Here is a 60,948-nt window from a genome sequence, read left to right on the forward strand (position 1 = left end):
CTAAAGCGTTATCTACTATAGTAGGTTCCACTTGAAGGGCTTTAAAATGTGAAATGTTCGATCTGGGGATGTTAGAGTATTAAATATTAGAACTGGAAGGGACCTGAGAGATTCATCTAGACCACCTGGGGTTTTAACACCAGTGATGTACAACGGGAAAAGTACTGGCTCGCATTTTGGGATGCTAACAGGGGATTTATTGTCTTTGATTATGTTTATTTGTTAGAAGAGTTTTGTTTGAGCATGTTTTTACCCCCTGGGAGTGGGGGGGGGGGGTGGAGAAGGGGAGGAGAAAAAAATAACATATGATCATGAAAAAATAATTTAATTGGATAGAATACTGCCTCTAGAATCAAAAGACCCAGATTTAGGTTCCATCTCTGAGGTGTGCTACCAGTGTGATCTTGGGCAATTTACTTAACTTCCCTAGGCCACTATTTTCATGTGTAATATGGGGGGAGGGGGAGATCAGATGCTTCTGTGGTCCTAGGTCTATGATCATCTGTGGTTCTGGGGTGGGGTGATATACCTAAATGGGGAAAGGAAACCATACCCTCGCAGGGTATACTGCTCTGAATCATGGTATCCTCTCCCTTCCCAACTCCACCCCAAGTCCATCCACAAAGTCCCCAGTAACCTAAGATAAGCATTTATTTATTTATAAGCATTGGGGGTATATGGAATCAGTGAGTTCAAGACTAAGGCTCAGTCTCTGAATCAGAGTTGGGGTTCAGTGTGGGGACAAGTCTCACTCAGACTGACCTTGACTTCAGCAGCACCTGCTAAAACCAACTGGAGAACAGAAAAAGACAAAGAACACCCCCTAAAGAGATGGGTTGGGTTGTGCCTCCAGGAACTTCCTGTGATTACCTCTGGAGGTTGTCAAGGCAATGCAGTCCCTTAGGGTATGGGGGAGGGGAGGCCCACGTGACAGGAGGTGGGCTGGGTGAAGGAAAGGGGGGCTACCCTTGGGAACAAAGTCAGACTGTGAAGCCAAGAGGCCAGCTCCTTGCGTAAGCCCTTCTGATGCAACCAGCAGGCAGACAATTCCTTTGACCGGCCTGGAGCCTTTCTGAGAAAGGGAAACCAGGGAGTGGGATCCACCCCCTTCCCTCCGCCCAATCTCCAGAGCTGTGCCAGGTATTGTGGTAGGGGGAGGGGAGAGGAAGGAAGCTGGGAAGGAAGGATCATGGGAACATAGTCTTGAAATCAGAAGGTGCTGCCTGTCTTTCCTGGGACTCTCATCCTGAAGGCTGTGGGGACAGCCCTCTGAGTGCCCAGGGTCACATTCTTTTTTCTTTTATCAATTTTTTTATTGCTTCAATATAACACATATTTATTTTCTCTCCCTCCTATCTCCCCTGAATTGAAAAGAAAAAAAAAATCTTTGTAACAAATATAACAACCATAACAAACAATTATGACAAATAAGTTCCCCCACTGGCCACATCACAAAATGTGTCCCCCGAGCCCATTCTCTCTGCAGTAGATGCCCCTTCTTGACTTAGCACGTTGTTGCTATTTCTGAGTCATGCCTCTTTCATGACCCCATTTGGGGTTTTCTTGGCAGAGATAATGGAGTGGCTTACCATTTCCTTCTCCAGCTCATTTTACAGATGAGGAAACTGAGTTAAATGACTTGCCCTGGGTCACATAGCTATTAAATGAGGCCAGATTTGAATCTAGGGAGAGGAGTCTTCCTGACTCCAGACCCAGGCTCTATACACTGCACCACCTAGCTGCCCCACTTGTCAGGACTGATGCATTAAAGATTTCTGTTTCCAGTAGGATTTAGATTAGATCACCTGTAATGTCCCTTTTGGGTCTTGGATTTTCAACTCCGTGAGGATAGGCTCATCTGTCTGGTCTAGTTTAAATATACATTCTTTAAGAGGGAACAAGGATGGGATTAATATTTTCTATAGGTCCTACATGTCCTATATTTGCTAATATTGCTATATATGTTACATAACGTGAATACTTTCCAACTTGGGAGATAAGCTTTACACTAATATCTTTCTCCATCTGACATTCTGTCCATCTTTTAAAGACCATCACAAAGGCCATCTTGTCCATGATAGTCTTCTTGCGCAGCTATGAATTTCACCTTCATTCACCTCCACCAATCTACTTTTCCCTCCTTATTATACATTATTTCCCTTCATGCACTGTATGGTCCAACCAACCTCAACTTTTTGCTGTTCATCATGTACAATCAGTCCCGCCTCCAAATCTTTGTTCTGGCTATCTTCTTCTTTTGGAATGCAATCCCCCCTAATCTCCACCATTTAGAATCCTTGGTTTTCTTCAAGACTCAACTCAAGCACCACCTTCTACATTAAGCCTTTCATTGGATCCTAGAGGTGGGTTCACATGCTACCTCTGCCCTCAAGGAACTTTCCAATGTAATGTGGGGAGAAAACAAGCAAAAATATACAAATCAGCTGGTTGGTTGTTGTCCTTCATCATCGAAGAGAACCAAAATGAAATCACCACTGTAAAGTGAAATTTCAGTGTGTCCAACTATGACTGATCAGACCAATACGAGCTCGGAGAGCTCTACCACAGTATGGGCACAGATAGTCCATATGAATATTTGAAGTGGATATCCCAAATTTGTGCATCCTGCATTTACTTTGTGCTGTCTCAATTTTGCTTTTTTCACAGAGCGCAGCACCCTTTCTGATGTGGGCACGCCATGCTGAGTGGTCCTGCGCCAGTGTTTCCCATGTTGCACAGTCAAATCCAAAGTTCTTGAGAGAGACCTTGATAGTGTCCTTGTATTGTTTCTTCTGGCCACCATGTGATCGCCTGCCCCATGCAAGTTCTCCATAAAACAGTCTTTTTGGCAAGCATACATTTTGCATTTGAACAACGTGGCCAGCCCATCAGAGTTGTGCTCTCTGAAGCATAGTTTGAATGCTTGGCAGTTCAGCTCAAGCAAGGACTTCAGTGTCTGGTACCTTATCCTGCTAGGTGATCCTCAGAATCTTCCTAAGACAGTTCAAATGGAGATTCAGTTTCCTGGCATGGCTCTGGTAGACTGTCCATGTTTCATAAGCATATAACAATGAGGTCAGCTCTGTAGACCTTCAATTTGGTAGTCAGTGTAATATCTCTTCTCTCCCAAATCTTTCTTTGGAGCCTCCCAAACACTGAGCTAGCTCTGGCAATGCGTGCATCAACCTCATTGTCAATGTGTACATCCTAGGAAAGTATACTACCAAGATGAGTGAACTTATCCACAGAATTCAAAACTTCTCCATTTGTTGTAACTGATGGTTCCACATATGGATGGTGTGGTGGTGGCTGATGGAGCTATATACAGGATAAATAGGAAATAATCAACGGGGGAGGGTTAGGAATTAAGAAGGGTTGGGAAAGTCTGCCAACAGAAGGCTGGATTTTTGTTGAGACTTAAAGGAAGTCAAGGAGGTTAATAGTTGGAGCAGAGGGCAGAGAGCATTCCTGGCATGGAGGACAGACAGAAAGAATGCCTGGAGCTGAGAAATGGAGGGTCATGTTCTGTGAACAGCCAGGTGACCAGTGTCACTGGATGGAAGAGTAGGTGTAGAGAAGTAAGGTGTAAGAAGATGGGAAAGATAGGAAGAGGCTAGGTTACAAAAGGCTTTGAATGTCAAACGGAACATTTTATATTTGCTCCTGGGGCAGTAGGGAGCCACTGAAGTTTATTGAGTATGGAAGTATATGACAGGTCTTGCATTTTAGGGAAATCACGTTAGTGGCTGAATGGAGGATAGATTGGAGTAGGGAGAGACTGGAAGCAGGCAGATGCCCCAGAAGGCTATTACAACAATCCAGGCATGAGGTGATGAGGTAGCATACATGCTGCATGGAGTGCTCCCCCTAGGCTCAGTTTCCCATGCTCCAGGGCCTGTACTCCAAACCTTGCCACCCTAGCATCCTATGACTTAGCATGAAATGCACCAACTCTCCACTCTGTAGAGTAAGATACCCACTTTGTCATAACCTGCCCCCTCTACCTCTCCAATCTTCTTATGCCTTCTACTTCTGGCCTCCTGGCTGTATATTGAACAAGTTGCTATCTCATGACTAGCATTTTTATGGACTCTCCTCCATACTGGAATGCTCTCCCTCATCATCTCTGCCCTCTGGCTTCCTTCAGGTCCCAGCTAAAATCTCATTTTCAGGAAACCTCCCCCCTCCTCCTTAACTCAGGTCCCTTCCCTCTGAGAGTATCTCCAGTGTATCCTGTCTCTAGTTTGTTTGTACATAGCTGTTTGCATGTTGTCTCTCAACATTAGACTGAGTTCCTTGAGGGCAGGGCCTACCTTTTGCCTCTTTGTATCCTAATGCAACTTAGCAAATTAGCAACTTGTAACAGTTACCTGTTACACAGCAGAAGCTTTGTCATTCAGTCAAGCCAATTCTCCCTGATCCCATTTTGGAGTTTTCTTGACAAAAATACTGGAATGCTTTGCCATTTCCTTCTCTAGCTCATTTTACAGTTGAGGAAACTGAGGCAAACAGGGTTAAACGACTTGCCCACATAGCTAGGAAGTGTCCAAGGTGGGATTTGAACTCAGGCAGATGAGTCTGCCTGACTCCAGGCCCAGCATTCTATCCACTTTGTCACCTAACTACACTAGTAGGAGCTTAATAAATGCTTTTAGACTGACTGGCTATATGACCACAGGAAAGTGATCTCTCTGAACTTTGTTTCCTTGGTCTTTAAAATGGAACTAAGGGTTATTGTGAGGAAAGTACTTTGTAAATTGTAACACAACACACTTTTTAAAGAAGGGAATTATTTCTATGTTCCTCTCCCCAGGTTAGACACTGGGGGAACATAGAAGATATATTGCTGACATCCAGGATATCTAAGATTCACAGGACCACAGGTATAGAAATGGAAGGGAAGGCCCCTCATTCAAAGTCCTCATTTAACAGAGGAAAAAACCTGCTGACTGAGGTTAAGTGACTTGCCCAAGGTCACACAGGTAGTAAAGATCCAAGGCAGGGTGTGAGTCTACATCTAACTCCAGAAATAGCACTCTTTTTCACTAAACTACACTGACTCCTCCTTCTAGGCTGGGAAGTTTACCATCATAATATTCCTCGTCCCACTCCCCCTCCTACACCCCAATACCTACACTGGGAGATGTCTGGTTCTCTCCCTCTACATACGTTCTGGGTGCCAAAAGTGAATCAATTCCTGCTAAGGCCCCCACCTCCCTGCAAGGCTAAAATTCCCACTCCCTTTCTTTCCTTCCTCCCTCATTACCTCCTTCCCTTTCTCTTTTCCTTCCTTTCCTTTCTTTCTCCTTCTCTCCCTCCTTCTCTTTCTTCTTCCTTTCCTTCCTCCTTTCCTCCCTCCCTCCCTTCCTTCCTTCCTTCCTTCCTTCCTTCCTTCCTTCCTTCCTTCCTTCCTTCCTTCTTTCCTTCTTCCCTTCCTATCCTCAGGTATGGAAAGGGTAAGGGGCCCCAAGCCTGGCTCCATTCTTCCCTTTTTAACCACCTCAAGTTTTCCTAAAGTCCTCTCAGGCATAGTTTTTGGGAGACAGGGAAGGATTGGGTCAGCAGAAAGAGTGCTGGTTCTGGAGTCAGAGAACCTGGATGGAGTCAGGAAGATCTCAGTGAATCTCACTTTAGATACTAACTGTGTGACTTTGGGCCTCAGTTTCCTCATGTATAAAATGAATGGGTTGGATTAGAGGACCCCGAAGTAAGTCTATGATCTTAGGATGTACAAGCTGACCAGATGATAATAACTAATTTCTTCTAGTGATTTAAGATTTACAAAGTACTTTCCTCATAAAGTAAGGAAAGATGTAAAAGGATGATTATCCCCATCACAGAAAGCAGAAATAAAGATGTTGTAAAAACAAAATATATCAATAAGAAAAATTTTAAATGAGGGGTTGAAGAGAGGACTGGGCTTTGAATTAGGAAGGACATGGGTTGAAATCTCAACTTCCACACTTAACAGTTTGGTGGCCTGGGCTCATCCAGCTTGGGGTTATAGGCCTCACAAGGCTGATGGAAGGAAGGAAAGTGTTTTGTAAATATTAAAGCCCTAGAGAAATGTGAGTTAGAATGATTAGATCAGCCTTGGGAAATTTTTTGTGGGGTCAGTTTCTCTCCTGCCAGCAACCAACACCACACACCCCTTCCTCCCCTCCCCCCTTCCTCCCCCCCCCCCCCCTTCCTCCCAGCAACCAGAAGGGCAGGACCCTGGACAATACCTGGGCAGAGCAGTGCCTTCAGCTCCCCTCACTGGGCATGGGGAACCAAGTCCAAGCTGAGAAAGTCATCTTTAGGGAAAGATGGTATCTAAGGTCATGAACTGAATGAGCTCCAGGAGCCTAGAAGCAACCCAGGAAGTAGTAAAAGCTGTGACTAGGATTCAGGAGACTTGGATTCTAATCTAGGCTCTGCCACTGAAGCCATCTCTGAATCTTAGTTTCTTTCTCTGTAAATTGAGAGGGTTGAACTAAGCGATTTCTAAGGCCCTTTCTATCTCTAACCCTCTATAAGATACAACTTTTGTCCTCTAGAATAATAGAATTTAGAGCTGTAACTGAGGTGGCCACCTCATTTATCCCCCTAGGAGAAAAGTGACTTTCTGAAGGTCACTAAGCTAAGTAGCAGGGTTGCTTTCCCTCTTGGCCTCAGTTTCCTCCTCTGAAAAATAGGGGGTGAGGGGTTCATAGAACTTAACTGAATGATCTCTAGAATTCCTTTTGGCTGTGGGGTCTTCTGAGACCATAATTCTTAGATAGAGAAGTCATTAGATGGGGAGAGCTGAAGGACAGAGCTGGGCAGGAGAAGAAAACAGTCTAGGGATTAGAAGGATCCTAGCGGGCAGCAAAACAAGCTTGTGGGGACAGGAGGTAACAAGAAGAGAGCAAGGGTCATAAGCTTTCTGACACTTTGCCCTGAGGCTTGGCATTCTGGGCCCCTGCCCAGCACTAACCTTGTTTGCCAGGGAAGCACTTTCTCTGGTTACCAGGATATTGCATCAGGATGGTAACTGACTACTCTGTCATCCCCACCTACTCTGTTTCTGGGTGGGGTCCAGGCTTGACTCTCCATGCCCTTGAAGCCTCTCTGAACAGCTCAGCTGGGGTTGGATGTTAGACTACTCTGCATGACTCCAAGCTTGACCAGGTCATTTGAGGTTTTCTAAGTCTTCTCATAGAATCCTAAAAATCCAGAGTGTTAGACCTGGAAAAAAATTTAAGTGAGTGTCACACACGCCTTACCCTGATGGAGTTCGAAGTCTAATAGTCCAAACATATACTTTTAAGAATCAGAAGACTCAGGTTTGTGCCCTAAGGCTGACATTTATTTACCAACCATGTGGATGAATGTCATAGCCGAAAGTTAGGTAGGCCAACCTCTGGATAGAGTATAAATTCTCTCTACCACAACCTTGCCAAACAGTCATGCGCTCTCTTCTTGCAAACCTACACTGATAGGAGGAGAAGACCCTCTGAGTTGCTGGCCCAAAGAGAAACAATTACTATTTATATTCACTCTGAGTCATGAGGGCCCCCAAAATAACCATTAAGTGGTGCTTGGGCAGGGACCTATTGTTGGCCAATCAGAGAGAGCCAGAGTGAACTGGGTTTGAGACATGGTCTCTAAGAAAGAAATCTAGCCAATAAACCCCAAGATAATTAGATAGGTTTCAGCCATCAAAATTTACCTTCCTTTTGGGCAGAACACTCTCAGATAAGGGCATGAAAGCCCATATGGGGACAGAGAGGAGAGGAAAGGAGAAGAGGACAAGCTGAGTTGCCCAACTGGAAGTGGTCAGCTGGGTCCCCTTTGGGGCAGCTCAGACTACTCACAGGTTGTGGTTTGTCCTTCATTCTCGAAGAGGACCATGACATCAGGAAGATGATGACATGATTTGCAATTGAATTGCCATCCCTTGATTCACTTCTTAAACAGACCTAATCACTAAATGGATGTTACCTCACTCAAAGTAAGAACTCAGAAAGAACTTAGCTTAAAAAGGTCAAGGTCTCCTACTGCATCCTGGGTCATCTCCAGTCTTCTTGTTTAATATCTGGCCACTGGACCCAGATGACTCTGGAGGAGAAAGTGAGGCTGGTGACTTTGCACAGCTCTACCTCACTCAAATCCAATTCAATTGCAAGTCATGACATATTTTTCTGATGCCATGGTCCTCTTTGAGAATGAAGGACAAACCACAACTCTTTTAGGTCTTCAGGTGTGGCTTGTTGACTGTTTACAGAACAAGTCCTTTTATTAAGGGGATTTGTTCTGTGAAGTTGGATTCAGTCAAAGTGCCTCACTTGAGGACCTAGAGGGTCACATGTGGCCTCAAGGGTGCAGGTTCCCCACCCTGGGCTACAGTTTGTTTTGTTTTTTAATATGAAGCTTAAATCAGCCTTTCTGCAGCATCTGCTCCCTCCTTCTAGTTCTTCCTTTTGGGGGCAAGCGGAACAAATCTAATGCTGCTTCTCATAGAATTATAAAATTTAGTTCTGGAAGGGATTTTGAGATCATCAAGTTCAAAACCTTCATTTTACAGAAGAAGTAACTGAGGCAGAGAGGTTTAATCATTAATCCAAAGTCATACAGGAAGGAAGTAGGAGAGCTAGGATGGAAAACCAGACCCTATTATTCCTAATTCAGTGTCCCTAAATCTAGGCTGCTTCTCCCATTCCTGCTAAATTTCTTCATTTCCAGGCTAACCATACTATCTCTCTAGTTGTTCCTTCAAATGATCTTCCCACAGTCTGCTTTCCAGTCCTTTCCTCATGCAGGTAGCCATCCTTTACGTACAATGTGCTCATCAAGTCTTGGCTAACATGTCTTCACCTCTCCTCTCTGCCCTTCCAAACATTCCCTATTCTTTAAGACCCCCTTCCAATTCCAGTCCCATTTTATCTGGAACAGGTGAGCATAGTTGGCCTGGTATTATCTGTTCCTTTTCCCTACATGGGTCTTCCTTCAATTCAATAGATATTAAGAGCCTGTTCCATGTTAAACACATAAAAAATGACATTTTCCCTGCCATCAAGGAGCTACTATTCCACTCTCCAACTAGACTGTGAGATATCTGGAGGCAATGCTACATAATATTCTTTTCCAGTGCCTTCCTGAAGCAGGAGCACAGGGCTAGGCACACAAGTGAGCTCAGAAAATGGGAGCTGATTGACAGGGGAATCCTGAGTGTGGGAGAGCTCTCCAGTCAGGGAAAGTCCTTTGTAGATGCTGGGATGTTAAACTGAGCAGTACCTTTCAAAACAGCATTGTCTTTATAGACATTAGAAGGTTCAGTTAGTGCCAAAGGTAAGGACCTCTCTCCAGAGAATACAATTTACTGTAAGGGGTAATCTCTAATAGATTGGGGAGGAACTGCAGCATTAAAAAAACATCCTTTATAACCTCAATGCAATCTATACCTAATAAGTGTTTGTTGACTTGAACTGGCTTAATCTTAAATATTCTCGTTTCTCTAACTCCCTAAGGTTTATTCGCAACAAACCTGGGAAGTAGGCAATGCAAGAATCCTTCTTGCTATTTTACAGATGAGGAAACTAAAGCTAAGAGAGAGTGGTTTCCATCCAGCCAATAAACATCAGAGCCAGAATTTGAGACCACATTTCCTACCCGCCAAGTCCAGGCTCTTTGCATTATACCATGTTACATCTCTATGGGATTCTCACAATCCTCTTCTTTCCCTGAAGGAGGCCTTTCTGGTTGGCTGAGAAGCTGACCTTGGTCTGGTTTGAGATGGAGTTAAGCTTGAGTAAAATATAAGAGTCTAACTTCAGTCCTGAGCTTCCTAAGCAGACTATCCCCCAGGAAGCCCTGTCTGGACTCAGATTCCTGATGCTTCTCTGTCCTCAGCAGCTCCTGATCCAGTACTTTTTCAGGGGTATTGGCTCCAAGGTCACACCTGATGAAGGATGTCTGCAAAGCACAGGTGACCAGAGTGGCTGACAACACCTGAGCCTCAGAGGACAGGAAATAGACTGAAGGAATGAGTGGCCTCTAAGATGGAATCCTAGCATGTCAGAGCCTGAAGAAACCTAAGAAACCTTCTGGTCCAATTCTCTCGTTTTACAGAGGAGTCAACTAAGACCAGGAGAGAAGAAGGAGGGGTGAGGGCTTGCCCAAGAGTGTTTAGTGGCAGAGATGTGTCTAGACTATGAAGTTCTTAATTGAGACTTGAATTTTTTTTTATAACTACATTTCAATATAATTGGGTTCCTTTGTAATTCTATGTATTTATTTTATACATTTAAAAACATTACTCTGAGAGGGATCCATAGGCTTTAACAAATTGCCAGAGGAGTTCCTGACCTCAAAATGGTTAAGAATCTCTGGCAGAAACAAGTTCTCTTGACTTGTAGCTCAAGTTACCATAGGTCTTGAGTGGGATTACCATAGGGGTCTTCAAAGGAATAATGGCAAGGACACTAGGTTTGGAGACATGAGACTTGGATCTGAATTCTAATTCTACCACTAACTTGCTCAATGAACCTGGGAAAATTGCTTTCTCTTTCTGGGTCTCAGTTTCCTCAGCTGTGAAATGAGAGTTGGACTCTGTGATCTCAAAAGCCCCTCCTGACTCTAATAATCTAGGAGCAAATGAAAAAAGTCTTCAAAAAACAAAGGAATAAGGAAAGTTATGGCTCCTCTATGCCTGTTGTTAGGAGGCATGTAAAGTATAATTTTACTTTACACCTATTATGAGGTTCAGTGTATAGAGCTCTGGGCCCAGAGTCAAGAAAATCTGAGTTCAAATATGGCTTTAGATACTTACTAGCTGTGTGACCCTGGCAAGTCACTTAACCTGGATTTACCTTAATCCACTGGAGAAGGAAATGGCAAACCTCTCTAGTATCCTTGGCAAGAGACCCCCACTGGAACATATTGGCATGCTATGGTCAGACATGACTGAACAACAACATGTGTATTATATGCTATATGGATAGATGGCATCTGGAGCATTTTGATCTCTTCTGGTGCCATATTCATAAGCTGCAGGACATTCAAGGCTCTACAAGTGTCTGGATTTCAGGACTTCAGGAAGGACTCCAGGATGACCTCAAGATATGTTTATTCAGAGATTGGTTGAAAGAATTAGAATGTTTAGAAATGACAAGTATTTGAACAGTTATCCATGTGGAAGAGAGGTTCAATTTGTTAAGCTTGGCCACAGAGGATAGAAGTAGGTGAAATTGATGGAGAGTTTGGAGACCCAGATTTTTGGCTTGATGTGAAGAAAAACTTCACTTCCACACTTCTCCACCATGGGGTTAGATATATTCAAAAGTGGAATGGGTTGTCTCTAATCTAGAGGCAGTGAGTTCCCTCCTTTCTGGAGATCTTTAAGTAGAGGTCAGGTGACTTCTTAGGTTTGATGTAAAGGAAATTCCTACCCATGATGGACTGGACTAAATGACTTCCAAGTTTTGAGGTTCTGGGATATACTGTTGTGACAAAGATCAAGATTTGAAGGAAGGTTCAATGATGAGATCTCATCTTTCCTTTCATTCTGTATGAGCCCTGCTCAAAATAATAGTATGCCACACCCCAAACTTCTCCCCTCCCAAAGTCTGGTCAGAATTTGCATGTAATGCACTGTTCATCAGAGTCCGAAGTGTGGAATTCAGGGCAAGTGGGACCTTGGGGGGGGGGGTGAGGGGGAGGCTTTAGAACGTAAAGTGTTAACAGCTGGAAGGGACTTTCCTCTAATTTCCTCTGAAAAGAGAAGTGATTTCCCCAAGTTACAGCAGCAAAGGGACTTAAACCACATCTCTTGCCTCCTATCCTAGTGCACCTGCTAGCTGGTAAGGATAGTTTCAGGAGAGATGGGGTTTTCCCCTGCTGGCCTCAGGTAGGCTCAGGGGTGGGGTAGTCTGGGCCCCCAGGACATCAAATCTTCCCTCTCAGACTCTTGGGTGCCGACAGGCGCTGCGGTAGTGCGCGTGGCTCTGAGGGGTCGGGAGGTTGCCTTCCCCACCCGCGGATATGAGCCCTCGGCCCGACGGGCGGGGCTGGGGGGGATGTTGCAATCAGGAGGCGGGGCGGGATGCGTCCGGCGCCGCGGGGGGCGGGAGGTGGGGACCCGAGATTAGCTCAGCTTTACATCACCCCAGGCCGGTGACTGGCCCGAGCATCTGCCGAGACACTTGTAGAGCCAGCTGCAGAGGCTCCGCACTGACGGGTCAGCGGCGCAAACATGCAGGGGCTGTGGGCTCTCTGAGCCCTTCCCCAGCCCCAGCCCCAACCAGCCGGACCCAAGTAAATGAGTCCCCTGACCTCGTGAGCCAGGTAGAGCCGCGACGTGGAGGGGGACCAGCGCAGAGGCAGAGCGAGGTCGGGGGTGGTCCGAGTCCCTGCGTTGCTCCCTAAGTGTGTCTGGCTACTGTACGGGATGGGAGAGAGTGACTTGGGCTGAGTGTCCGTATGGGGCAGAGGCTGAGGAGTTGTGGATCTTTGTGGTGTGTTGTGTATGTGCTAGTAGCTAGGGGAGAAGCCTGAGGGAGTTGTGTAAGGGACAGTGGCAGAGAGTTGCGGTCTGGATCGCGGGTGGGAGGACCATTGTCGAAGTTCTTTGTTTGCGTTTTGTTTGTGTTAAGAGCGCCGGCCTGGAAGCAGCGGAGAGGAGGGTGTGTGTGGGTTTTTTGTATGTGTTTACATGGAGGACAGGCAAGGTAGTTATAGTGGTCAGGTTGTATCCTGCGGTTGGGGACGGGGATGAGAATGTCACCAAAGAGGAGTGTGTGTGTGTGTGTGTGTGTGTGTGTGTGTGTGTGTGTGCGCGCGCTCGCGCATATGTCAGCGTTTGGATCACCGGGACTCGGGTGTGTCAGGGCTCGGGTGGAAGTTGTGTCAGTGGGTGATGAAGCCTGGGTGGGTGCCTGGCCCCAATGCCTCAGGGTTCTGGTGCCTGAGATGTGTCATTATCCCTGTGACGTGTGTCTGCAGAAGTGTGATGAGGTTGTATGTGTTTCCTGTGTAGACTGGGTATGAGGGCCGATTTGTTTCTTAACAGTGCAGCTAGTCATAGACTTAAGAGCTGAAAAGGACCCCAGAAGTCATCTAATCTAATCATCTCGATTTGGAGAGAGGAAATGACTTTCTTTATAAGTAGTGACAGAATTAGGATTTGAACCCAGGTCCATATCCAGCATCCATTCCACCAGCCTACCATGATCACTATGCCCTGCACCTCAAATTAAGAACAATAACAGCCTAGACTCTCTAGTGTTCTATAGTTTAAAAAGTCTTTTCCTTGATAAAACCCTGAGGGTAACTAGCTACTGCTAGGATTTTTGTCACCATTATATAGAAGAGGCACAGAGAGGAAAAGTGATTTGTCTCTATTTAAGCTAGTAAATTTCAAGATCTAGCTAAGAACCAGGTCCTCTGAATTCAAATTAGTGTTTTTTCCACCACAATAAACAATTCTCTCTCTCTCTCTCTCTCTCTCTCTCTCTCTCTCTCTCTCTCTCTCTCTCTCAGTCTGCTGAGGGGCCAGGTTTGATGTGTACAGCACCACTAATAACTTTCTACAGGGGTATGAGAGGCTGAGCTTCCCTCTTAGGGGATGCCAGAGGGGGTCTTCTGAAGCTGATCCAACCCTTCTGATGCCCACTGTCCTCACTGTTTCCAAGCTATAGCAGGCCACTCCCACCCTTGGCACATGCCCCAAGGGCACATAGCTTCCGGTCTCACGGGAGTACTGGCTGCCTGTTTCCAGGGAGATATCATCTCCTCCTCCCCACCCCCTAGAGAGGTTCCTGGGTATGACTGTCTGAAGTATTCGCCTTTGGGGGATTCGATTTGTCTGTCTAGCTTCTTGTCTGTTTTGTCTTCTCAGTGTGTCAGGCTCTGCCCTAGCTTTCCTGTCCATGTCTATTAAATATATTGGGGGAGGAGGTGGTTCTGCCTGGTGTGTCTATCAGTCTTCTTGTATGTTTATTGGGCGTTTCATCCCCTTATTTTACAGATGAAGAAACTGAGACCCAGTGACTTTAAGTGACATACTCAAAAGATCACATAGGTGTTTTTCTGGGGTGTGTGTGTCTTGAAAGTTTTCGATGGAAGGAATAAAATAAGAATAAATATTTAATAATTGTTCGTTATGTGTCAGATACATTACTGTGCACTTTGCAAATAACTATCTCATTTGGTCCTCGTAACAACCCTGGGAGGTAGGTGCTATTCTTATCCCCATTGTATAGTTGAGGAAACTGAGGCAGACAGCAGTTAAATGACTTGCACAAGGTCACACAAATAGGGAGAAAGTGTCTGAAGCTGGATTTGAACTCAATCTTCCTGACTACAGGCCCAGCACTCTTTCCACCGTACCACCTAAGGGAAAGGGTCATTTGGGTGTGTGCTTGGGGTTCATTTGCCAAGGTGGGGAGGGAAGAGGAAGGATGAATTCATGTGTTGGGTCATGCTGTGTAGGTTGTGTGTATGTTTGTTGATCCCCAGGACTCTAAAGCTGAGTACCTGACACTGACTTACAGCAGCAGGAAAGGGAAAGGCTGGCTAAGAGAACAGAAGAGGATGTCAGGAAAGATAGGATGGCTTCCTGGAAACCATCTTGAATCAGAGAAAGAATAGGGCTCTTCCCCTGGGAGCCACCTGGCATTTGATTTCTGTCCAGGCTAAAAGCAATAGCTCCACCCTGAGACCCTGAGAGGAGCATAAAGGGCCCCTGGAGGAACATGAAAGGGCTAGGGATTCAGACCTTGGGTTTCAAGCCTGTCTCTACCAATAACTTGCTAGGTGACCTGCATGTGTCATTTCCCTTTTCTGAGTGTCACTGTCTCCATCTGTCAACTAGAGGATGATTTGTGTCTCATCTGCCTCAGAGAGCTGAGGATCCTGTGAGACTTTGTGAGACTGTGAGTCTCGTCTTTGATGCACACTGTGGAAAAGGTGTTGACTTTGGAGTCAGAGGGACCTAGGTTTACATCTTGCCTCTGCCGCTCGATTCCTATGTAACTTTGGACAAGTTACTTCAGTTCCCTGGGCTTCACCTATAAAATGAGAGCTTTGGGTTCATTGACCTCTGAGGTCCCCTGGGGCTCTACAGTCCAGAGAAGTTTAAATGGAAGATACTCTCCTCCCCCCACCATGGACCCTCACTCAGCCAGGCCCCTGAACATGCTGGGTTCTCACAGTTGTCTGCCTGCCTTTTTTTACATGGTGCCTTGATGGAATCACACATTTGGACCCCACTTTGGCTGAGAACGGTGTCAGTGGAAACTCCCTCCACTAAGGAAAATCAGCAAATTCCCTGGAACTTATTGGCCCAGAGAGAACTACCCATGCACTGGAAAGTGAAGTGACTTACTTCCCTGTGCTTATATAATCGTTATGTGTAAGACCCAGGATTTGAAACTAGATCTTTCTGACTCCAGGGCTGGCCCATCCACTCTATCCAGCTTGCTGTTGTTCAGTGTGGTCCACCCTTCTGTGGACCAGAGCACACCAGTACTGCTCACGGAGTTTACTTGGCAAAGATACTGAAGTGGTTTCCACTTTCCTTCTCCAGTGCATTGGGTAAGTGACTTGCCCAGGGTCACACAACTATTAACAGTGTTAGGCTGGATTTGAACTCAAATCTTCCTGACTGCAAACTCAGTGCCCTAGTCACTGAACCACCTAGCTGCCTTTCCTGAGAGAGCAATAATAATTAAATAGGCTACCTCATAGTTGTGAAATTTTAGTCTTGATTTTTGCTAATTTGTTGTGTTCCCTTGGACAAATCTCTCTCTCTGAACCTCAGTTTTCTCCTCTGTAAAATGGCCTTTTCCAGCTTTAGCATTCTGGTTTAAGCTCCATTTCATCTCTTGACTTCCCATGGTCTGTATCCTAAGATCAGTTTCAATACTGATTATTTTCTATTCCATGCCAAAATGTTACATGATGTTTTTTATTGTGTTCTTTACTCTTGAGCCACACAGTAGCCACACACTGTTTATAGGCATATCCTAGGATTGAAAGCTGGAAGGGATTGTACAGACAAGGAAACTGAGACCAAGAGTTTTTAACTGACATGTGCAGAATCACAGAGGTAGTAAATAGAAGTGCCAAGATTTGAACTCAGGTCCCCTGACTCTAAATCCAGGGATTCCATAGGTGACACCCTGAGATATCCTCGGGATCTGTAAGACCTCTCATTTCCAAATGTCCTCTTTAAGTCTCTTCATCTTCTTGTCCCTAGATGAACCTCACTTCAATGACACTCTCTATGGATTTTCCCCGGAAGAAAAAGCTGCTGGAATATGATGATGATGATGATGATGACTCCGTTCCAGAGCAGCCCCCCCTGAAGCAAGCCCATCGAGACACTCATCTTTGCCCAACCCCCTGCCAGCAGCCCCTCATCAAGCCCCCAGAGCCCACCTCTGATGCTCCTGCTGCCTTTTCTAGGCTGGGGCCCTACATACTCCTAGAGGCCCAGGATGGTGGCAGGGCCTACCGGGCAGTGCACTGCCCCACAAACACGGAGTACATGTGTAAGGTATGTGCCACTCTTTTCCAACCCCTCAATTCTTCCACAACATTGAAGAGCAGGGGCAAAGAATGTCCTGTTGGAGAGGTCAGCTTGTGGGAGGGCATATGGTTGAGACCAGAGGTAGTGGTGCAAGGGTCATGCTGAGCCACAACAAAGGGTCTGGTGCCAATTTCTAGCTTGTTGCCTGCTGGCCCTTAGATTGCCCTTAGGGTATGAAGTGGAGGCTGGAGGAACCCAAAGAATTTCAGGAATGGCAGGAAGACAGAGGCCTGTCTCTGGACATTCCCATCTTCAGATCCTAGAATTTGGCTCATCAAAATATAGACTAGGCTATGTTGCTGGGTATACTCTTAGAGGCAGCTGATGAAGAAATGGTTGGGGTGCTGGGCTTAGAGTCAGAGAGACCTATGTTCAAATCTGACCTGAGACACTTTCTAGCTCTCTGACCCTGGGCAAATCATTTAACTGCTGTCTGCTTCAATTTCCTCAACTATAAAATGGGGGTAATAACAGCACCTACTTCACAGGGTTATTGAAGATAAAATGAAATCATTGTAAAAGAGCAGTTAGGTGGCTCAGTGACAGAGCACCAGGATCTAGAGTCAGGAGGAGAGTTCAAATACCACCTCAAACACTTGCTAGCTGTGTGAACCTGGGCAAATCACTTATCCCTGCTTGCCTCAATTTCCTCATCTGTAAAATGAGCTGCAGAAGGAAATGGCAAACTACTCCAGTATCTTTGCCAAGAAAACCCCAGATCATGTCATGCATGAGATGACTGAATAACAACACAGTGCCTGACATCAAGTAGGCCCGATAGAAATGCTTATTCCCTTCCTTCCTAGTTGGGACACAGAATGTCAGAGCTCTAAAGGGCCTTACATGGATCATAGACTCTGTTGAGTTGGAAGGGACTTCAGAAATCTAGTCTAACCTGTACCTCTCCACAGCATCCTCAATAAGGCATCATCTGGTTTCCATTTTGAAGGTCTTAGACCTGAGTATGTTAGGGTTTCAGTGGACTTTGGAGCATTAATGTTTCTATGTCTAGGTTTCAGGACCCACTAAGGTTCAGAAGATTTAGTGCTGAAAGGGATCTCAGAAATTATCTGGTCCAGGGATTCTTAACCTCAGATCCATGAACTTAAAAAAAAAATTTTTATAGTGGTAGTTCAACATAATTGGTTTCCCTTGTAATCCTAGGGTTTTTTATTTTATGGATTTAAATTATTCTTCTGAGAAGGGATTCTTCAGCTTCACCAGGGTCCCTGCTAAAGGGGTTCATGACACAAAATAGGTTAAGAAATCCTACTCCAGTCCAGCCTGCTCCTTTTACAGAGGAGAAAATAGAGGTCCAAAGGGTCTGGTTAATAGCTGCCCTTAGAGGTAACCAGCTTGTGCCTATCAGGAGACCCCATACCCTAACTAGTGACTTGTCCAAAGTCATGCCACCAGTCCTTGCCTGAATTAGAAGATGGCACTCCATTATGGCTATTCTTTTTTAGATCAAGGGTTCTTAACCTGGTGTGAGATAGATTTCCGGAGGTCTGTAAATCTGTATGGGAAAAAAATTATATCTCGTATACACTAGCCTCTAATTGAAATTTAACATTTCCTTCAGTTATGATGAAAAACCCCCACCATTATTTTGAGTAGGGGTCCACAGGCTTCACCAGAGTGCTGGGGCGGGGAGGGTGGGGGGTGGTGTGTGGAGGAGTGGTCTATGACACAAAGCTACCTGTTTTAAAAGATAATCTGCTGTTTGCGTTCATCTTGCCCCTGTTCATTGACATATTAGACTTCTAGTGTGACCTAGGACAAAGTCAATTCTCTCTGGGCAATAGTTTCCACCTATGTAAAAGAGTTTGGGGTAGGTGACTTTCTAGGATCTCTTCCATCCCCAGTAGTCTAGGAGACTGTATTTCCCTATCTTGTTAATACCAAACTTGGCTGGTACCTGCTTGGTTTTGCTGGTGGGTGCTGATCCCTGGTGGACATCATTAGAATTGCAACTAATCCCAACCTTGCTTTTTTAGGTGTATCTTGCTGGTTCCTATCAGGAGTTGCTGTCTCCCTATGCCCACGTACCCCGACACCCTCATGTAGCTCCTGTGGCTGAGGCAGTTTTGGGCAAGCATCATGTCTATGTATTCTTCCCAAGGGCATATGGTGACATGCACAGCTACGTGAGGGAACGAAGACGGATCCCCGAGCGGGAGGCAGTCTCACTCTTCCTCCAGATGGCCCAAGCTGTGGCCCACTGCCACCAGCACAATCTGGTCTTGCGAGACCTCAAGTTGAGGAAGTTTGTCTTTGTCAACCAGGAGAGGTGAGTGCATGAAAGCAAGCATCCCCATCCTGAACACCCCCTACTATCCTCCCCCAAGCCCCTCCAAAGAAACCTGGCTTCCTAGTCATTCAGCCTCCGGTTTGGCTTTAATCTATCAACCTATCCATCAACGATTGTTCATTAAGGACCTACTATGTGCTAGGTGCTGGGAATACAAATATAGCGAATGAAACAATCCCTCCTGGCAGAGAGTAAGCACCCAGACTATAGTGAGGACCACATTTGCCCCCCTCCTCTCATGCCCTTTGCAGCCTGGAATCATAGAACACAAGATGTTAGCTTATAATATATGTGTATTGGAATGAAGTAACCATAGAACAGACTGTTGAAGCTAAAGGGAATCTCAGAGACTTATCAGTCAGTCCATAAACATTTATTAACATCTTACTATATGCCAGACACTGTGCCAAGTTCTGGGGGCATAACAAAAGGCAAAAGCAGGGTCCCTACCCTCAAGGAGCTTCCATTCTAATGGGGAGACAACATGCAAGTAACTCGGCACATACAAGATACATATAGAATAGATAATAACTAATGCATGTATAGTATTTACTGTGCACCAAGCACTGTGCTAAGTGCTTTATAATTATTGTCTGATTTGGTCTTCATAGTAACTCTGGGAGGTATGTGCTGTTGTTCTCCCCATTTTACAGATGAAGAAACTGAGGGAAACAGAGGTTAAATGACTTGCCCAAGGTGGCACAGGTAGGGCTTGTCTGAGTCCATATTTGAATTCAGGTTTTCCCAACTCTAGGTCCAATGTGTTATCTGTTGCACCACCCAGCTGCCCCCAAAAATAGAAAATATGAAAAATGGAAATAATTATAATGTAGCATATATATAATATAATAATTATCTAAGGAATTATAGAGGGAAAGCAGCCTTCTTATTATGATGATAGGGGAGCCAAGGCCCAGAAGGAAGGGAACAGTTAGTAACCTGGCCTTCTCTTATTCTCTCCCCCGGACCTAGGACAAAGCTGGCTCTGGAGAACCTCGAGGACTCATGTCCGCTAATGGGGCCAGATGACTCCCTATGGGATAAGCATGGCTGTCCAGCCTATGTGGGACCTGAGATCCTCACCTCCCGGGACTCCTACTCGGGCAAGGCGGCCGATGTTTGGAGCCTGGGTGTGGCACTGTACACCATGCTGGCTGGACGCTACCCATTCCAGGACACAGCTCCTGCCCTGCTCTTTGGCAAGATCCGCAGGGGTGCCTTTGCCCTCCCTGAGGGCCTGTCTGCCCGTGCCTGCTGTCTGGTCCGCTGCCTGCTCAGGCGGGAACCCAGTGAGAGGCTCACTGCCCAGGGCATTTTGCTGCACCCCTGGTTCCAGGGAGGGGGAACCCCCCCTGAGGAGCCTGGAGTATGGGTAGCAGAGCAGGTGGTGCCAGACAGCCAAGACTCCAGGGAGGAGGAGGCCAGGCAGGAAACTGAGGAGGGGCTGTATAGTTAGGCCCAGAGGGGCATCTCCTCTGTTCTGCCCTAACCCTGACTGGCCCCACTGGCTGGGGCAGCTCAAGCCTCATGGAAACTCCCCTTCTTCCTTTTTGAATCAAGCCAAACCCCACTCAAGTGCCTTAATGGTGGAGAAGAAAGGAGGCAGGTGTGTGTGTACATGATTGGTACCTGCTGCACACACTTCACACACACATGCTAGTCTGTGCACATACTAGTTATATGAAGTTTTGGTGCACACATGTGGCAAACTCAAGCTGAACATGTCCCGCTCCACTTGCATGGTGGTGCACATATTGTTATATGGACATAGCTGGTACTGTACAAATACCTAGAAGTCATGGCCTTAACTTCCTGATTTGAGTGGCCAGAAGGCCCTCTCGGGCCCTTCCCCTGCAGACTCAGAGCGCTGGGAGGAAGGATACTGGAGGAAGAGCCAGGCCATCAGCCAGCCAATAAGAAAACAGTAGGAGAGGGCCAACTTGGGGTGGGGAGACTGGAAAGAAGGTATTATCCTGGGCAGACTGGAAGGTCTGTATTGGGGTGGGGAGAACAAGTGAGAAGGCAGTCATCTCAGGTGTCAGGCAAAGTCTTCAGTCCTTGGTTCTAGAGCTCCAGGGCATATGAGGAATTATAGATCTGGGCCTCTGATGGTAGACCAAAGAAGGGTAGGATGAAGGACTTCTAAGGTTCCAAGAGAGGCCCTCAGCTTACTGACTCTGGGAACTGTGTTTTCCTTTCCCTGTCCCCAAACAGCAATTCAACATTCCTTCAGGCTATGTGATTTCAGAGCCAGTCAAAGGGTTCAGTCTGAGAACCAGGCTCTCTCTCCCCAGGGGCCTGCTCCAGTGCCTGGACACCTGCTTCCTCAGTCCCCCTGGGACCTCCAATTGAGTCTATGGGGAAAGGACATGATATGCAGCATCTATTTTTGTCTTTTGACTAATAAAGGACATTTTTAAAATACTCCCATTTCTCCATATGGTTTCCTTGGCCCACCTCACTCCACCCCTTTTTCCCTGGCTTAAAACTAGCTCCTCAGAGAAAGATCTTGTTCCCTAAACCTCAGGGGGGTACGAGGAGGCTACGGGTGCCCTGGAACTACATCTAGGTGGGGGAGGCCTAGCTGGAGTCTCATGAATAATAATGACAACTACTGATCTAGCCTTAACAACCACTCCATGAAGTCAGCTGTGCAAGTATTATTAGAAGAGTCAATACATTCTTTTTTGATGTGACCTGGGAACTTCCTGAAAGTAAACTCCCTCTGCATTGTAGACTGGCACCTTCTCTGCAGCTTATGGTCTTGGGGACACAGAGAGATTGTTACTTGCCCAGAGTCACCTAACCAGAATGTGGCAGGGGCAGGACCCTGAGATCACTTCTCCTGTTTACTGCATCTTCCTGATTCCCGAATAAAATACATTCCTGGCTTGCTTTAAGGACAATTTCATCATTCAGAAACTGAGGGAAGTCACAAAGGGAGCTGCTTTCCTGGACCTGATTCCAATCAACAAGGGGAAGGTGGCTGCTGAAATAGAAATGATGATAACCCTGGGGGAAGTGACTGTTCCACCTCAGATTTCCCAAAGAGGAGAAGAAAGCTGGGCGCAGACTAACATGAAGCTGCGTAGCTTTTTAAAAAATTTTTAATTTTAATTTTCAGTTCTAAATTCTCTCCACCCCTTCTCCCCACCCATTGAGAAGGCCAGAAATAGAATACCCATTATACATACGGCCATTCAAAACATTTTCACATTAGCCATAATATGAAAATTTCAAGGGTTCAGAGAAAGGATGTGTGGTAACCCATGACCTTTAGGTGAAGTCAGCCCACGAGGCATGTGAAGTTCTCGAGAATGGAATTTTGAAGACAAAGATGAGAGATTTGAATGAGTAAGAAAAATGAGACTTGTCTAGGGAGATCAGTGTAGATGCAGAGGGAAGGTGATTCAATTTCATTTTTAAATGTTTTATTGATGCAATTTTCTTTTTTAATGTCATTTCCTATTGACTTCTCCAATAGAGCCCTTCCTTGTAAACAAATAACAGTGATAATAATAAGCTGCTGTTTTTATATGGCTTTAAAGTGTGCAGAGCACTTTACACGTATTTTATTTGAGTCACACAAGAACCCTATTATCCCCATTTTACAGATGAAAAAGTGGAGGCACAGAGAGATTAGAATTGCTCACAGTCACGTTGTTAGTAAATATGTAACTGCAAGTTTCAAATCTAGGTCTTCTCGAGTCTTACGTTCAGCTCTCAGTCCACTTTGCCATGTTGTCATTCTAAATGAGGATATTCAAGCAAAATAAAACATCTTGGCCCTTTGGTCTTCTAAAATCATTACTGGTCACTGCTGTATATGGGCATTCTGAACTCTTCCAATGTTGTTTTCCTCTATGCTATTACAGGCATTGAATGTGTTCTCCTGGTCCTACTTATTTTACTCTTCCTCTGTTAATATAAATCTTCCCAGGTTTCTCTGAATCTTTGATTTTAATAATTTCTTATGCTCCAGTAGCATTGCTTTATGTGTGGATGCCACATTTTGTTCAGTCATTCTCTGATAGACACTCACTGTTCTAGTTCTAGTTTCTAGTTCTTTGCTACTTGAAAAAGTGCCTGCTATAAATATTTTTGTATATAGGGGACGTTTTCCTCTGTGGCTCACCTCCTACGTGTATATACCTCTAACTTGGAGTTTAAAAAGACAGGTAGAGGAAGAGCTATCTTACCACCTATAAGGGATAGGAAGTGGCAAGATGGTACAGTGGAAAGAGCATGGGTCCTAGAGACAGGAGGGACCAGGGTTCAAATCCTGCCTCTGTCACATCCTACCTGTTCAATTTGGGGCAAATGGTCACCTCTCCAACAGGCCTCAGTTTCCTCATCTGTAAAAGGAAGGGGATGGAGTAGATACTGAGATTTCCTTGTACTGGCAGATCTAGAATGTGTTCCATTTGGACTCTATATTGCATATCATTTAAGATTCCCCCAAAATATTTATTCTCCCATTTAATACCTCCTTCTTCGTCATTATCCCCTGTCTTTGGAGGTTCTCCTTCCCTCTGATTAGAGAGTTTGGAGGATAAACAAGATTCCTTGAAGGACGTCACCAAACAGACCTATCTTTATTCAGTTACCAGGTCATTAGACATTTATGAAGCACCTACTATGTGCCAGTTGTTGCTGTTAAGTCATTTTTTTCCAGTCGTATTGGACTTTTTGTGACCCTGTTTAGGATTTTCTTGGCAAAGACATTGGAGTTGTTTGCCATTTCCTTCTGCAGCTCATTTTACAGATGAGGAAACTGAGGCAAACAGGGGTGAAGTGACTTGCTCAGGATCACACAGCTGCTAAGTGTCTGAGATCAGATCTGAACTCAGGAAAAGGAGTCTTTCTGACTCCAGGCCTAGTGCTCTATCCACTGTACCACCTAGCTGCCCCATATATCTATGTGCCTGGCACTGTGCTTAAGTATTAGGTATACGAAGAAAGGCAAAAGACCATTCCTGGAGAACTGCTCCCAGATCCTTCACTTGAGGGGGCACATGTAGCTAACTCATCATTTCCCACTTGTCTTCACTCCTCTGACTGCTAAAACCCTGAGCTAGGTTATTCTTCCTCTCTCTTTGAATTTCTTCCTTTCTTTTTTTTCAATTTTGGTTACCTGACTTGTTTTATAATTCCAACTACACACATAATGTATATATATAGACACACAAACATATATATCAGGCAGTTCAGTTTTATTTAACATAAACTGTTTCTTATTTTTTTCCTTTTTTCCTTAATTTTTATCTTCAGTTTCAAATAATCTCCTTCTATCCTTTCTCCCACCCATTGAGAAGGCAAGACCTACCATACCCATATACATAGGAAGTCATGTAAAACATTTCCACATAGCCATGTCGGGGTGGGGATGCAAGAAAAATAAAAGTTAAAGAAAATATGCTTCAATGAATTTCAGAGTTTATTGGATAGCTCTTTTCAACACCAGTCTTTTGGAACTGTCTTGGATTTATTGTTTTGACCAGAGTAGCTAAGCCTTTCTCAATTGATTACTGTTACAATATTGTTGCTGCTGTGTATAATGTTCTACTTCTGCTCACTTCACTTTGTATCATAAGTCTCTCATTTGATCCTCCTGACAACCCTGGGCAGTACAATGCTAGTAAGGTGGAATTTGAAGTGACACCACACCCAGCATTCTATCCATTGGGCCACTTGCCTGCCTATAAAATATGATGAACATGATAAATACAGTGAAGTATGGAAAGACTAGGGTCAGTTAGGTGGTGCAGCGGGTAGAATGCCAGTCCTGGAGTCAGGAAGACTCATCTTTCTGAGTTCAAATCTGACCTCAGACACTTAGTAGCCATGTGACATTGAACAAGTCACTTAACCCTGTTTGCCTCAGTTTCCTCATCTGTAAAAATGAGCTGGAGAAGGAAATAGCAAACCACTCCAGTATTCTTGACTCAAATGAGGTCACAGAGAGGTGGACATGACTGAAAAACGACTGAACAAATGGATGATGGAATATAACTGTGCTATAAGAAATGATGAGTTGGCTGATTTTAGAAAAACATGGAGAGATTTGCATGAAATAATGAAGCAGAATCACAAGAATATTGTAGACAGTAACAGCAATAATATTCTAAGAACTAAGTCATTTTGAGAATTACAAATACTCAAATGAGCAACAAAGGATCGATGAAGGAAGATGCTACCTACATCCAGAGAAAGAACTGATAAATAGAAATATACATGATATGGTTTTGCAAATATATACATATTTGTGTCTAATGGTGACTTTCTGTAGAGTGGGATGGAGAGGGAAGGAGAAAAAAAGGTACACAGAAGAGAACAAAAGAAAATTTAGACGGAAGCTCAGAAAAGCAGGGTAGCCTTGAAAACAAGCTGTAATATTTATTATATGATTTTTTAGAAAAAGTAAACAGTGTAAATTCTTTTTTTTAATTTTAAAAAAGTAAATGGTGCAAAATGGAAATTCGTGGTTTTATAGTTAGTCCTCTCTTTTGGTTGCACTGACTACATGAAAATGTTCTTTTTTTTGTCCATTTTTAAGTTCAAAATGAATTTAAAAATTTGAAAATACCCAACAAATGGAAAGATATGAACTAATTAAGAGTTAAGCAGAGCAAGGAAAACAATATATCCAACAACCACAACAATGTAAATGGAAAGAATAACCACCACAAAATAACTGAATATTCATATCGTGAAAGTATAAAGAACTAGTTTTGACACAAAGTGAAGATATGAGAAAACATCTCCCCTTGCTCCTTGGCAGGGAGGAAGGGGAGCGTCCATGAATGTAAAATGTTACTTGTACCATCAGATTTTTTAAAAAGTTTTTATCAGTTTTGTTGAATTAAATTTTATTTTCTTAAAAAATGTCTTTGAAAATACGGAATGGCTCTCTGGGACAGAAGGGTTACAAGGTAAAATCTAGGCAGCAGGCTAAAGATGGAAGATATCAACACAAATCTATCATGATAAAATAAAAATTAATTTAAAAAAAATGATGTTTAGCCTGTTAACAAAGTCCAGTGACAAATGCTAAGGAAAAGAAAAAGAAAAAGGGTAGTAGGTTGTTGGGTTTTTTTTTTTAGGAACCTGAATTGTTGGTACGAAGACAATGAACAACATAGAGGGGAGCCTCTCCACTCTTATTTTGTTGTGGTTTTTTTTCTGCCAAGGAGAATGATTTTTGGTTTGGAAAAGGCAGTACCAAAATTGTGAATAAAAAGTTGATTCACAAAATCCTAGAAGAGAAATTTTAAAACCTTCTATATTTCTGTTACTCTTTTATTACTTCCTCAAGGTCACATCATTCTACCAGACCTGATTCTCTGCCTAGCTATGTGAATTTCCTCTCATTGGACCTGTTTTTCTAACCTGTAAAATGGGGAAAAGGATTAAATGGGCTCCAAGGTAGCTAGGTGGCACAGGGGAGCTCCAACGCCTGGAATCAGGAGAACCTGAGTTCAAATTCGGCCTCAGACTTACTAGCTGTGTGACCCCTGGGCAAGTCACTTAACCCTGTTTGCCTCAGTTTCTCATCTGTAAAATGAGCTGGAGAAGGAAATGGGAAACCACCAGTATCTTTGCCAAAAAAAAAAAAAAAATCAAATGAGGTCACGGAGAGAAGGATACGACTAAAAAAAAGACTGAACAATTAAATGAGATGGTTTGTAAAGCTCTTTAGAGCTATAAAAATAATATTATTATTATTTCAATATCGTTATTATTCCGATTCCAAGACATCCTAATCTTCGTACCTTTCTCCGCACCTCTAGGTCTCCATCCTCCGCCCACCCTCCCTTTGTCAATTTCTCCAATTCCTCTGTTACCCAATGAGGTTTCTCCGATTCGTAACTCCGCCTCCCCCGGCTCCGCCCCCGCCGGGCCCTGCACGTAGCTGGTTCCCCGCCCCTCCGCCTCTGCCCTTACTTGGGGCTGGCCCTTCCTCTTATTTCCTCATCCTTCCTCCTGCTTCCTCCCCTGTCCACGGGCCGCAGCTAAGCCGGGGCCGGATCCGGCGGTGAGTGGAGCCTACGAGAGCCGGAGAGGTAGCCCAGGTTGCCGCCGTCCGCCGGGGCCCGGGAGGAACCGTCCGCGGAGCGCCAGCTCTGCCCTGGGCCCCCGCGACCTACGCCAGGGGCAGCTCTGGTAACCTGCACCCAGAATCGAGACCTGGCCCCAATCAGGTCAGCGCCCAAGCCTCCCCAGGTGTCTGTCCCCCTTCCCCTGCCTCCCACGGCCGAAAGTTTCCATTCCCTCTTCCCCTCCCTGGCCCTTCTCCCTCATTTCCTGGCCTCGAATCACTATCTCAAGCCCCTCCCCTTCCCAAACTTGGGGGCCCCTGAAAACGATAGGCCGGACGATTACCCGCTTTGGGCCTGTTTCTCCACTGTAAAATAAGGGAACTGAAATCTAGATTCTTGAGGCCCCTTCCAGCCCAGACACTCTGTATGCTAAGCTCCCTCCGGAGAGCTATGAAATTCTGTGTTCCAAGGTCTCTTCCAACCCTGATGTTATGTATCCTAAGATTTCTTCCAGCCCTGACATTCTGTGTTCTAAGGTTTCCTCCAGCTCTAACATCGTGTTCTAAGATTCTTTTCAGCTCTGATATTGTGTTCCAAGGTCTCTTCCAGCCCTGAAATGTCATTTATTCTAAGCTCTCCAGCTCTGACGTTCTGTGTTCTAAGGTTGGGAAATCCAGCCCAGATATTATATATTTTAAGGTCTCCTCCAGCTCTAACGTTCTGTGTTCTAAGATTTTTTTCAGTTCTAACATTCTGTGTTTCTAAGTTCCTTTCAGCTCTGACATTTTATGGTGTGGACTCCTTTCTAACTTTAATCCTGTGTTCCCATGATAGATTGGGGTTCCCTGAGTCCCTGTAACCCCACCCATCCCCATCCCTTTTCAGATTCACTGGTGTTATTGTCATTACCACCAATTAATTCAAGGGCCTGCTTTGTAACTGCCTGTTGTTAGCTTTTCTCCCCTCACCACTGGCATGCCAGTGGTACGTAGGAGATAAACTCATTTGAATACCAGCCAGAGTACAGTAGAATTAAGAGGGTGAATCTGCAGCTAAAAAAACCTCAGAACTCATCATCCAGATGAAAGCTGCAAAGGTTTGTTAAACACCAAACAAGTGCAGAGTTGATGTGTTAGAGATTTAGGGGATATACTCTGATCTGTGGTAAGAGATACACAGCTTAGGGAACTGGTAGGCTGGTACTGGGGCACAGGAACCCCTGAGCTGAGATAGGAATGGAGGGAATGACAAATGGTAATTGTTTCAAGCAAAGGTGAAAGTATGAGCCAGGGCTAGGAGTCCAAAAAAGAGCTGAATCACTTCAGATTAGGGAGGAGGCCATTTGGGTGGAAGGTAGAGAAGCAAAATTTGTGAAGGCAATAAAACTGGACTTTGCACGCAATTGAGAGCTTAATAAATGTTTGATGTACTGAAAAAGTGAAGCAAGGCTATAAGGGCGTTGGCTATCATATTTACACACCATATTTTAGTAGAGATATTGAGATATAGAGCTAGGTTTTTCTCAGATGAGTGCTGTTGTGTTTGTCCTTTGTTTTTGACGAAGACCATGACATCAGGAAGATGATGACATGGATTTGATTTGAGTGAGGCAGGGCTGTGCAAGATCATCAGACTCACTTTCTCCTCCAGTGCCATCTAGGTCCAGTGGCCAGATTTTCACCAGGACAACTGGAGATGGCCCAGAATGCAATGGGAGACCCTGGCCCTTTTAGGCTAAGGTCTTTTCAGGTTCTCACTTTGGGTGAGGTAATGCCCATTCAGTGAATAGACCTCTTTAAGGAGTAAGTCAGAGGATGGCCTCTTTAATTAAAAAAAAAAAATCAAATTGGGAGGGGAAGACCCTCAGGATTGCTAACCAAAAGAGAAACAGTACTATTTACCTTCACTCTGAGCTGGGAGGGCCCCCAAAACAGCCGTTAAGTGGTGCTTGGACAGGTACTTGCTGTTCAATCTACAAGCTCCAGAGTGAAAAGGGTTTAAGGTTTGGTCTTTGAAAAATATAGCTAGGAAACCCAAATTAACTAGCTTTTGGCCATCAAAATTTATCTTCCTTTGGAGAGGAGAGGATAAGGATGAGGGAGAGGGAGAGGATGAGCTGAATTATCCAACTGGCTGGGTCCCCATTCAGGCAAGGGAACCATGAAAGGTCTCAGAGCTGGGAAGGAATGTAGTTGGAGCTGTGCATTAGAAAGATGACTCTTGGCTGAGTATATTGGCTAAAACGAACATTTGGAGGTTTTTATAAAAGTCCAATGAGACTTGATAGGGCTTGCCTAGAAATGGTAGAGAAGAAAGGAGGAAGATAACTGTGAAAGAGACTGAGGACATAAAATTGAAAGTGCTTGGGAGAACTAATCAGTCCAATCATCAAGACAATCTGGTGTTGGCTAAGAAATACATTGGTGGATTAGTGGAATAGATTAGGTACACAATACACTGTAGGAAATGATCATACTAAACTGATGTTTGATAAACCCAAAGATTCAAGCTTTTGGGACAAGAACTCACTATTTGACAAAAACTGCTGGGAAAACTAGAAAGCAGTTTGGCAGAAACTAGGTATAGACCAACATCTCACACCATATACCAAGATAAGGTCAAAATGGGTAAATTATTTAGACGTAAAGGGTGATACCATAAGCAAATTAGGGGAGCATGAAATAGTTTACCTGATAAGGAAGAATTTATGATCAAACAAGAGACAGAGAGTGTTATGAGATGTAAAATAAATAATTTTGATTACATTAAATTAAAAAGGATTTGCACAAACAAAACCAATGTAGCCAAGATTAGAGGGAAAGCAGAAAATTAGGGGGGAAATATACAGCAAGTTTTCTCTGATAAAGACGTCATTTCTCAAATACATAGTGAGTCAAATTTATAAGAATACAAGTCACTCCCTAGTTGATAAATGGTAAAAGAATATGAATAAGCAGTTTTTAGATGAAGAAATCAAAGCTATTTGTAGTCATATAAAAAAATGCTCTAAACCACTATTGATTAAAGAAATGCAAAGTAAAATAACTCTGAAGTACCACCTCACACCTATCAGGTTGGCTAATATAACAGAAAAGGAAAATTACAAATGTTTGAGGGGATGTGGGAAAATTGGGATGCTAATGCACTGTTGGTAGAGTTGTGAAATGCCATTCTGGAGAGCAATTTGAAACTATGCCCCAAAAGGCTATTAAACTGTGTATAATTCAGCAATATCACAGCTGCATCTTCCTGGCTTAAGACTGATTATCAATAGTAACTGTTGCTGTTTCCCTCCTAGCCTAATGTAGTTATTTTTCTTTGCCTCATTAAAGGGGCCATCTTCTGACTACTTTTTAACTGGCCTATTCACTGAATGGGCGTTGCCCACCCTAAGTGAGTACCTAAATAGATCTTGGCCTAAAGAGACCAAAGTCTCCCATTGCATCCTGAGCCATCTCCAGTCATCCTGATGAATATGTGGTCACTGAAACCAGATGGCTCAGGAGAAGGTGAGGCTGGTGACCTTCCACAGTCCTATCGCTCCAAACAAAGTCAAGTGCAAGTCATGTCATCATTTCTCTGATGGCATAGTCTTCTTCGTCAATAAAGGACGAACACAACTAGGTCTATATCCCGACATGATTTAAAAAAGAAGGAAAAGGACCTATCTATACAAAAACATTTGTAGCAGCCCTTTTTGTGACAGCAAAGAATTAGAAATTGAGGGGATGCCAATGGAGAATGGCTCAACAAGTTGCTGTATGTGATTGTGATGAAATGCTATTGTCTTATAAGAAATAACAAACAGGATGCTTTCAGAAAAACCTGGAAAGACTCCTACAAACTGATGTAAAGTAAAGTGGGCAGAACCAGGAGAACAGTTCATATGGTAACAGCAGTACTGTATGATAACCAACTCTAAATAACTTGGCTGTTCTCAGCAATATCGGGATCCAGAACAATTCCAAAGGACTTAAGGATGAAAAATGCTATCTACCTCTCAGAGAAAAACGTAGAATCTGAATGTAGATCAGAGCATGCTTTAAAAAAAACAAAAAAGTTTATTTTTTGTCTGTGTTTTCTTTCACAGTGTGGCTAATATGGAAATATGTTCTGCATGACTGTACATGTATCAACACATGTATATAACATATATCAAATTGCATGCCTTCTCAAAGAGTGAGGAGGGAAGGAGAGAATTTGTAACTCAGAATTTTAAAAAATAAAGGTTAAAAATGGTTTTTACCTGCAATTGGTAAAAAAAAAAAGTACAATTTAAAACAAACAAAAAAAGAAAGTATTTGGCTAACAATTAGTTATGGGAAGAGAGGAAAAAGTAAAAAATGACAGGGACATTTCAAAAGGAAAAATATTCTCAGACCAAAGAAAAATTACTTTTGAATTTTCCTGTTTGGGAATTATGCCCCTTCTCCTTCCTTGTTTGCTTGAGTTCTCTCATGACTTCTAGGGTAAAGGAGGGCTCTGGATGGTCTCTCCACAGACAGCCTGCTGATTGGATCTGAGTGGGATGGGCACAGTCCAGCCTCATGGAAGAGAAGACCCAGAAAGGTAGAGCATTGGGGATCGCATTGGAAGACTTGGTTAAAACCCAGTTTTGACATTACCTAAAAGAATATTGTTGCCGCCTAGTCATTATAGCCTTCTTGAACTCTTCATGACCCCATTTGGGGTTTTCTTGGCAAAGATACTGGAGTGGTTTGCCATTTCCTGCGCCAGCTTATTTTAGAGATGAGGAACTGAGGCAAACAGGGTTAAGCGATTTGCCCAGGGTCACATAGCCAGCAATAGCTATCTGAGGTGGAATTTGAGCTCAGGTCTTCCTGACTCCGGGGCCCTATCCACTGCATTAGCTAGTTGCCATATCCTAGATGTATGACCTTGGGCAAATTACTTCCTTTCTCTGAGTTTCATTTTCTTCTATAAAATGAGGGTAATAATAGCAACTCTTCCTACTTCATAGTGTTGTTGGAAAGAAAATCCTTTTTATATGGAAAAATAATATAGAATTGGGAACTAGTGTTGTTGCTGGGGACCTCTTCAGGCTTAGGTCTTCCATTTCTATTTCCCAGGACTGGGTGGGGTTTGAAGAAGTCAGGATTAACTTTTAGTTCTCCCCTGTCCCTTTGGAAGTGCCAAGCCTCTATGGCCTTTGTCAGGCTTTAGATTTACCAAAACCAGGGCCTCTCTGGAGATCTGTTCCTGCCCCTGAATAGAGAACAGAAGACCTTTTCCCCTGCCTCCCTGCCCCAGATGAAAACTTTGCCTAACAATCTCTTTCTCCCACATCCTTTACCCCCTTTGCAGTGGAGGAGATGGCCCTGAAGCTGGTTCGGGCTGTGGCTGGTGGGGATGAGAAGATGGCAGTGAGCTGTGCCACCTGGCTGGCAAAGCATCGCGCTCTATTGACACTGCAGCTTAGATCAGAGGTCTATCCCAAACAGGAGATCAAGTAAGTGCTGGACAGTGGACTGGGCAGAAGGGAGAGTTTGTCAGATTGTCTTGTGGTGGGGAGGGCACATTGATCTCTGAGGGAATTCTAATTACTGTCTCTGTGAACTTGGGCAAATGACTGTACCTCTTGGGGACCTTCTCTAAAGCCTTTATAAGTAAGATGAGGGCATTGGGTGAGATGATTAGAAGTAGTTGCTAGGTTGTGCAGTGGTTAGAGTGTGGATCTGGGCTCAGGAAGACCTGAGTTCAAATTCAGCCTCAGATACCTACAAATGGTGTGACCCTGGGCAAGTCTGTCTCAGTTTACTCATCTGTAAAATGAGGATCCAAGGCCTGTTGTTAGGATAAAATGAGAAAATATTTATAAAGAAATTTGCAAACCTTAAAAGAGCTATATATGAATGCTAGCTATCATTATTATCATTACCTTTAGGGTTCCTCTCGCTCCTAAGTTCTAGCTTTCAGATAGGATGGAAGGTAGGAAAGTATCACAATAGGTTAAACTGGTAAAAAAAATAAAAATGTAGAAAAGCTTCCGATTCTGTCCTTTATTCCTAAGGGAGGGACCAGTGTGGGACAAAACTTGAGGGAGAGTCTATCCCAAAAAGATGCTGAGCAGTAGGCTTGATTTTAGCTCAGGAGACAGGGAGAACTTCGCAGTCCAGTCCCTCTAGTACTGTCCCAGGTGGGGATGGCTGTGGTCACTTTTCCTTAATAAGTTGTGAGTTCCCAAAGGGCAAAGGCTCCTTCTGCCTTTGCTCTTGCACAGTCATCAAGGCCAGGGTCAGCCTAACTTAGCAGCTATATTGCTTCCTAAGTTGGACCATGGTGTGAGTGGTTCTGTCCTACATCTCCAGGTTAGTCTCACTGGGAGAAATGGTCCAGATTTGGACACCATATTTTAGGAGGGATATGGAGACAGCATGGTGTAGCTGATAATAAAGTTCCTTTTGAAGTCACTAGGACCTGGGTACAAACAAGCTCCTCTTCTGCTACCTGCTGGCTGTGCGACCCTGGTCAAGGTGCTTGATCTTCTAGTGTCCCAGGAAACTTTCTGAAGAGCACAACTTATGTAACAGATGACTCAGCATTGGTAGAGAAAGTTTCCTTGTTGGGGACACCTTTTACCAATAAAAATCAAAATTCTAGACCTCCTCCCACCCTATCCCTCCCCCCCAAAAAAGGCACATAATCCAAAGCAGGATTATAGGGATAAGAGGGAACTGGAAATCAGGCCCTAGAGGGGAGAGTGACAGAGTCGGAGAAAATATGAGAGAAGAGAGAATGAGAGACACATAGAGAAAGAATTAGAGACGGAATGAGAATGAGAAACAAAAAGAATGGAAGATCGAGAGAGTATATCTGTCAGTCTGTCTTACTGCTGTGCTTGGAACTTGAGCACTTTTGTTGGGATGAGGCCAATGTGACTTTTAACAACAATGATGCCTTTCTATAATACCATACTTTTGTACACACCTTAAGTAAAGAATCAAATTCAGTCCTTTCAATAGTCCCATAAGGGAGGCAGCCTCAAGAGAATTTAAGAGGTCAGATACCTTGCCCAAGGTCACACAGATAAAATGGTGCAGAACCAGGACACCGACCTAGGAACCTTCCCTCCTCCCAGCCTTCCCCGGGCTCTCTCCAGCTGCTTGTACCTGTGGGATCTGGGACCCTGCATGTTTATTTGTTCCAAGAAAAATAGACTGTGACTATGTGTATTATAGGGGTACAGGGGAGAGGAGATTATATTATGTCTGTGTGTGTGGTCAGAGTTTGTCTTCCCAGTGACAGTATTGTCTCCCTACAGGTTATGGGTGGGTGTGGAGGATGCCCAGATGCACACTCTTCACATCTGGCTGATGGTGCAGCCCACTATGACAGTGGCTTCTCTGAAAGATATGGTATGAACAGCTGGGGCTGGTAGCCAGGGCTGGGTTTGGTAGAGCTGGTTTTTAGGAACCAGAATGGGCTTGATCACTGTAGCCAGACTGGATCACTTCCTCAACCTGAGGTTGCCTCAAGGGCACTGTGAGGTTAGGGATTGGGAGAGATATGAAGGGGGCAGGGAGTTCTTCCTCTGCCATAGATACACTCAGTCTAAAGCTGTTTAATCTTAGAGAGAAAATGACTTTTTTCTCCATCTCCATCCCTCATCCTCCCTATCCTTAATACACAACTCCCCACTGACCTCTTCTCCCTTTTCCCAACTTCTTCCTCTCTCCTCCCCATCCCAATCTCCTTTTTTCTCTTCTCCTCCCATTTCCTTCCCTCTCTTATCTTTCCTATCCTCTCTTTTCCTCTCTCTCCCTTTCCTCCTTCCCCACTCTTCCCTTTTCTCCCTACTTCTTTTTTCTCCCACTTTTTCCCCTTTATCCTCCTCTTTTCCTTCTCTCTTCCTCTTCTCTTTTCCTACCTTCTTTCCCTCTCTTGCTTTTTCCCTTTTCCCCACTGGCCAGGTCTTTCTGGACTATGGCTTTCACCCAAGCCTGCAGAGGTGGGTAATTGGCCAGCGGCTGCCCCGTGACCAGGACACACTTCATTCCTATGGGGTGAGACAAGATGGCGACAAGGCTTACCTCTACCTCCTGTCTGCCCACCACACCCAGCTTAGCCAGCAGGAGCTACAGCGCCAGCGGCAGCTCCGGGTTCTAGAAGGTAACAATTCTGGGGGCCAGTCCTAGGCTCTGAGACTGAATCTGGGGACAACTAGGAGAGGACATGAGGGCATCTTCCATTCTGTCCACATAATATGTAGCTAGAATATATGGGTTGGGAGCCAGGAAACCCAGGTTTGAATTCTGTTTGTGCCATTCCACTCTCTGGTCCTCTATTTCCTTATTTGTAAAATGGAAGAAATACTACCTAGGCCTTTTTCAGGTGCAGGGCAGGATCATATGAGCTACTTGATGGATAAACCGTGATGGGGATGGGGATACAGATGGGGTGCCTCTGATGCCTCTTCTCCTTTGCAGACTTGGGCTTCAGAGACCTTGCTCTACAGTCTCGAGGTCCACAAGAGCCCCGAGCTATGGAATCTCAAGAAAAAGTCCCCCCTGAGGATGCTGGAACTACTGCTCCCTCTACTGTGGAAGCAGCCCCTGATCCCTCTGTGGTAAGGGATTGACTGCTCCTGCCTGTCCTCTGGCCCTCACCACTGAAACCCTCTTACCAAGCCAACCCTTTTCCTGCGTCTTTGAGTCCCATTCGTAGTATCAGTCCATTAAGCCTCACTGGTAAATGCTTGCTACGTGCCAGACACTCTTCTAAGTGCTGAAGATAAAATTACAAAGATTGAAACAATATCTACGTTTAGGGAGCTTAACATTTTCATGGGGAGGCAGTGAGGAAGGGTATGTGTATAATACTTTATATATATACAGGTTAAATGTAAAGAGAATATATATAAAGTACAAGATATTTGGGGAGGGAGGGCACCAGCAGTTGGGGGGACCAGGAGAGGCTTCATGTGGAAGGTGGTACCTGAGCAGCATCTTAAAGGAAGAATTCTTTAGGATACAAGTTTGAAGAAGGGGATTTTCTGGGGGGTGGGGGTGATAATGAATTCATTTTTGGACAGGTTGAGTTTAAGATTTCTCCAGGAAATCCAGTGTGAAATGTCCATTAGGCAATTGGTGATTTGGTACTGAATCTCAGAGACTGGGAGAGACTGGGGCTGGATATATAGATCTGGGAGTCTTCTGTATAGTGATGATAATTCAACTCATGGGAATTGATGAGATCACCAAGAGGGAGAGTATATATAAAGATAAAGGAAGATGAGCCAAGACAGAGCCTTGGAGAACACTCAGAGTTGGGGGCTTGATATGGATGACCAGTCAGAGAAGGAGAGGTCGAAACGTAGAAAGAGAGAGTAGATAGGTAGAAAAGAGAACCAGGAGACAGTAGTGTCATGAAACTCCAGATGATTTTCTCTATCCACCGTGCTTCATAGCTGCCCAAGCAAGAGGCGTAGATAGTTGGGTTTTTTTTAGGAGTTTGGCAGTGAAAAAGAAAGGAGGAACATAGAACAGGATCTTGGCTGGATAGTGGTCTAGTGAAGGTTTTTTAAATATTTTGAAGAAGTAAAGCATGTTTGAAAGTAGGGAAGGACCTAGTAGATAGGGAAAAGTTGACAATTCCTGAAAGGTGGGAATGATTGAGGATGCAGCGTACTGGAGAAGATGAGAGGCTAGGATCAAGGGTTGCTGTAGAAGGTTTGGCATTGGGAAGGAGAAGGGCCACCTCTTTGTCAGAAACTAGAGGGGAAAAGGAGAGTGCGAGAGATGATATCAAGGGGGTTTGAGATGAGGAGAGAAGATAGAGCTCACATATAATAGCTTCAGTTTTCTCAGGAAAGTAGGTGGCAAAAACAGCTGCCTTCATGGAGAGTCAGGCTGCCTAGCATCCCCAAATCCACTCCAGCAAAAACCTGAAATTCATACCAGACTGAACCAAGAAATTCAATGAGAAACCATACTAAGGGATTTTCTTCCACCCTAGAAGGGCACAGAAAGTCAATGAGGATCCCCTAGGCAATTGTAAAGGGGCTGTCAGGGCAACCTTATAGCCCAACCCAATAAGCCAGTGGAGGGCTAGAGACTTGTATAACTTGCAGGGTCTTGTGTCTAGAGACAGCAGCTACCAGAGTGGGCCTGAGATGCCATAGTGGGTCCTGAGGATCCAGCATTCTGAACCTCACAGATCCTGGGTTGAGGATGAGGTGTGGGTGCTTAATCCTGGGAAGATGAAGTCAGCCCAGGAACTCAGGGGATCCAGAGAGAAAGCAGGAAGGAATGACTACCCCACTAAAAAATACAGCTGGCCCACAGCTCTGATCAGGAACTAAAGATGGAAAAATGAGTAAATCAAAGAAGACGCTAATCCAAATAAAAAATATTGTGAATCTAGAGATCCCAAAAGAAGAAGCAGGTGGTTCCATAACAGATTCAAGCACAGACTCATGTTAAAAAAAAAAAAAAGGATTTTCTGCAAAGATTACATGAATAGCTAGAAGAAATGAAGCAGGACATTTTTAAAAAATGGGATAAAAGCTGTGGAGTAAAGAATTGGAAGGAGAATAAATAGCTTAGAAGAGAAAATTATAAACTTTACCCAAGTAACAGATTCTCTGTAAACTGGACTATACCAAACAAAAATCATTGACTTGATAAGATAGCAGGAAATATGGAATAAAATCAAGTTTTTTTCAATAAAAGAAAATAGATGATATCTGATATAAAAGAACAGCTGGACTTGGAAAACAAATGAAGTAGAGATAATTTAAAATTATTGGGCTCCCAGAAAACCAAGTTTTGACGGAATGAAAAAGCCTGGACCTGTAAAAACTGTGCAGATCTATTAGAACCAGAGGGCAAAGTGAAGATATGAGGAATCCACTGGTTACCTTCTGAAAGGAACCCCCAAAGTCCTGGGAATTAATGCTGTAGCCAAACATCCGTGTAAAAAAAGAGACTGCAAGTATCCAGAAAGATACTAAGGAACCACAGTTAGGATCACACAAAACCTGGAAGGTTTTATGAAAAATTAGAGATCTTGGTTTGCAGTATTCCAAAAGGCAAAAAAATATCAGCTTATAGCCAAGAGTATCATTACCACAAGGGGAAAATGGACATTTGGTGAAATAGAGGATTTTCCAGCATTTCTGATGAAAAGATCAGCACTGAGTAGGAACTTTCAAGTGCAAATGTAAGCATCAGGAGGAAACCTGGAAAAGGTACATTCCTTTGAGCGTTTGGAAGGGTCTGTGTAGGATGTGGTAGTGATAATATTCTGAAGAAGGAAAAGAAACAAGTATCTTTTCAGAACCTTAATGTCTTCTAAGGATATTGAGGGAATTAAATGAAAAAACAGAGGTCTAGCGGTGGATTACTAATGAACAGAGGATTTTAAGAGTGGGGAAAAGAAAGGACAGTAAAAGAAACAGACTTAAAGGAAAAAGAATAGCATAGAACATACCATTTCTTATAATTGAGTCTGTGAAAAGAGGAGACAAACATGGAGGGAAAAGGCATCAGATAAACCTCACTTTAATCCGAAATAGACAAAGATTGAATACCCACAAATAATTTGATATAGAAATACATTAAACTTAACAGGGAAATAAAAGAGGATGGGAGTCATTAAGAGGAAGTATAATTTGAGGAGGGGGCTTGCGTGGGGCGGGACAGTGACAAGCAGAACAAACTTTCTGAGCCTGAAGGGGGAACTAAAAGGAAAAGAACTAGAATGTAAGGGGTGCCCGTTAATTTGAAAATGGCCGAACAACTGTGGTATGTGAATACAATAGGATATTAGTGCTCTGTAAGAAATGACTAGGGGTTTATACGGAATGCTGGCTAGTGTAACCCATTGTAGAATCAAGTGAGCAGAACCAGGAGAAGAGTTTTTACAAGAACAACAACATTGTAAAGAAAAACAACTATGAAAAACTTAAGAGCTCTGATCGATCCAATGACCAACATTGTCTCCAGAGGACCTATGATGAAGCATGTAACCTACCTCCTAAATGAAAAGTGATGGACTCAAGGTACAGAAAGAGACACACATTTTTGGTCCTGATATCTGTGTGTATTCATTTTGTGTGACAATGCTTATTTATTATGAGGTGGTTTTTTTTTGTTTTTAAATTGGGGATAGAGGTAGAGGATGGTTAGCAATACTGATGTCCCCCCACATGCATAGAAGACATCAAAATGGAAGAAACCTAGATAAAAGGATCATTTTGACAGTAATGTGTGGAATTTATTATATATTTTAAAAATACTTTGAAATAGAGATCATGGTTTTGGAAACAGTTTTTGTGTATGTATGTAAAAATGCTTTTTTTTTTTTTTGGTGTCTAAGTTCAAAATAAAAGAAATTTTAAAAACTTAAGAAGCAAGGCCCTCAGCTGAGGGGGAGAGGGATGAGGGAGGTGTGGGAGTCTTGATAAGAGAAGGTTTGGAATAAATTCTTTGAGACAGTACAGTGAGGGCTCAGTTGGGTAACATGAATTTATAATATATCCAGTCGCCAGCCTGTGGATTTCCGAATCTCCATTCAGGAAGAGAAGAAACTAGTGTTTACTAAGGCTTACTATATGCCAGGCACTAAGTAGGGGCAGAGGGGAATAATCTATGACTGAGGTTTGTCAAGGGCTGAACAGTGAGTGATAGGAGAAAGGATTAGAGAAGAGAGCACAGAACGGGGTGAATTGACTGGAGTGATGACTGGAAAGGGAGGTACGAGAATTCAGAGCAAGGGTAACAACCTGAGTAAGCCTTGAGGGGGTGGAGGAAGTGGTGGTTTGGATGAGGGGTAAAGGATTGATTTAGTAGGGGTTAGTCTTAGAGAGATGGAATGTTAGAAAGCTATGGTCAGATGGGGGAACGTCACTTGTGGGTAATGGTAAGCTGAGTGTGTGACCATCCCTATGTGGCTGAAGTAGAGTAAACTGTAGGTCATGAGAATTGAGAGGACCGAGGAATTGGGAGGTTAAGAAATGTGGAAGTTGAAATCCTCTAGTATAAGAGTGGGAGTGGAAAAGAAGATCATGTGGGCCAGGTGATAAACTTGAGACAGGAGGGAGAGTGGCTTGGGGGCTGGTACCCAGCGGCCGCCGCCAAGATCTGGACTGGCTAGAAATATTTTATCACACCCTCCTTCCCTCTTCCTGCCCAGGCTGGCTGGGAATGTCCAGGGTGCACTTTTGTCAACAAGCCCACCAGGCCAGGCTGTGAGATGTGCTGTGAGGCTAGACCCGAAGGTTACCAGGTGCCCAGCTCCTACCAGCCAGATGAAGAGGAGCAGGCCCGGTTACAGAATGAGGAAGATGGCCTGCGGCAGTACCACCTGGTAGGTCAGGGAGGACCCCAGAGTCCTCGGGGAATGTCCAGGCTGGGATCCCTCCCTCTGTTCCCCTCATTTGAACCCCTCAGGAGCAGATCTGTCCCACATCAAGGAGATTTTTCCAGGCCCTTCTTGCTCTGACCATAACAAAAGGTATTCTGCTTAAGAGAAATCAGGGTGGATTGAGAAGTCATTGGGTCATAAGCCTGCATGGCCTGTGGACTTGTGGATTTGCTTGTTTTGCACATTCTTTACAGCAAAGGCTGCCTTCTGAGCCTGACCCTCAAAAAAACTGCCTCAGGAATGCATGGGCACTAGGAGACCTGAGTTCAAGTCTAAACTATGCCCCGAATGTAGCAATGTAGCACATTCTCTCTGTATACTGTGCTTCTCTTAATACAGTCTGAAAGTGATCCTTGGCTTTTTTAACTGGTACATCATACTACTGATTCATTTTGTTGGAGCTTGTGGTCAGCCCAAACCCTCAGTTTTTTTCCCACATCTATTTCTATGTGGCCAGATCTTCCCTGTCCCGGATGAGTGCAGTTGTTTTTTTTAACTGAAAGTCTAAGAATAGAACTTGGTTTGGAGGAAACAACCTCACAGGTTGGAAGGATCCTGGACAAGAAGTTAAGACACTTGGGCAAGGTTCCTCAGCAAACTGTACCCTGGAGGCCAAATCCGACCTCACACCTGGTTCTATACTGCCTGGAATTTTTAAACAAAATTTTCTTGTATTTAAAATTACAGAAACCAATTCAGAAGTAAGAACATGTACAAAAATAGGCAAATAGCTTGATTTGGCACTTTGGGTATAGTTTGTAGACCTCCTGCACCAGGATTTTAGTCCTTGGAATTATGAAGGCTTAGTATGTGACCATGGGCAAACCACTTTCCCTTACTTAGCCCCCTTTTCCTAATGTGTAAGAAAAAGGGATTGGATTAAAGTCTCTAAGATCCCATCAAGCTCAGACATTTGTATTTTTTTTAAGAAAAATATTTTATTTATCCTTTTTTAAAATAAACATTACTGTTACTTTTCCATGTCCCTCACCCTAAGAGAATCTTCACTTATAGTTAATTAAGTAAAACAAACTGGAAAACATTGAACTTGCCTCATTGCACACCCATAGGCCTGCACTTCTTCAAGGAGAGGAAGCAGAGGCCTGCTTTCCCACTGATCCTTTGGAATTAAGATTGGTTGCTGAATTTCTCAGAGTTCAAATGTCTTTAAAAATATTTTTTTTGTTCTGAGCTTAATCACCAAAGAGTGCACCTCTCAGTATACAAAGAATGACAAAAAAGGACTCTCATTCTGTCTCTCTGCATATATATATATATATATGTATGTGTGTGTGTGTGTGTGTGTGTGTGTGTATACATATGAACTGTTACATAATTGTGGTAGGGGGGTTTTAAATCAATTTTTATTGATACCTCTTGTTTTCACATCAACAACAAATCATGACTTTTTGGTGATGTTTTTCATCATGTTATTGTTGTCTTTATGTAAATTGTTTTTTGTAATAATTGCATCGATATCTTTTGTTTTTGTTACCTACTTTTCCCAAAATATTCCTATCATACCCCCTTTCCAGAGAGTCATCTCTTATAATAAAGAATAAAAAAGAGGGAAATTCCATCAAAACTAATGACCCATCAAAAATGTCTGATATTGTATGGAGTATTCCATACCCATAGTGCCCCACCTCTGCAAACAAGAGGGGCGGGTGCTGTGGCCGGGGCCAAGCTTGGTTATCAAAATGATTTCATGGCATTTAGTTTTGATTATTTCAGTGCTGCTCTTTCCATTTTCGTTGTTGTAGTTGTGATGGAGGGGTTCGCTCTGTAGTAGTTCATACCAACTTTCCCCAGTTTCTCTGCATCCTTCATATCCATCACTTCTCGTAGGGCAATAATATTCCATCACATCCACATACCATGTTTTGTTCAGCCATCCTCCAGTCCATTGGCACCCACCTTTCTTCTGGTTCTTTGTGGTCCCCAAAAGTGCTGCTATAAATATTGGAGTAGGTGGGGAATCTTTCCAAAGCTCTCCCTTTGGCCTCCTGGTCTGATGGCCTGTGTTCCGAAGTCTTCTCTGTCCAGCAGTCTTATAACGCTGACAAAAGAATGAGTCTGGGAAAGGGGGAGGGAGTGGGATATTAAGGGAAAATGTAGGCTCTGTCAGAACAAAAGATATCCATACAAACTGAGTTAAATAACAATGAAAGGAGGCTATTCTGATCCGACAGATGCATAATGAACCCGTGCTGCCTCTCAGGTGATCCTGTTCCTTCCCAGGGACCTTAGCTCTCTGTCTCGCTATGACTCCTTTCTCTCATTTGCTCAGAGGAAGCAGCAGCAGCAGGAGGGGAACTACCGTCAGCTCCTGCAGCTGGACCAGCGGAGCCTCGTGCTGAGCACGGAGGCAGTGGAGTGCCCCATCTGCTACTTGTCCCTGGGGCCTGGCGAAGGAGTTGTCCTGCGAGAGTGCCTTCACTCCTTCTGCAAGTACGGCCCGGCTCCCTCCCACCTGCGCTCTGCCAGGCCGGCCTGGGCTATTCCCTGCTGATGGCCAAGCCTGGGACGGGGCCTGGAAGGAAGAGACTTGTCCCCGGTCCAGTCCCAAAGCCTGAGGGGTTGGAGCAGAGTGTGGGGGTAGGACAGTACCACTCAGCCCTGGCTCCCAGAATCCCAGGTGGAAGGGACCAAAGGTCACCTAGAGCCATGGGTGCCGGAGCAGAACCCCCTCCCTGACAAGTGGTCATGGAGGCTACACTCTCACATTACTGAGAGGCGGTCTCTTCTACTCTAGAGCTGTTCTAATCAGTAGGAAGTTTTAACTTACATCAAACCCCACACGTCCCGGTAACTTTCCTTCCCCTCCCATCTGGTTCTTTGTTCTGGGTTGAAGCTGTTGGAAGACACAGCTATCATAGGCCGTCAGCATCCCTAGTACCTTATAATCACAACTCCTGTTGTTATAGAATCTTGAGTTTACAAAGTGCTTGCTCCATAACAGTCGTGTGAGTTGGATATTTCAAGTATTATCCCCACTTTACTGATGTGAGCCCTAAGGCTTAGTAATACAGCCTTGGAGTCAAGGAGTCTTGGGTTCGAATCCTGCCTCTGACACTCTGTGATCCTTGGCAAATCACTTTCTAGGTCTCAGTTTTCTCATCTGTGAATTGGGGATAATGATAGTGCCACCTCCCTGAGTGGTTCTGACAAGCAAAGAGTTATTTCTAAAGTACTTCATAAGTCTAGAAGCATTGGATGTTTGGCTATTGTTATCATTCTTAGTCTTGTCCAGAGAAGTACTAATTAACTGTCTTGTCCTGACTCGTTATCAGCTCAGGGATTTACCCCAGGTGTCCAGATTCTAATTGTAGAAGGTTTTCTACTAGGCTGCACTGCCTGTCTTTAAACTTCTAGGGCCCCCCCTTGTCCCTTCTGCTCTCCTTATCTCCTTCTCCTCCACTCCTTTGCCAGGGACTGCCTTCAGGGCACAATCTTGAATAGCCAGGAGGCTGAGGTGTCATGCCCCTACATTGATGACACCTACTCCTGCCCAGGGAAGCTGCAGGAGAGAGAGGTCCGAGCGGTAAGTTCTGGGGGGGTGGCGCACCTCAGGGGCTGAAGATGAGGGAGGGACCAGGGACTGTGAGGAACTCACAACCTCTCTGTGGCAGCTGCTGGTACCATGGATGGAGTGCAAGGCATGAGTTCAGACACTAGCTGTGTGACCCTGGGCAAGTAACTTAACCTCTGTGTCTCAGTTTCCTCACCTATAAAATGGGGATAATAATAGCACCTGACTCTCAGGATTGTTATAAGGATCAAATGGGAAGATAAAGCACTTAGCACAGTACTCAGCACTTGGTTGACCTTATGGGAATGTTAACTATTATATCACTGTTTTTATTACTTGTGGTACTACCATCTGATCACTAGTTGTGATAAGAGCTGTGGACGGAGAACAGAGACCTAGCCCTGCCCCTTGTCATCAGGGAGCTCATGGTCTTGTTGGGGAGACAAAACACACACAAGGACAGCATCCAATTAAGGGCCAAAGGTGTCTAATGCATAGTCAGGGATATGGGAGCTCAGGTCACAGGAAACAGGAGGGATAATCCAAGCTGAGTATTGAATGAGTAATATTCAGAGAGGAGAAGGGAAGTATCCCAGGCCAGTAATTCCGCCAAGTATTATAGAATTCTAGAATCTCAGAGCCAGAAGGGAACTCGGAGGTCATCTCATTAAGAGGTGGTTGGGTACAGTGAAAAGAACCTTGGATTTGGAATGTATTTAAGACCTAGGCTTACTTAAATTCTGTCTCAGCTGCCTGCTATTTGGATAAAGCACTTCAATTCTCTGGGCCTCCATTTTGTCATCTGTAAAGTGGGGGCAGAGGGTTAGGCTAGATGGCCTTTTAAGGTTCCTTCCAGCCCTGGATCTACATTCCTGTGATTCTTATGACAAGTAGTCATCCAGCCTTCTCTGGAAGAGCTCCCAGCATGGAGAGGCCCTCTGTCCTGGGGAAGCCTTTGGGACAGCATTGAAATATCAAGTTACAGATTAATGGAGCCCTCAGAGGTGGGTGGAGTTAATCTGGGAGGGCTTCCCGGATGGGTGACTGCTGAAAGACACCTTGTGTCTGGGACAGGCGGCCTCCCCAGTGAGGGTAAGTTGTTATGGCAGCTCCTGAGCCCGGAGGACTATCAGCGCTTCTTGGACCTGGGCATCTCCATCGCTGAGAACAGAAGTGCCTTCAGCTATCACTGCAAGACCAATGACTGCCGAGGCTGGTGCTTCTTTGAGGACGATGTCAACGAGTTCACTTGTCCTGTGTGTGGGCACGTTAACTGTCTGCTCTGCAAGGTCAGGATCCTCCCTCCACCCCCACATCCCACATCCAGCCTGGAAGGGGTCAGATGATCCCGCAACCCAACACCCCAGACCCTCCCTGCCAGTCGCCTCACCTGCCCTTACTCATTCAGGAGACTGCTAAAGGGAGGCTAGATTACTCAATTCATCCCTCCTATGTTTGGGGAGAGGGGAGGGAAAAAAAGCTACACCTATTTCCTACTCAGGGTAGATCAGAAGCATCCTCTTCATGTAACCAGACTCCATTTCCTAATTGGAAGAGCAGAAGCCCAGAGTTAAGGTGAAGGAGGGTGGAGAGACAGGATGAAATGAGGCCCAGGGCCATGGCCCAGAGGAAGCACAGACCCCTTTACCATTACAAATACACATGGGGCTGTTACTGTGGGACCCAGCAAGAGAGAAGCTAGTGGTTCTTTTAGCAAAACAATGTTACCACCATCACCACTCATAAAACCACTGAATCCCACCATAGGACATTAGGGTCTTATAGCTCTAGGGCAGGGGTTTTTAACCTGGGCTCTGTGACTTTGTTTTGAAAAAATCTCAGTAACTATTTCAAAATAATTTGTCTCCTTATAATCCTATGGGATTTTATTTTATGCATTTAACAACATTCTGAGAAGTGCTTCACCAGACTGCCCAAATGGGGTCCATGATACACAAAAAGCTTTAATAATCTTTGATTCTAGAGACAGCAGCATCTCTGGGGATGCCCAGGGCCCTTGAGAAATGAGCTCTCTAACTCTGAGGAAGCTGGGTTGGAAAAGATCTGAAAAAAGGGATGCTAGTAGGAGCTAGGCCCCTGCAGGTGTCCAGCTGGCCATAGCATAGGGGTTACAGCTAGGGGAGCGTACTGGCCCCAGGGCCTTTCCTACTTTGCAAAATGTCCTTCAGAAGCCTGAGAGTGAGGATGTCAGAGAGGAGCAGGCCAGCTTCCAGGGGACAGATTCTGATGGGCTGCTTCCCTCCACCCACAGGCCATACACGAGAACATGAACTGCAAGGAGTACCAAGATGACCTCGCCCTGAGGGCGCAGAATGATGTAGCTGCCCGGCAGACCACAGAGATGCTCAAGGTGAGGGCAGGGATGGGCACTGCTCCCATTATCTCTCCCAGCTCTGATGTCCTGAGTCTTCACCTCAGTCCTACCCCCTTCCCCTCTCCAGTTCTATTTTTCTATCTGTAACAGGAGAGGGGCTAGATGCTAGACTTGATGGTCCCCAAAGTCCTTTCTGGTTCTAAAATGCAATGGTTCCCATTCAGGGAAGAAATGGCATTTGAACTTGGCCTTGGAGGGTGGGTGGGCCCTGGCTAATAATAATGGCTCACATTTCTGAAAGTGTTTTAAGGTTTATAAAGCACTACTGTCACAACTGCCTTGTGGGGGGGGGGGGGTAGTGTAAGAATCCCCATTTTATGAATGAGGGAAAAAACGTTCAAAGAAATTAAATGATTTGCACCATGTTCACTGAACTAGAATCATAGCCAGGGCTTGAACTTTGGAGTTCAATATGTAAAAAACTAGAGAGTTGGGGCAAGTAAACTGGCAAAAGGAACAGCATGAGCAAAGGAAGGGAGGTAGGAATTAAAATGAATTCATTGAAAACATAGGTGATATAGGGGAAAGAGCGCTGCCTTTAAAGTCAAAAGATCTGGGTTCTAATGGGAACTCTGTTAGCATGTGGGGTCACTCACAATCTGTCTGACCTTGAACTATTTGTTTCTTCTCTGTGAGCCACACTTTCCCCATCTCTAAAATGAGGTGGTTGGACAAGAATCGGGTGGGGAACCTGGAGTAGATGATAGCTAACATTTAACCGCACTTTAATATTTACCAAGCTCTTTACAAATATTATCTCATTTAATTCTCCAGTAACCCTAGGAGGAGAGTGCTGCTATTATCCCCATTTTACAGATGAGGAAACTGAGGCAGACAGCTGTTAACTGACTTGCCCATGGTCACACAGCTAGAAAGAAGTATCCAAGGCTGGATTTGAACTCAGGACTTCCTGACTACTTCTAGTTCTAGATCCTGCCCACTGTATCACCCTGCTGTTTCTTGAGAGCTAAGGTTTCTTCTAGCTTTAAATTTTACAATCTTAGGAAGCTTTGTGTGGGTTCTATGCTTGGAGTTAAGAGAAAATACAGTTATAATCCTTGTTCTCCATGAGGATGAAATCAAATAGAGGAGGATGAACTGTGTACATAAATAGGATACCAGTTGGGCTTTGTGATAGAGGCCCAGGTCACCCAGAGAGACCTGAGAGGTTTAAGAGAGAAGAGAACACTTACAGCTGGGAGGAAGCAGGGTAGCCTTCACGGAGGAAGTGGTATATGAACTGAGCCATAAAGGACAGGACGGACATGAACCCAGCAGCGAGAGGGGCGGGGGAAGCTGAGGCCAGCAAGGGGAGAAGCACTAGGAATGTCCACTACCCTCGTTTTCCAGATGAGAAACTGAGATGGAACTAGTCGGGAGAAGGTGGAGCTGTAGGTTCCTGTGCCTTCTGTGGGCAAGGGAACTGCAGGCAGCCTAGTAGAGACCCCTGGGACTGGAATCAAGAGACTTGGTTGGCTTCTAGTCTACACTAACTCTGCTACCAACTCTCAGGGTGACCCCGGGGCTAGGTCACTTTCCATTTCTGGGCTTCAGTTTCCTCACCTGGAAAAGGGAGAACATAATCCTCAGACTCACAAATAGAGCAGTGTGACCAGGGCTTTAACCTAGGGTATCAAAATTTAGTGGTTGTGTCTCTTCAACAGGCGGAACCAGCTGAGCTCAGCTCCTAGTTTAGCAAAATTGTTGCAATGGTAAGATGCCAGGTGGAGCACTTCCTTCTCCTTCTCCCTCACCTACTGTACTCTGAAGCCCATAGATTATACAGCACTAGGCCCCCCTGCCCAAGCTCCACTTAAGGGCTGATTTCTGGACCCAAGAGTGATTATCGTAGTAACTTGCTGTTTCCCTCCCAACTTGATTTAGTTATTTTTTCTTGGGCTCATTAAAGGGTCCATTCCCTGACTGCTTCTTAAACAGGCCTATTCACTGAGTGGACGTTACCTCACCCTAAGTGAGTACCTGCAAAGACCTAGGCCCAAAGGGCCCAAGGTCTCCTAGTGCATCCTGGGTCATCTCCAGTCATCCTGATGAATATCTGGTCACTGCATTCAGATGGCTCTGGAGGAGAAGTGAGGCTGGTGGCCTGCACAGCCCTCCCTCACTCAAAACAAAGTCAAGTGCAAGTCATGTTATCATTTCTCTGATGGCATGGTCTTCTTCAGCAACAAAGGATGAACACAACACCTCAAATGATTTCCTCTCTGCCTTGGTCCCACCCTGTCCCCTGTCACTTTGGCAGCCTCCCTAGCTCCAGCAGCATGGTGTAAGATTTGGGGGTTATGGGGGTCAGTTGATCTGACCTGGAGGTCTGTCTGTTGTCTTCATCCTTATACTCTCCTGCCCTCCCCCAATTGAATTAGCCAGGGCTGAGTTTTGTGGTGTCTTCCCTGAAGGGAATAGCATTTCTGGTTCTGACTCTGGTAGCCCTTGCATAACCTCATCTCCCAGTGCCATTGTGAGAGAAGCATTTTGTGTGACACACCATAGAAGAGTGAGCCATTGTTTTTAGCCAGCTGACTCCTGGGCTAGTGACCCTAACAACCAGACTCTGTTACTGTGATTGTCCTGTAGCTGATGCTGCAGCAGGGCGAAGCCATGCACTGCCCTCAGTGCCAGATTGTGGTACAGAAGAAGGATGGCTGTGATTGGATCCGCTGCACCGTCTGCCACACAGAGATCTGCTGGGTTACCAAAGGGCCACGCTGGGGCCCTGGAGTGAGTCCTGGGCCCTGGGGGGCAGGGAAAGGGGCTTCCAAGGCCCAGGAAATTTGGTGGATAGAGTCCTGGGAAAGCCAGCGTGCCCATATGACCTTTGCAGAAGTCATATCCTAGGAAGTCCAGGCCTGATTGACCTTTAAATGGGTGTGCCCTTGTGTTTCTAAGACTGATAGGCCCTTGGAGTGGGTAGGCCTTGAGGGGATCTGTGTGCTCTGTATGCAGCTGGATTTTAGCAAATGCTGTGTTGTACAGAGCTGCCCCCAACTGTCCCCAGCATCCCTAAGTAAATACTTGAGATAGGCAGAGAGGAAGCCACCTTGTCATAGCCCTTGCTTCATTCCTGTTCCTCCTTGCTAGCTTGGTTGTCTTCCCTAAAGTTCTCTCCTCCCTCTGCTAATCAGGGCGTTGGGGATACCAGTGGGGGCTGCCGCTGCCGGCTGAATGGAATCCCCTGCCACCCCAGCTGTCAGAACTGTCACTGAGGAGCCCCTGAGGAGATCCTGGCCATGACAGCACTGCCACCAGGCCACCAGGGCAAAACGAACCCTCAGGGAACTGACCTTCCCAGCAGACATCCCCAGCCCCCACCTCCCATCCTGCCCCAGCACCGCAGGCCCATCCCAGCATAGATCAGGGATGGCATGGATGTGGATTCCTGGGGCAGCCTGGGATGGGAAACTGTTACCTCCCTGGGCTACCAAAAGGCCATCACTGGGGAGGAAGCAGAGGGTCTGCATGACTCTTCATGGTGTGAGTTCGTTCCAGTGCCTTTGTTTCCTTGGTAACTTTTGGCCAGGCTTTGGCAGAAAACACCTCCAGTCCCCCACTCTGCTGCTGTTGGTACCACTGCCTGGTTCTTCGTTTAACCATGCTTTGGATAGCCGACAACAGTCACCCACATCCTGGCCATCGACCACCTATAAGCCTATAGCTCACAGGGCATCATTACCTTGTACCAGTCACAGAGATGGGTCTTTCCTTTTTTCCCCCGCTGCCAGGGTTTATAGACCAACTTCCAGCATAGTTGAGTGGGAGGCTCCTCACATGTACTGGGCTCCTGGATTACTGAGGGAAGAGAGGGGCCCTCTGCCTGGGGTAAAGCACCTTGGACCTGTGTGTTGACATTAAAGTTTTCTTTGGGGAACAGGAAGCTGTCATCTTTAAGTATACACATATGTGCCAGCTCATCTAGGGCAACCCTTAGAAATACCTCTAATAATCAAGAAGGTTTTTTTCTAACTTAACCCTAAATATGCCTCAATGCAATTTTTTCCATCCCATCCCTAGTCCCACGTTTTGGGGCCACATAGAACAAGGGAAGTGCTTTGCTCATGATCCCAGAGCAAGGTAACAGTATAGTTGTATCAAGGCTCTTGCCTTTTCTACATAACACTTTCTCCTCCTCCCTTCTCCTCCTCTTACCAAAGGGGACATGTTTTGCTCTGATCATTGTCTATTATAGTGGCTGATATTAACATAGTACAGTGGTTTGTTTATAACATTCTAAGAAGCAAAAGTCTTCCATGACCACAGTATCTCTGACTAGTGGTCCTTCAGCTTGTACTTAGACTCCTAAGGAAGTCCGTTGCACTTCTAGACAGCTCTAACACTTGTTCTTCATGTGAGGCTGAAATTTGCCACCTGCCCGCTGCTCTTCATTCTGCCCTCTTCCACAAGGTGTTATTGTTGAGTCATTTTCAGTCATGTCCAACACTTCCTGACCTTTAAGGGGTTTTCTTAGCAAAGACACTGTAGCGGTTTGTCATTTCCTTCTCCAGATGAGGAACCAAGGCAAACCAGGTTAAGTGACTTGCCCAGGGTCACACAGCCCAAGGTTGGATTTGAACTCATCAACATGAGTCTTCCTTCTAAGCCCAGTGCTTTATCCATTGGGCCACCTTGCTTGTGCTCATCCACAAGACAGCACTTCAAAATGCTTAAAGATAGATATGAGCACTTTCCACCCCCTTCCCCCAGTCCAGTCTCTCTTCTAAGCTAAATAGTTCCTTCAGCTGGTACTTGTTACGTGGCATGGTTTCTAGTGTAGTAAGAAAATGAATACCCCCATGTAATGGTGGGGTAAAGAGAGTATGTCTTACATATAAAGTAGTGTGGGGGGGAGCTGCCCCAAGTAAAGCTCATGTGTCATGTCTCATTGTTTTAACTTCTCTACCCACCTTGTGTGTGACCCCGAAGGAGAACACACTCCCCCTGTAGTTTCAAATACCTTTGCTATATGTAATGGTTGTTTAAAAGTCAGAATAATAAAACTCCATGAGAGGCATCATGTGTATTAATGGGTAGAGAAATCAGGATGACCTGCATTCAAGTCCTTCCTCTGACGCATGAGTTAGTAACCCTGAGTTAGCCATTTATTTTAACCTGTCAGTTGCAGAGTGGATGCTACCTGCATTGATAGAGGGAGTTCCTTTTGCTATGGAAATCACTATTCTGGTCCCCCAGAAATGCAAAAAGTAAATACACCAACACTGCTCAGGTCATCCATCTCTGTGTATGGGGTGTTCAGGGAGGACTGACACCTCTGGTGTGGGTGTCCATCTTCACCCAGCTCTCACCTTTGGCTCCAAGAAGCCATAGCATGAGTAGTGGCCACACCCTAGTAAAACTGCCTTGGTAGATGGACTAAACCAGGTTGAGGATAACCGACTGGCTCCAAACCCCTTGGTGAGATAGTGGGGTGTCTACTCCAATCAGGTGAAGACTCCCCTGGTGGAATGAGTAAATGAGAACAATTTGTTCCACTGGGCACAAAGGTAGCTGAAGCAGGCTCTGTGGAGCGCTTAGAGCTTGGTCAGACATCAAAGATGCCAAGGTCATCCCTACATCCTGGGCCATCGCCAGTCCTGACTTTTTGACCCTGAGAGAGAGGGTGAGGCTGATGACTTTGTGCAGCTTTGCCTCACCTAAGTCCAGTTCATTCAAAAGTCAAGACATCACCTGCCATGTCATTGGTCCTCTTTGAAAACTAAGGACAAACAACCATCTATCTCTGCCTAACAGCAACAGCTCCATCAATAGACAGACTCAGAACTTTACTTTCACCAAGGGAATGAAGGCGTCAGCTGAGTTGAGCATATTCCCCACCAAAGGCATAGTCATAGAATGATGGGATGTACTGTCTCACAGCGCCCCAGGTGGTAGATTAAAATGGGTCACCAAATGTCAAAGACAGAAAGGACCCAGTACACCCCCAAATTCATAACATTTTTTTGTGTCTGTAAAAACCTACAAGCAAAGTAGATTCTCATCAGTTGGCAGATACTAAACAAGTTATGGTACATTTATTTAACAGAATCATCTTGCATTATAAGGAATTAGGAATATGAAGACTTTAGAGAAGCTTGGAAAAACTCATCTGAACTACTGTAGAGTGATGCAGACAGAAGCGGTAAAATCATATAGACAGTGATGACAATAGAAATGGAATGAAAAATAATCGAAACTGCATACTATAATTAAAATGGCCTCGTTGGACCCCAGAAAATGTTGGGAAAATCCTTCTCTTCTTTGCACAAATTGGGGAATATCACACATACTGGTGTGAGCTGTTCTTTCTTTCCTTTTGGCCTTACCTCCCTCCTACCCACTCACTCTCACAAATTGCAAGAAAGAAAAACAAAATTCTTCTCACACTTATGCATAGGCCAGGAAAACATCCTCACGCTGACTCTGTCCAAAAATATTGGTCTCACTGTACATCTTGAGTCCAGCGTCTCTCTACCAGGAAGTGGGCAGAACATTTTCTTCATTGACCATAGTGCCTACAGCTTTCAAAGTTATTGGTCTTTACAATGGTGTTATTGTATAAATCGCTCTCCTGGTTCTGCTCTTTGCCCTCTGCATCAGTTCCTCCAAGTCTTCCCAGGTTTCTTTTCAACCATTCCTTGTCATTTTTTTTTTATAGCCACATAATATTTATACCATAACTTGTTTAGTCATTTCCAAATTGATGGGCACCCCCTTAGTTTCCAGAACTGCACTACTTTCCCTCCTTTTTCTTTTAAAATCTCTGTCTCTATTAAACAAGAGTTGGCTTTTTGGAATGGTACCTACTGAGAAAAGGTGGTGTAAAAACAAAACAAACCCTTTTTTCCCTTTTAAATGACCTGGGATTTCCTGTGTAAAGAACACCTAGTGAGGAAATTTCTCAGCCTCTTCAGCCAGTTATGTGGTGCACTTTGGATATAAAGACACTTCTTCCAGCCTGAGACCAGCCCTTAAATCATTACCTCATTCCATCTCTCAGAAACAAAATATATGAATAAAATTGTGATTTAAAAAAATAATGCAATGGCTCTCTGGGAGGGGGAGAGGGAAAACTATGGTGATATAAAAATACTTCAATAGAAACATTTTTAAACAGAATGCAGTGAAATCATAAAATAATTAAATCAAGAAAACTCACATATTTTGATATGTGAATAAAACTTAAAAAATAAAGTAGTTCACGTGCAGGTTCTGGGTCAGGAGCATTTTTCTCCAAGATTTCCCTGGAATCTCTCAATTTTTCTCTAGACAGAATGGGAGAGAGAGAGGAGAAAAAGGGGGGAGTAGAAGAGAGAAAAATAGGGGGAACGATGAAGAAAGAGAGAAGGGGAAGAGAGAAAGACCCCTACAGACAGAGCCCACCCCTTCAACAGTCAAGATGAGGCTTGCCTAGCAGGCTGCGAGCCCACTGTTCTCCAGCCTGGCCCCCAGAGCAGGCTACAGATGTTTTTAAAAACCCTCTTTTTGAGTGACAAAGACCTGCTGGTTCCCAGGAAAAATCCACCTGTCAGGACTTCCGGTCCCCAGCTGGCACATGGAAATCCAGGGAAGGAGGAGGAAAGATCTGAGTCCCTGCCTCAACTGCCTTCCTCTAGGTGTGCTCTCCTTACTGATAAGAGGAACTAGGGAATCCCCATTCCTCCCTGATTTTCACATTCTGCCATCAGACACCAGCAAAGCCAACCCTAGGACAAGTGGGAGAAGAAAAAAGATGTCCTGCCTGTCTTCCCCACTGCTTCAATCTACCCCTCCGCCTTGTGCCCAGCCCTTTTCTCTCAGGGAAGATTCTGAAATCAATTACATTGATACTTCATGAGGAATTCCATCACTCTTCTTTCCGACTGACTGGTTGCTCATTCATTCAACTAACCAACTTACACTTAACTTAAAAAGGCAGCAAGAAACAGTGGAATGACAAAAGTCAATATTCTTTTTGGGTTCAAGTTGAACTCCAGCAAAGTTGTTAGCTCCAGGACAAGTAATTTAACCTCTGAACCTCAGTTTTCTCTTCTGTAAATGGGAATAATAAACATTGGGGGGGGGGGAAGGTGAAAGAGGAGGGGGCTCTGCTTTTATGTTCTGTGAACCAAAACACTATCCAAACGCATCAATTCTTCAAGTGTGGGAACCAGCCCAAATCACGTCCTAACCAAAATTTAGTAGATTAGTTTGTCTGAGGCTCCAGACCAGACAAAACCAGTGACTCAGAATCTTAGGAATCTTCCTGACTCCACATTCATAATTATTTACTGCCTCTCACTGTAGTAATGAGTGATTCTACTGTGGCAATGAGGGAACTGTGCATTGAAAGGCTTCATCCTGCTGCTGGAATTCTGGTCCCCAGGGAACAGGTAGGAGTAGTTTTCCAGGCCATGAAGTCATGCTGTCTTCAGCTTTGGATGTGAGGTCGCAGGGGAAAGATCACACAAAATATGAGGGGTGATCTTTTCCGCGTTCCATCAGCTCTGCTACAAGGGAATTTCCAAACCAGATCAGGGCTGAAGAAGTGGTAATTAGGAGCTCAGAGCAGAAGCAGAAAACTGCCACGTTTTATGAAAGAGGAAGGGGATGTGGCTGAACCTCAAGGGCTGGGGGTGGGGGAAGGAGAAAGAAGAAACAAAACCAGAGTGAAAGCAATCCTTCCTGGTTGAGATCAGAGTGCATTCCCGTGCCAGCTGTTCCTGTCTTTCATCCTCCTCCAGACTTACAGTGCTAGGTCTTTTTTTCTTTTTTAAGAACTTAGAGACACTGGGAGGAAAAGTAAAGCTGATTCATTTTCCTATTGTGTTTATCTAACAACTACTTAATGAGATTAATTTTGCAAATATCATTATAGCCATTTCACAGAGAAGGAAACAGACCTAGGGAGGGGAAATAATTTCCCCACAGCCATCGGACTGGTTTGTGGAAGAATTGGTCTTGGACCCCTGGGTGCCAGGCTGCCAGACTCAAGACTTTTCAGACTGTACCACAAGCTGTGTTCAGTGTGACATTTAAGAGGCACAGAAAAGATTGAGGCCATGAAACCAGAGCAGTCCTTTTCAGCTTTCTCCCATGCCATAACCCATTTTATCAATGCTCTAGTTCTAAGGCAGGACATTCAAGGAAAACAGCGACTTTTTTAAAAAGAGTAGTTTTTATTGATCTTTTTTTACATCACTGTAATTTCCCCCACAATTCCCCTCACCCTGCCAGAGAGCCATCCCGTATAACAACGCTTTGGAAAGACAAACTAAGAAAAAGAAGAGGAAAGAAATCAGCGTAACTGGTCAATACATTAAAAAAAAAAATCTGAAAACGTGCAATGGCTGACACTTTTTGGCCCTTCCATCTCTGCAAGGGGATGGGATATTTTCTCATATTTCTTCTTTTAACTCATACTTGTTCTTTGTAAATTCTTTCTATTCATTTGGGGTTTTTTGGTACATGGTTGTTCTATCCATTTACATTGTTGTAATCATCATGGAGATTGTTTTCTCAGTTCTGCTTACTTCACTCGAGTCAGTTCATACAGATCTTTCCATGCTGATCTCTCTGTTCATCTCATTTGTCACTTCTTACAACACAGTAAGATTTCATTACACTCATGTACCACAATTTGGTTTGCCATTTCCCGTTGATGGGCATCTACTTTATTTCCAATTCTTTGCTATCACAAAAAGTACTGCTTATGCCTGACTAATGTGTAAATATGTTTAATAGGATTGTACATGTATAGCCTATATCAGATTGCTTGCCATCTTGGGACAGGGGGAGGGGAAGGAGGGAGAAAAAAATTCGTAACTCAAAATCTTATAAACATGAGCATTGAAAACTTAAAAAACAAAATCAGGATGTAAGGAATAAATGGTCATTGTGAAGATGCCAGTGACCTGAAAAGAAAAAAAGTACTGTTTACAAATATTTTGGTAGATTAGGGAACTTTCTTTTTATCGGTGGCTTCCTTGAGGTAAAAGCCTAGTGATGGAATCTCTGAGTTAAAAAGTATGCTTTCCAAATTGCTTGTACTAATTCACAGCCCTACCAACAATACACTAGTGTGCTTACTTTCCTACAATCCCTCCAACATTAACTACTGCCATCTTTGCCAGTTTGAAGGGGGGAAGGTGAAACCTCAGGGTTTTTATTTTATTTTTTATTAGTATTAGTGATGTGGTGCTTTCTTTCCTATGGTTAATAGTTTGCAGTTTTTCTTTTGAGAACTATTCATTCATCTTTCCACCATTTATTTATTGGGGAATGGCTTGTATATATGTTATATTTATTTGTATGTATATATATATTATAATGTTAATTGTATAGCTTAGACACTAAACCCTATCAGAAAAATATGATACAAAGATTTTTTCCCCCATTCTCATTTCCCTTCTTAAGTTCATCAATCTTGTTTGTACAGATTTTCAGTTTTATTAAAACCAAGTTTTTTTGTATCTTTTGCAATTGCTTCTATTCTTTATTTGGTTAAGAACACATCTCCTACCTGTACCCATGAGAGGTATATGATCGGCTTTTCTTCTGATTTTGTTTATAGTGTGACCTTAAGTAAAGATCTATTTTGAATATATTGTAGAATATAGTGTAAGGTGTTGGTCTAAGCCTAATTTCTGCCAGACTGCTTTCCAGTTTTCCCAGCAGTTTTTGTAAGACAGGAAGTATTTACCTTTTCTTCTGATTTATCAAAGCCTGGGTTATTGAATTCCATTGCTTCTGAGTCTCCCGTGTCTAGTTTTTTCCATTGATCTGCTTCTGTTTTTTAACTAATACCAAATGATGACTGTTGCTTTATAATAGAGTTTGAGGTCTGGAAGTGAACAGACTACTTTTAATTATTAGAGACACCTATGTGTTAATACAGATCACTGGAATGAGCAAAAAGAATACATCCCATTGATTTTGACCCTCATTCCATTCTGTAATACAGGGAAACTTGCCATGGGGAAGAGTGTATGGACTTCCAACTTGGAGAGAGTTTCCCAGTTTTGTTGTAGTCAGGGAGCTATGCTTGGAACCCTAGCTAGCTTCCCAAGACACTAATGAACCACACATAGAGATAAATGTGCCAATATGAAGCTTTAAGGCTTCTGATATATCTGATACCCCACTATCCTAAGGTGGGGTACTTGCTTTCAGTCAGTCTCAAATTCTTCCTCTGTAAAATGAGGACCTTGACTGAGATAATCAGTCTTACTGGAGACATGGATTTATACCTCTCGCATTTTGGAGGTAGTATAGTACAGTGCATAGGACACTGGACTTGCCATTAGAAGGATCTGGGTTCCAATTCTGTCTCAGAGTGTGACTCTGGCCAAATCACAACTTCTTTCTGCCTCTGTATCCTAAGCTTTAAAACACAGGGGTTGGACTTAATGACCTTTAAGATCCCTTCCAGCTCTAAATCTATGATCTCTTAAGGTCCACCTTTAAACTTGGGTGATACGGTTCAGTAGAAATAGAGATTCAAGTCCCAGTTTTGGCACTAACTGGCTATGTCATCTTAGGCAAGTCACTTGGCACCTCAGTTTACCCATCTGTAGAATGGGACTAAATAATACATTACCTCCTTCATAGGGTTGTAATGATGAAAGTGCTCTGAAACTATACAGATATATCTGTGAGCAATGATTCTTACTGAGATAGTTGTTTGGACAGATTCTGAAGCAGTACTTTGGATACTGTTCCATTCTCTTCCTACTTTAGGACTAATATGGGGCCTCTTGAGTCTAGATTACATGTAGAAAATCAACTTGGTCATTCTTCACAGAATGAAAAGGGAACCTTGGAGGGAGGCAAGGCTAGAAAACAATTCATGTGAAAAAAAAAAGGAATTCTAAAATCAATGAATACCCGGTGTGACAGCCAAAAAAAATCAATACACTCTTAAACTGCGTTAATAGAGTGGTATCCAGAACAAGGGAACTGAAGGGCATAGTGTACTCTGCCCTGATTTGAACCCATATGGATTACTGTGTTCAGTTCTGGGTACCACATTTTAGAGAGGTAATTTATAAACTAGCACATTCAGAGGGAAACTAGTATGATGATGTGACTAGAGACTATGTCAAATGAAGATTAGGTGAAGGAAACTGACATCCTTAAAATGAGAAAAGTAGTCTTGGGGGCGGGGGTAAGGGGGATAGATGGGGGAGTTTCAGGGTGGGGTGGTAGAAATGGTTGTTCTTAAGTATTTAAAAAGCTGCAATTCAGAAGAGGGTTCAGACTCATTCTTCTTGGCCCCAGAGAACAGAACAGGATTAATATGGGTAGAAGTTCTGGAGGCAGATTTTGTCTCAACATAAGGAAAAAGATTTTCTAATCCTAGTTTGATGAGCTGCCTCTTAAGAAAACAGGTTCCCCCCACTTCTCCAGAGGTCTTCAATTAGATGCCAATAACTACTCGTCATAAATACTGCAGAGGAGATTTGTACTCAGATATTAACTAGATCAGAGGCTCCCAATCTAGGGAATGCAGGATATATATATATATATATATATATATATATATATATATATATATATATATATTCCCTGCTCCTCTCCCACCCCAAGAAGAATAAGAATTTTGTCAAAGGAATATCAGTAAATAACTATATCATCCTGTTGGAATATTAATGAAAAATTGGGGAACTGGAGAGAGAACAAGTGAGGAGTTCAGGAAAGGCTGGGGAAGGGTGGGGGAGATGCATCACAGTGCATCTGAAAATGAGACATTTGAAGGAGTAATTCCTACTGACCAAAACCAAACAAATGAAATTAGAACACAAAACCCTTTTCATACTGAATGAGGAAAGAAATCAGTGATGAAGACCCAATTAAAGATGGGCTATATCAGAGGTTCCCAAATTTATCCCAAATCTACTGCCCCCTTTAAAAAAATTACTCGACATCCTCCCCACCTTGGAAATCTACTTTCTTTAACCCTTTAATGTTTTTTAAAAATTGTCATTTTAAAAAAATATAAAATATTTTTTCTAAAAAAAATACATCCCAAATTTAATAATTTATTGTAAATTGGGGGAGGGCTTTCTGCATTGTCATTTCGATGATGCAATATTGCATCATGTTACCTTGTAGTATGGCATTGTAAACAGGTCATTACATGCATATATTTCTAAGGACACATGCTTGACTTCCCAACAACCCGCCCTGCCAACGCTTGTTACTACAACTTTAACTGTTACACAACAGATAAAATATATATGTTTTTTTCAAATTTTTCTTCTCTTCTTTCCTTATGCTTTCATCCCCTCCTTATTTTTATTTAACTCCTCCCACTTGTACCTAAGGCCACTTCTGCCCCCTTGGATTCTTTCAGTGCCCCCCCAGAGGCAGTATCACCCACTTTGGGAACCTATGAAATGATTTTTGCAATGACCAGAAACTCCAAATTGATTTCTAATCAATGAAGTTACAAAATTTTTAGTGCAATCTTGGAAGATATACCATTCTTGTTAAATGTTCTCACAAGACTTTAATTCTGCTTATGTAACATCTCAATGAATCAGGATTCTCAGACCTGTTCTAAATCAAATTCAAAGCAGAAACAAAATGGAAGCTAAATGGGCCTCCCTGCAAACCCTACCAAGAATGAAAACGTTGGTTGATAGAAGACAGAATCAAGATTCTCACTACTTTGATTGTATTCTGATAAAATATCTAATGATTTGATACTAAAAAATGTCATGTACTAAATAGTTTAATGAAAAAATAATCTTTTATTTCTTATGTGTATGTATGGTAAACTAAAATTAATCTCTGCATAATGAATAGGATATATGGCCATGTTTACTGAAAGTCAAGGGATACAGAGACCAAAAAGGTTGAGAACCCCCGAATTATCTGGTCTTTGAGATCCTTCCAGCTGAGATTCTACAATTTTGAGTCAAGCTTCCAGCCAGTAACTAAGACATAAACCTCTACTTTGATAACAGGAATAGATTTTTAACCTGAAGGAGCTACACTGATCTCACCTCATCTACCACAACTCTGGGCCTTCTTCCTTCAAGACTACAATTCAGGTATCCAGGGCTAACATGAAAGTCACTAGCCTGAAAAACAAACACTCGGTAAGCCTACAAGCAAGTTCATCTGCTCTAAGATGTCACTATTCAACATTCAGCTGTAATCATAATAGCTAACATTTGTACAGCACTTACTATGTGCCAGGCCCTGTGTTAAGTGCATACAATATTATCTTACAATAATTATATTGTCTTACAATAATCTTAGGAGGTAGGTGCTATTATTATCCCCATTTTATAGATGTCGAAAGTGAGGCAAATGGAAATTAAGTGACTTGTTCAGGGTCACACAGCCAATGTCTGAGGTTGTTCTGAACTCAGGTCTTTCCCCGAACTCCAGGCCCCAGTGCTCTATTCTTTGAGTTACCCAGCTGTTCTACTCTGCAGGCTGGAGGCCAGGAGATAAAACTAATCTAAAGCCCCTGCCAAAGACTTCATAAAACATACACTGAATAATTTGGACTTTAGAAGCCTGGCATTAGGTTATTCGATGGTACAAGTTATGAAAGCAGGAAAGGTAGGAGGAGAGAAAGGGATGACATAATAATAAAAATACTATTTCTGTGTTGCGTTACTACTTACAAAGCATTTTACAATACTTTGTTTGATCCTAACCAACTACCCTATAAGGCAGGCAGGATTATCTGCCTCATGGCTCATTATCTTTATTTTACAGAGAAAACATGCC

General features: G+C 44.0%; 2 protein-coding genes across 8 annotated transcripts in view; both read left to right on the plus strand.

Annotated features, from left to right (window-relative positions):
* The window catches only part of TRIB3 (tribbles pseudokinase 3), a 34,733-nt gene extending 13,446 nt beyond the window's left edge, over positions 1–21,287 (plus strand). The window contains exons 1-5 of one of the 5 annotated variants that reach the window (XM_072631680.1): positions 12,120–12,306; positions 15,414–15,555; positions 16,220–16,519; positions 18,550–18,842; positions 19,836–21,287. In XM_072631680.1, the coding sequence (XP_072487781.1) occupies positions 16,220–16,519; positions 18,550–18,842; positions 19,836–20,319 (1,077 nt within the window). In that variant the 5' untranslated portion in view covers positions 12,120–12,306; positions 15,414–15,555 and the 3' untranslated portion in view covers positions 20,320–21,287. Of the gene's footprint in view, positions 1–12,086; positions 12,352–15,413; positions 15,556–16,219; positions 16,520–18,549; positions 18,843–19,835 lie in introns of those variants that run through there. The other 4 variants (XM_072631677.1, XM_072631681.1, XM_072631678.1 and 1 more) reach the window with 4 other exon arrangements.
* Positions 21,288–26,785: 5,498 nt separating this feature from the next.
* Positions 26,786–60,305, plus strand: RBCK1 (RANBP2-type and C3HC4-type zinc finger containing 1). Of its 3 annotated transcripts, none has more exons than XM_072631669.1 (13): positions 26,786–27,064; positions 31,404–31,471; positions 32,228–32,372; positions 34,185–34,278; positions 34,834–35,032; positions 35,350–35,489; positions 40,058–40,231; positions 42,579–42,739; positions 43,721–43,832; positions 44,930–45,109; positions 46,093–46,191; positions 48,808–48,951; positions 49,356–50,098. In XM_072631669.1, the coding sequence occupies exons 2-13, from the start codon at positions 31,450–31,452 to the stop codon at positions 49,434–49,436; spliced, it is 1,551 nt and encodes a 516-aa protein (XP_072487770.1). In that variant the 5' UTR covers positions 26,786–27,064; positions 31,404–31,449; the 3' UTR covers positions 49,437–50,098. The 3 variants fall into 3 exon arrangements, with proteins under 3 accessions (XP_072487770.1, XP_072487772.1, XP_072487771.1); XM_072631671.1 differs by lacking the exon at positions 49,356–50,098 and adding an exon at positions 60,171–60,305 and having other exon boundaries at positions 26,806–27,064; XM_072631670.1 differs by having other exon boundaries at positions 26,809–27,064; positions 31,371–31,471.
* Positions 60,306–60,948: the final 643 nt, after the last annotated feature.

Source organism: Notamacropus eugenii, chromosome 1, assembly GCF_028372415.1.
Source record: "Notamacropus eugenii isolate mMacEug1 chromosome 1, mMacEug1.pri_v2, whole genome shotgun sequence".
NCBI classification, from domain to species: Eukaryota; Metazoa; Chordata; class Mammalia; order Diprotodontia; family Macropodidae; genus Notamacropus; species Notamacropus eugenii.

Bases quoted from the DNA above. Each gene is read 5' to 3' on its own strand.
- RBCK1 (XM_072631669.1), top strand. From the start codon at position 31,450: ATGGAAGAGAAGACCCAGAAAG. The intron at 45,110-46,092 runs GTCAGGATCCTC...CTCCACCCACAG, and splicing joins TTAACTGTCTGCTCTGCAAG to GCCATACACGAGAACATGAA. The intron at 46,192-48,807 runs GTGAGGGCAGGG...ATTGTCCTGTAG, and splicing joins AGACCACAGAGATGCTCAAG to CTGATGCTGCAGCAGGGCGA.